At 44.2% G+C, this 58097-nt stretch overlaps 1 protein-coding gene across 2 annotated transcripts; it reads right to left on the bottom strand.

The window, feature by feature from the left end:
* Window positions 1–371: 371 nt before the first annotated feature.
* LOC137378354 (ranBP-type and C3HC4-type zinc finger-containing protein 1-like) lies at window positions 372–54849 on the bottom strand. Of its 2 annotated transcripts, XM_068048620.1 has the most exons (13): window positions 54726–54849; window positions 51052–51141; window positions 46959–47103; window positions 42912–43005; window positions 35389–35611; window positions 27781–27890; window positions 26874–27047; window positions 19967–20127; window positions 18871–18982; window positions 11667–11846; window positions 7637–7735; window positions 5196–5339; window positions 372–2951 (listed from the first exon to the last, which is right to left on the bottom strand). In XM_068048620.1, the coding sequence occupies exons 2-13, from the start codon at window positions 51107–51109 to the stop codon at window positions 2871–2873; spliced, it is 1581 nt and encodes a 526-aa protein (XP_067904721.1). In that variant the 5' UTR covers window positions 51110–51141; window positions 54726–54849; the 3' UTR covers window positions 372–2870. The 2 variants fall into 2 exon arrangements, with proteins under 2 accessions (XP_067904721.1, XP_067904722.1); XM_068048621.1 differs by lacking the exons at window positions 46959–47103; window positions 54726–54849 and having other exon boundaries at window positions 51052–51128.
* Between the last annotated feature and the right edge of the window lie 3248 nt (window positions 54850–58097).

Raw genomic sequence — 58097 nt, forward strand, 5'->3', positions numbered from 1 at the left:
TCAGGATGGTGTGTGACTTGGAGGGGAACTTGCAGGTGGTGGTGTTCCCATGTATTTGCTGCCCTTGTCCTTCTAGTTGGTAGAGGTTGCGGGTTGGAAGGTGCTGTCTGAGGAGCCTGCATAACTCGAGAGAAAGAAATGTCAGAGCCAAGCAGTATTCCTGTCTTACCTTCTTGTCTCCCAGTGTTCTGCTGAATGGTGTAAGTTGAACAGTACATTGAAAAGGCTGCATAGAAGTTTCTTGCTGGTTGAGCTGCTTTTACTAATAGATAAGCAAATGAACACACCCAGATCACTTCCATGTATCTCACACTACAGGCCCAGAGCGGATGTAACACTTATTAAAGGTAGAACAGCAAGTGCAAATCATATCAAGATAATTATGGGCCTTTATTTCAAAATGGAACTTTATACACAAATATATACATACATTAACATTCTCCACTCTTTATAGCTACCTCAGCAGTATCTGATCACTGATCTTCAGCTGAATATCACTTTACTGTACAGAGTATGATCTTTTCAAATGAGACCCCTCCCAGAAGTTCATTCCTTATTCTGCATAAAATGACTGAGGAATGTTCCATGTGCTTAGTATTGACAATCTTGGGAACATAATGTGCTTTGAGCACACATTTAAGCATTACGGGATGAATTCTCACTAGGATTCACCCGCTCCCCCATTGTAACTCTACCAGAAGAGTCAAGAAACCCATGACAAACAATGTTTGCACCATTTTTCTAAAGTTTCCCTGGCTCTTCTGTCAGACTTGCAGTGGGATGAGTGGGAATTAACCCTTTAGGCCCATAGCAGAGTTTCACTGGCGCAAAGATCAGAATTGTATGTAAGGCAAATGTATTTTAAAAATGAAAATGTATTCTCCAAGGTACGTACTAAATAACTGTATCAAGGTCTCCCTCGTCAGGGATTGCATGGCTTAGTGTAGGGAAAAAATCATTCTGGGTGCTCCTAAAGCACACCTTAACTCTTTTCATAGAATTTTTAACTTATTTTCTCCCGTTGAATAAGATAAAACACTGAGGAATGAGCCTGATGAGCTGACCTGTCTTTCTTGGTCTTGACTTTTTCTGTTCTGCATTAATGTCTAACTTTCATCTCTTAACCCATGGTTATGGTCTAAGCGAGGCTGAGAAATTAAGGACAGCTTGTGCTGTGAACTTGTATCTACTGTAGACTACCTCCGACTCAGTCCAGTTGGAACGCTGGCAAATGCCAGCATGGATTTGTTAAAGGCAAATCTTGTTTAACTAACTTGATCAACGTTTTTTAATGAGGGTAATGCGGTTGATATGGTGGGGGACATGGACTTCCAAAAGACATTTGATAAAGTGCCAAATAACAGGCTTGTCAGCAAAGTCAAAGTCCGTTGAATAAAAGGGACAGTGGAAGCATGGTTATGAAGTTGGATGAGTGACAGGAAACAGAGAGTGGTAGTGAACGGTTGTTTTTCAGACTAGAGGAAGGTATATAGTGGACTTCCCCAGGGATCGGTACTAGGACCACTGCTTTTTTAAAATCTATATTAGACTTGGGTGTGCTGGGTACAATTTCAAAATTTGCAGATGACACAAAACTTGGAAATATTGTGAAGGAGGATAGTGATGAACTTCAAGAGGATATAGACAAGCTGGCAGAAACATGAAAGATGAAATGTAATGCAGAGAAGTAGGAAGAATGAGAAGAGGTAACATAAAATAAAGGATACAATTCTAAAAGTGATGCAGGAGCAGAGGCTTGGGGGTATATGTGCACATATTGTTGAAGGTTGAGAAAGTGGTTAATAAGGCACACAGGATCCTGGGCTGTATAAATCGAGGTAGAGAGTACAAAAGCATGGAGGTTATGGTGAACCTTTAGAAAACACTGGTTCAGCCTAAACTGGAGTGCTGTGTCCAATTTGGGCACCATACGTTTGGAAGAATGTGAAGACATTAAAAGATGGTACAGAAACGATTTACAAGAATGGTTCCAGGAATGAGGAACTTCAATTACATGGATAGAGTGGAAAAGCTGGGGCTGTTCTCCTTAAAGAAGAGAAGGTTGAGAGGAGATTTGGTAGAGTGCTCAAAATCATGAGGAATCAGGACAGAGTAGATAGGGAGAAACTGTTCTCATTGACATAAGGGTCAAGATCCAGACAACACCGATTTAAAGTGAATGGAAAAAGAACCAGAGGCGGAAATTGTTTTTTTACACAGTGTGTGGTTAGGATCTGGAATGCACTGCCTGAGAGTGTGGTGGAGGCAGGTTCAATCGAGGCTTTTTAAAAGGAATTGGATAATTATCTGAAGAGGAAATATTTCCTACTGGGAAAGGGGGTGGGAGTGGGATTAGCTGAGTTGCTCTTGCAGAGAGCTGGCATGGACACGATGGGCCGAATGGTCTCCTTCTGTGCTGTAACCATTCTATGAGAGGAAACCTTCATCCCATGTATTTAAGCATGATTCAAACTCTGCTGCCAAAGGGGAGAGTGTCGAACTCTTTACCATCCACAGGAGTGGGAATTTCCTCACTTAACTTTGCTGGAATTGCGGTGGAAAACCCAATTAACGTGCATAAATGAGTGGGAGCAGTTCTGAGGAAATGCTGTGCCACGATGATTTCAGGGCAGCAGATTAGACCTCTGTATACAATAGAGGGTGGCTTTACCCAAAGTATTGAAATTCAGCGATTTTGCATTAGACAGACATTTGTCTGAATTCTAACTTATTAGAACATCGCTACTGTTTTAGATTCCCAGACTGCTGAGATGTGCACATCAGAAAAAAAAAATTCAGTGACATTGCTGTGGCCTTTGCTGAATTAGGTAGCATTGTTTGTGCCCAGGTGTAATTGGATGCAAATATGTTCAGTGGCAATTCTGACAGTTGGGATGGCATGGTTTACCATTGACACGGCAACGGCACCCTCCACTGGTGTCACCTGTGCCCTGTAAAGGTAAATTTGGGAAGTCAGTGAAATCTACACAAATAATCATCCTTAGTACGTTTTCTAATTCTGCCACTGTGTATATTTCTTTGTGCCTATTTTTGTAATTGGTTCCTTTATTTTCATCCTCCAGTAGGATTCACTTTACTGGAGAGGATTAGATGAAGTAGGGCAGGAGGAGTCACAGACCTGAAACACTGGCCTGAATTTAACCAGTCCTCTGAGGACCCTGGCAGCCTCCCAGAGGGCTCAGGGTGGGGAGGGGGGGCCCTCATATTCGGGTACTCTTTAGCCCGCAGAGGGGGCCCCCAGCCATCAATGGCCGCCCCCTATCCTCATCAACCCCCATCCACCCCAACCCTCGGCAGGGCCTGCCTAAGCGCCCCAGACCCCACTTACCTGGATGGGAGGGCAGTGTCCTTCCTTGGCGTCCTTTTCTTCCAAGTGCAGTCCCAGCAGTGGCCACCCAGTGCCACTGCTGAGACTACTGAGCTACCGGCCCTCCGATTGGCTGGCAGCTCCTGGGGGCGGGCAGCCGTCCTTAATAGGGTGGCAGCCCCAACAGCAACCAGGCAGCTCACCACCACCTTCTCAAAGGCAACTAGGGATAGGCAACAAATGCTGGCACTGCCAGTGACACTCACATCCCATGAAAGAATAATCAGTTGTCTGACCCCCGTAAAATTTGGCTCCGGGTCCCACAGATGACCAAGGCAGGATCGCCCCCGGCTTTCAGGCTCAGTGTTGGAACCCTCGCCACGAGAACAAAATTTCCGTCGTTAACTCTGTTTCCCTCTCCACAGATGCTCCAAATACTGCTGAGTATTTCTAGCAGTTTCTGTTTTTATTTATTTTTGTTTTACTTACTTCATGTGAAACATGTTGCTGTTGCTGAGCAACAATTCTGTCAGGACATGGAGGTACCACGGATAAGCATACGCCCATGTTACAGTTAAGACTTGAATTAACCACACTGGTAATGGCGGATGGCCCTTACAACAAATAATCAGGACCCTGAGCGACTTTATCCAGCCTCATTGCCATAAATCCTTTCGTGACAAAGGCAGCACCCCCACCCCCACTTTCCCCTTTGCCGACCCCTTCACAAATAGCCAACAGTATCGACACGAGTGCCCAGATTAGGCTTAACTGTCGGTCGGAGAAGACATGACCAGGAATATAATGTTCCGAGTCTGAGGTACGAGGAAACCCGAATAATGTCTTCAACTATTTTATTAGCTCACGCTGAAGACACTGCAGGAGAAAATCATACCAGACCCTGATTATTACAGCCTAGCTGCCAGCACAGAGCCTCCCTACTTTCCCCACTCCAAAACCACGTGACGCATGCACTTTCTCAATTAGCTTCATTGATAGATGCGCCTTCCAATGTGGTTCTGAACTATACAGAGCGGGAAAGTGCCTGGCTTCAATTCCTGGCCTATGCTGAGTTACCAGATCTGAGTTTGGGTGGCAGTAACAATGCTACAGTTGGTCTCTGTTTCCTCTTATCTCAATACTAAACACCAACATAGGTTACGGCCTTGCTGCAGGCCCAGAGACTCTTTCACCACCCGCCCCCACCCCCTCCAAAGACCACATGGTGTGCACACTCTCCATTGATGGCACCCCCTCTTCCCCCATCTCGACTACCAGTTTAATGAGGAAAAAAACTGTCTCAGCTGCGCAACTGGCTTCCAACTGACTCAGGCTGGCACTGTTCGAGGGGAAGGGAATGAAAGTAAGGCTCACTACCATGGCCCACATAATGCCTGAATAACTCACTACTTTTCCTGCCAGGTTTCAAGATGTTTTAACTCCCTCCATTTTATTTAATAGTTAACAACAGTGACTGGGCTCTGTCTAGGAATGCAGAATCAATCAAAAAAAACCTGAGAGATAAATCCGTAGAAGCCAGTGATACACAGAGAAACTTGCCCAACCACGTTGCAAATGGTGTTCAGCAGTGAGAACCTGTGCAGTCTTTGTACCTAAGACTATTCCAATTGTCACAATACATTGGGGAGGCTATTGTTGAGAAAAAAACTAGTGGGAAACTACTAATGGGACACTCAATTTGCAGACTCCCTGAAATCTTCTCTCAAACCCCTAGAGGGCTGCGGAGCCCAGGTTGAAAACCCCTAGTGTAGAGCATAATCACGGGCATAGGCCAGTTCAGCCAATTGACCTGTTTCTGTGTTATAATTTCAATACAAATCTATGTAAAAAAATTTAGACATCATACCCCAGGTCCCCAGCGAGCTCCCTTTGTCACCCAGCAAATCTCAGTTTTACACATAGTGCAACGCATCCAATCGCATCCACTCTTTTTCTGTACCACAATCTTGCATTTAGGACAATTCATGGCCTCCCCGCTACACAACAGTGCCTGTAAGGGTAACAATCAAATAGTTAGAGCATATAGACTCAAATGGCCTGCGTTCAACTGATTCAATCCCAGGATCATGGGATTTTAAGTGCTAACTGCAACGTGCTGAGCTAAAAAAATTCATAGAAGAGAATTGTAGAACGGTGTCAGCACAGAAGGCAGCGATTCAGATGGTCACGTCCATGCCGGCTCGCTAGAAGAGCAACTCAGCTAGTCCCACTCACCTACCCTTTCCCCGAAACACTGCAAGCTTTTCCTCTTCGGTGCTTAATCAATTCCCTTTCAAAAGCCATGATTGAATTGGACTCCACCACACTCTCAGGCAGTTCATTCCAGATCCTAACCACCTGCTGTGTCAAGAAACCTTTTCATCATGTTGCCGTTGCTTCTTTTGCCAATCACCTTAAATCGGTGTCTTCTGGTTCTCGACCCTTCCACCAATGGGAACAGTTTCTATCTATTCTGTCTGGACCCCTCATGATTTTGAACCCCGTCCTCTATCAAATCTCCTCTCAACCTTCTCTTTTCTAAGGAGCACAGCCCCAGCTTCTCCAACCTCTCCACGTAACTGAAGTTGGTCATCCCTGGAACCATTCCCATAAATCATTTCTGCACCATCTCTAAACCCTTCACACCCTTCCTACAATATGGCACCTAGAACTAGGCACAATAGTCCAGTTGAGGCTGAACAAGTGTTTTGTAAAGGTTCATTGTAACTTCCTTTCAATGGCGCAGTGGTTAGCACTGCAGCCTCACAGCTCCAGCGACCCGGGTTCAATTCTGGGTACTGCCTGTGCGGAGTTTGCAAGTTCTCCCTGTGACCGAGTGGGTTTTCGCTGGGTGCTCCGGTTTCCTCCCGCAGCCAAAGACTTGCAGGTTGATAGGTAAATTGCCCATTATAAATTGCCCCTAGTATAGGTAGGTGGTGATGTGGTAGGAATATGGGATTAGTGTAGGATTAGTATAAATGGGTGGTTGATGGTCAGCACAGACTCGGTGGGCTGAAGGGCCTGTTTCAGTGCTGTATCTCGAAATAAATAAATTTAAAAAAAATAAAAAATTTGCCCTCTATTTATAAAGCCCAGAATCCTGTATAGTTTTTTAACCACTTTCTCAACCTGTCCTGCTACCTTCAATGATTTATGCACATATACCCCCAGGTCTGTTTCTGCACCGACTTTAGAATTGTATCCTTTATTTTAAAATTTGAAAAGAAAGACTCTACAATAGATTCAAAGGAATCCTAATTGAGCTGTCCACACGCACAGTAGTTTTTGTTTTTGCGGAAGTTTTTATATTGGCTCTGGGAAATGGAACCTGTTCCCATTTTGGTCTTCCAGCAACATCAAGTACCCCCAGCGCAACAACAACTTTTATTTATATAGAGCCTTGAACATTGTAAAATGTCCCAAGTTGCTTCATCAAAGAACATCTGACACCGAACTATATAAGGAGATATTAGGACAGGTCAAAAGCTTGGTCAAAAAGGGAGGTTTTTTACGAGCATATTAAAGGAGAAGAGAGAAGTGGAGAGGTTTAGGGAGGGAATTCCAGAGTCTAGGATCCAGGCAGTTGAAGACAGAGCCACCAATGGTAGTGCAATTAAAATCGGGGAAATGCAAAAAGCCAGAAAAGGAGGAGCACAGACAATTACGATGTTTTACTCAGCTCCTGAATTCTAGAAGAGCATCTTTCACTGCACCAGTATGACATTTCAGTTTCCTATACCCGCTGTTCTGTGATCTTTTAAAACGAGATTGCCATATATGGGGCAGATTTTATTCTGTCGGCCACGTATGGATCAATTAGAGATGTGAATCCCATTCCATGAGCTGGATTCAGATCCAGGCACCACAGTTTGTAACTGCAATTTTCTGGAAGTCCCTAATCATTTTCCAGTGTACACTTAGAGCTGAAAGCAGATCAGTGTGTATTTATACAGTACCAGAAATTGTCAACAAGAGATCAGGTATGATGCGTTATTGGTTAAATTACCAACTGGTGTGGTCCTCAGTCATTCGAAACTGAAAATTTCCAGGTTTCATCTTGGTCAAATTTCTTTGATAATGATCCTGTTAAGCACTTTGGGACATTTTACGATAATGAAAGTGCTATATAAATGCTAGTTTTTGCCTCTGTTGAGTTAGCTGATAATTTTCCTCTCGAGTTCAGCCCCCCACCTCCCCTCCCACCCCCCACCACCCCCCCCGCCCCCCCTTCCGCGACCATGAACCTGGGGACCCAAAACCTATTATTTTAAGATCACTCTTCAAAAATAAATTTAAAAAGTAATTCACTGTGAGCATGTCAGCAGTCTGTTTTGCGGCTTTGTTATTTTCAGCTCGAATTCTGAGATCGTCCTGATACTGCCTGCAGTCCATTCCTTCATGTATAGCCTGTGATGAGGAGCAGAAAAGATTATTTATTTTTTAAACTATTCAGATATTGCTCTCATCATTTTCATCAGTGGCTTTTTGTTGGAAATTTATGAATTCTACATGATAGTTTGAAAAAATGAATCATTCAAACCCAGGTTTTACTGTGTAATAAAACACTGAATTCTAATATCTCCCCTCTACCCACAGGTTCTTGTTCTGAACTGTAGTGTTCAGAACAACATAGTGGGTTGTACTCTCTTTACTCTGAGTCAGAAGGATATAGGTTCAATCCCACTCCAAAGATTTAAGCACAAAATTTAAGCTGCTACTCCAGTACTGAGGGAGTGCTGCACTATCTGAGATGTCTTTCAGATGAAGCATTAAACCGAGGTCCTATTGCCCTTTCAGGTGGATGTAAAAGATCCCACAGCACTATTTCAAAGAGTTGGGGAGTTCCCCCTGGTGTCCTGGCCCATAGTTATCCCTCAATGAAACATAACTAAAACAGATTATCTGGTCATTATCACAACGCTGTTTGTGGGAGCTTGCTGTGCACAAATTGGCTGCCATGTTTCCTACATTAACAGTGACTGCACTTCAAAAGAAAAGGACTTCATTTTGGGGCGTTCTGTGATCTAGTGCTTTGGGATATTCTGAGGTCGTGAAAGGCACTATATAAATGTATGCCTTGCTTCTATGATCATGCTAGTGGAATAATTTGGGAGATAGAGCAGTTTTCCAGTAATAAATTTTATTTGAATAGAAAATTAGTCCTCATTTGTAACTCATTTTCCCAGTGCTCTGCATCGCTTTGCAAAATATTTTGTTTCATGGACGTCAGACTGGTCGTTTGATTTAATGCCCTGCTTTTGCAAATGCTGTTCAAGGAGGTGCCAATATGTCCTACTGAACTCACAGACCATTTCTTACCCCCAAATCCTGATGAGCAAGACCTGCTCCAGGGCCTCTGTTGATATCATTTTGCATTCACTTTTATCTGTGAGAGGTATACATGAGGAACCTGGAGTGGCTCTTTCTTCCACCTCTCTCCAAGAAAAGGCTGTCCCTGCTGCCCTTCATTACCTCTTGTTATCTTATAGACAATGAATTGACTTTACAATAGCTAGAATTGTCTTTGATTGACTATGAAAACTGTTCTAAGGAAGCAAAGTTTAGTTTAGTTTAGAAATACAGCACTGAAACAGGCCCTTCGGCCCACCGAGTCTGTGCCGACCATCAACCACCCATTTATACTAATCCTACACTAATCCCATATTCCTACCAATCATCCCCACCTGTCCCTATATTTCCCTACCACCTACCTATACTCGTGGCAATTTATAATGGCCAATTTACCTACCAACCTGCAAGTCTTTTGGCTTGTGGGAGGAAACCGGAGCACCCGGAGAAAACCCACGCAGACACAGGGAGAACTTGCAAACTCCACACAGGCAGTACCCAGAATTGAACCCGGGTCGCTGGAGCTGTGAGGCTGCAGTGCTAACCACTGTGCCACTGTGCCGCCTTAAGAAAGAACTTAATTTATATCGTGCCTTTAGCAACCTTGGGACATCCCAAAGTGTTGTCCAGCCAATGAAGCTCATTTGAAATGTACTGAAAGAATGGTCATGCTTTGTGAAACATCTGCTCAATAATATTTATTATTCAATACGCTCCCTGTGGATGGTGGACTGAGTCCTCTGGCACTGGAGCAAGTTTAAAAGCCTGTTGCTGTGCCTTAAAGGGGAATGGACCAACGTACAACAGGTATAGCAACCAAGCTGCCAACCTTGAAAATGACCAAAGGAACTGTGAGCAGCGAGCGCGTCAGAGGGCTGCTTCCTTCACAGATGGGGACTGGTGGGGGATGATGCAGGAGGTGCAGCAAAGTAGGGTGGCCACATTTAGATCCAGTGGGCACCCTGCTCAAAAGTTTGCAGCAACATGCACTCGTGACATGTTCAGTCAGAAGGTGTCCCTGGTGAGAAAGATGGCCACTAGGACACTCAAGCAAGTTTCCACCTTCAGGAAGTTTCCCAAGGTGAGTATCTCCAGCATTTAATTGTGTCAAGTATGGCATTCTACATCAGGCACCTTCAAACAGCTGAACATTGACTTTGCTTGCATTTGTTTCTTATTTGGAAAGCTCAGCTTTATACTATCACAGGAATAATTATACTGATGTCTGATATACCTTACATCTTTCGAGGCAAACTTCGAATTCTATAGCTCATTTAAAAAAATACTTTGGCCTATTAGTATTTTGACTGACTGGTCCTCATGGTTTTAGGCATGTTTTAGGAGACAGAAAGATTGTATTGTTTTGTTAAGAATTCAACCTGGCAGCACTTGACTAGTAACTCTAGAAAGGATACAAGCACCAAGAATTGTGCCACCCACCCTAATGCCCCCTAACTAGACTTGAAGAAATAACCCTTATAATAGTGGAGGTAATTGGGGGAGGGCCATGGTGGAAGGTATCATGCAGCTGCCAGTTAAGACCCATCATTCTATCTATCCCTAATCTCTCATGCATTCAAACGCTCTGTCATTTGCTAACCTAGCATGGACCCCAGCACCATGCCACACCATGTATTGATAAGTCATAGTTGTTACAAGGAGTGTTTTGATGATATCATTCTGCTCGGTGTCCTGACCAACACTTATCCCTCAACCAACACTTCAAATGTTGATTTGCTGCTGTTTATGGGAGCTGGATGTGTGCAAGTTGGCTGCTGCATTTCGCTACAATAGTGACTACACTTCAAAAGTTTGTAATTGGTTGCAACATGCTTGTAACATGATGGCATAGGCAAGTCATGATCTATGAGGAAGGGGCTTGATTGAATATACTTCAAGAGCTGTGGGCACTTCTGCATCCTCGGAAGAGGGTAGACAGGTCTTCAGTTTAATGTCTCAACCGAAAGAAAGCACCCCTGACGGTGCTACATTCCCTCTGTACTTCATTGATGTGCCAGCCTAGATTATGCACTTAAGTCTTATGAGTGGGGCTTGAACCCACAACCTTCTGACTCAGCAGTGAGAGTGCTACCATTACTCCAGTCATTTTTTGTTTCATTCCACTTTTTCCATGTTTCCCCCCTCTTCTCCTGAAGACTACTTGCAGAGATATGGTTCCCTGGGCACCAATTACCCTCTGGCACCTCACCCAAGTGGTCATTGTGTATTACAAACCAAATTACAGCCGAACCCAGTCTTATCCTCAGCTGACGCCTACATGCATAGACTTGCAGCAGGGATCACTGGATAATGATTAGGAGTGGGAACAGTGGCTACTTTTCTCACACTAACGCGGAGACAATTCTAATAATCTGACTGCTGCTCTGGTTGAGATAGACTCAAAATGGTACAGCACACAAGGAGGCCATCCTGCCCACCATGCCTGTGCTGGTTCTTTGAAAGAGCTTAGTTCTACTCTCCCGCTCTTCCCCCTCCAAAAGTCCTATTAACCTTTCCACCTTGAATGCTATTACTGAATCTGCTTCCACCACACTTGCAGCAGTGCATCCCAGATTATCTTACATCTGGTTCTTTTGCCAATTATCTTATATATGTGTCCTTAATTACCTTAGTTCAGCTAACTCAGCCAGATTAGAGACCTTTTGGTTCACTTGGCTTAGCTCATCACTGTCCCACTTACCACTGAAGCAAAGCATCTTTTTGTTTACCTCTGCAGGAGCAGCAGTAGGCCATTCTATTAGATCATTACTGGTCTGTACTTCAACTTCATTTACCTGCCTTCGCTCCATGTATCCTTGATATCCTTAAATCGCAGGCTTGAAAATGTCAATTGACCCAGTGTGCACCACTTTTAGCAGAGAGAGAGTTCCAGATTTCCATTTCCCTTGGCGTCAACCTGCAATCTGTTCCCACCCAGATAGATATCCAGCTCCTTTTTGAAGATTCATCTGTCCAAAGTCCTACTTACCTTGCACAACAGGCAGTTCTTCTTATTACAGAGGGGACAGTGAAACTCATTGACATCATCTTCGTAGATGCACCAGCCCTTGCAGTCTGGGGTCTGACAATGATAGCTGTTCTCACTGCGATTCTCAGCAATCGCTAAACTTCTATCTAAGTACGTGCGATACTCTTTCTCTGTCAGGAGCTGTGAGGCAGCACAAGAAAAATGGAACAATAATTATACTGCCAACAATACATACGAACATACAAATTAGAAGCAGGAGTAGGCCACTTGACCCCTCAGCTTATTCAATAAGTTCATGGCTGAACTGATTACTTCACATTTCCACCTACCCCCCATTATCTTCCACCCCATTGCTTATGAAGAATCCATCGACCTCTGCCTTAAAAATATTCAAAGATTCTGCTTCCACTGCCTTTTGAGGAAGAGAATTCCAAAGATTCACGACCCTCTGAGAGAAAAAATTTCTCCTCTGTCTTAAATTGGTAACCCCTTATTTTTAAACAGAATTTTTTTTTTTAGAATTAGAACATTACAGCGCAGTACAGGCCCTTCGGCCCTCGATGTTGCGCCGACCTGTGAAACCATCTGACCTACACTATTCCATTTTCATCCATGTGTCTATCCAATGTCCACTTAAATGCCCTTAAAGTTGGCGAATCTACTACTGCTGCAGGCAGGGCGTTCCATGCCCTTACTACTCTCTGAGTAAAGAAACTACCTCTCACATCTGTCCTATATCTATCACCCCTCAACTTGAAGCTATGTCCCCTCGTGTTTGCCATCACCATCCGAGGAAAAAGATGCTCACTATCCACCCTATCTAACCCTCTGATTATCTTATATGTCTCTATTAAGTCACCTCTCCTCCTCCTTCTCTCCAACGAAAACAACCTCAAGTCCCTCAGCCTTTCCTCGTAAGACCTTCCCTCCATACCAGGCAACATCCTAGTAAATCTCCTCTGCACCCTTTCCATAGCTTCCACATCCTTCCTATAATGCGGTGACCAGAACTGCACGCAATACTCCAGGTGCGGTCTCACCAGAGTTTTGTACAGCTGCAGCATGACCTCGTGGCTCCGAAACTCGACCCCCCTACTAATAAAAGCTAACACACCATATGCCTTCTTAACAGCCCTATTAACCTGGTTAGCAAACTTCAGGGATTTATGCACCTGGACACCAAGATCTCTCTGTTCATCTACACTACCAAGAATCTTCCCATTAGCCCAGTACTCTGCATTCCTGTTACTCCTTCCAAAGTGAATCACCTCACACTTTTCCGCATTAAACTCCATTTGCCATCTCTCAGCCCAGCTCTGCAGCCTATCTATGTCTCTCTGTACCCTACAACATCCTTCGGCACTATCCACAACTCCACCGACCTTAGTGTCATCTGCAAATTTACTAACCCACCCTTCTACACCCTCTTCCAGGTCATTTATAAAAATGACAAACAGCAGTGGCCCCAAAACAGATCCTTGCGGTACACCACTAGTAACTAAACTCCAGGATGAACATTTGCCATCAACCACCACCCTCTGTCTTCCTTCAGCTAGCCAATTTCTGATCCAAAGCTCTAAATCACCTTCAACCCCATACTTCCGTATTTTCTGCAATAGCCTACCGTGGGGAACCTTATCAAACGCCTTACTGAAATCCATATACACCACATCCACTGCTTTACCCTCATCCACCTGTTTGGTCACCTTCTCGAAAAACTCAATAAGGTTTGTGAGGCACGACCTACCCGTCACAAAACCGTGCTGACTATCGCTAATGAACTTATTCTTTTCAAGATGATTATAAATCCTGTCTCTTATAACCTTTTCCAACATTTTACCCACAACCGAAGTAAGGCTCACAGGTCTATAATTACCAGGGCTGTCTCTACTCCCCTTCTTGAACAAGGGGACAACATTTGCAATCCTCCAGTCTTCCGGCACTATTCCTGTCGACAATGACGACATAAAGATCAAGGACAAAGGCTCTGCAATCTCCTCCCTAGCTTCCCAGAGAATCCTAGGATAAATCCCATCTGGCCCAGGGGACTTATCTATTTTCACACTTTCCAAAATTGCTAACACCTCCTCCTTGTGAACCTCAATCCCATCTAGCCTCCTAGCCTGAATCTCAGTATTCTCAACAACATTTTCTTTCTCTACTGTAAATACTGACGCAAAATATTCATTTAGCACTTCCCCTATCTCCTCTGATTCCACACACAACTTCCCACTACTATCCTTGATTGGCCCTAATCTAACTCTAGTCATTCTTTTATTCCTGATATACCTATAGAAAGCCTTAGGGTTTTCCCTGATCCGATCCACCAATGACTTCTCGTGTCCTCTCCTTGCTCTTCTTAGCTCTCCCTTTAGATCCTTCCTGGCTAGCTTGTAGCTCTCAAGCGCCCTAACTGAGCCTTCACGTCTCATCCTAACATAAGCCTTCTTCTTCCTCTTGACAAGCGCTTCAACTTCTTTAGTAAACCACGGCTCCCTCGCACGACAACTTCCTCCCTGCCTCACAGGTACATACTTATCAAGGACACGCAGTAGCTGCTCCTTGAATAAGCTCCACATCTCGATTGTTCCCATCCCCTGCAGTTTCCTTCCCCATCCTACGCATCCTAAATCTTGCCTAATCGCATCATAATTTCCTTTCCCCCAGTTATAATTCTTGCCCTGCGGTATATACCTGTCCCTGCCCATCGCTAAGGTAAACCTAACCGAATTGTGATCACTATCACCAAAGTGCTCACCTACATCTAAATCTAACACCTGGCCGGGTTCATTTCCCAGTACCAAATCCAATGTGGCATCGCCCCTGGTTGGCCTGTCTACATACTGTGTCAGAAAACCCTCCTGCACACACTGGACAAAAACTGACCCATCTAAAGTACTCGAACTATAGTATTTCCAGTCGATATTTGGAAAGTTAAAGTCCCCCATAACAGTGACCCCTAGTCTGAGATTCTCCCACAAGGGGAAACATCCTTTCCACATCCACGCTGTCAAGACCCCTCAGGATCTTATATGTTTCATTCAAGTCGCCTCTTACTCTTCTAATTCCAGCGGATACAAGCCTAGCCTGTCCAATCTTTCCTTGTCCAATATCGAAGTCAGTGGAGAATTAAGAGATTTTTAAAGTAAAGTTACATTAATTCACAGCACAGAAACAGGCCATTCAGCCCAACTGGTCCATGTCAGTATTTATTCTCCACATGACCCTCCTTCTACCCCTCTTCATCTAACCCTATCAGCATATCCTTCTACTCCTTTCTCCCTCATGTGCTTATCTAGCTTCCCCTTAAAAGCATCTATTCTAATCACCTTAACTTTGCATTGTGGTAGCAACTTCCATACTCTCACCACACTCAGTAAAGAAATTTCTCCTGAATTCCCTATTGGATTTATTGCTGACTATCTTATACTTATGGCCCCTAGTTTTGGTCTCCCCCTCACAATGGAAACATCTTGTACACAACTGCTCATCAACCAACTGTGGAACTAAATATCATCAATGTGGGGCTTTTAAACTGACTGATTAAAATTTATAACATTCCAAACCTAATCAAATCTCTTTGAACTTGACCAGTAGGATTTGATGAAGCGTTTTTGGACATTCTGCTACTTTAAAGGTGCTCTATAAATGCAAGTTGTTGTTTAATAGAAAAAAAAAGGGAGTAAAAATTGCAGTTAGAATTAGAAAAACTGAACTTTGGTTTAGCTTGGAATAATGCCTATTTTGGATTGTCAGGCAGTGAGTGGAGAGAGGAGAAAATAAATGAACGTGTTTAAACAATACAGGGTGAATCTATTTCTGGCCATTTTAAAATGTCTCGCAGTAAAAGGATTACATAGCAGGGTTAGCAGGAGACTAGATATAGGTTGTTTGCCTGCCTATGTTGACTGAGAAGGAAATAAAGAGGTTGATCTCATGGTAACTCATTCTACGTCTGGAGCCATGGAATTTTCTGGAAACTTAACTGTTCTTAGTGTCTGACATATGAGGATGTGTGAGAACAGCCTGGTGACGATTCTGTCTTCAATCCTTCACTCCCTGTGGGAGATTCTTGGTCTTCGGCATGCTTGGGACCAGGAACACAGGAAAAGGATGAGGCCATTTAGCCCCTCAATCCTGTTCTGCCATTCAATGAGATCATGGCTGATCTGCGATCTAACTCCATACACCTGCCTTTCTCCCATATTCCTTAATACCTTTGGTTAATAAAAATATATCTATCAATCTCAGTTTTAAAATTAACAATTGATTTAGCATGAATTGCTGTTTGTGAAAGAGAGTTCCAAACTTCTACCACCCTTTGTGCAAAGAAGTTTTTCCTAATTTCACTCCTGAAAGGTCAGGCTCTAATTTTTAGACTATGCTGCTAGTCCTAGATTCCAACAAGCAGAAATAGTTTCTATCTACCCCATCTGTTCCCTTAATATCTTGAAAACTTTGATCAAATCATCCCTTAACATTCTAAACCCCAGGGAATACAAACCCGAGTTTGTTTAATCTCTCCTTGTAATTTAACCCTTGGAGCCCAGGTGTCATTCTGGTAAATCTACGCTGCACTCCCTCCAAGGCCAATATATCCTTCCTAAGGTGTGGTGCCCAGAACTGCTCACAGTAACTCCAGGTGTGCTCTTCATAGTGAAGATCTGGTCCCAAGTTCCATTGCTATGCCACAGTGGTTATTGATGCTCCAATACACTGTTCCACAACCCAAAATTTTAAAAAAATTGAACACCCCTTGATAGCTCAGTTGGTTAAGTTAATCGGTATCCATGTCATACAATCTCGACAGGTCCTGGATTCAAACCAAAGAGCTGTGCTGATTTAGCTGATCTCAGGGCAGTCATACAGGGTTCTATGATGGCTCTATGATTGGCCTCACCACCCTTGAGTTAGGGAAGAGAAAGAAACAGCCATGGTTCTTTTTCAGGGAAATGCTGAAAATGAAGATGTGTGGAATAAAAACAGAAAATGCTGGAAAATATTTAGTAAATCTGGCAGCATCTGTGGAGAGAGAAACAGAGTTAATGTTTCAGGTGTGTGGCCTTTCACGTTAACTCAGTTTTTCACTCCACAGATGCTGCCTGACCTGCCGAGTATTTCCAGCACTTTCTGCTTTGATTTTAGATTTCCAGCATCCCCAGTATTTTACTTTTGTGTGAAGATGTATGGATGTTGAGTGAGGATGAGATCAGGCTCAACTGTCACGCCCTCACTTCACTATTGAATAGTCTGACAATATTGTCTAGATTTATACATGGGGTAGGATTTTCCCGGCTCCGGGGTGGCAGCTGGGAGGTTTGTGGGGGGGGGGAGAGAGTGGTCTCCGCGTCGGGACAGCTCCCCTATGCAGTTCCACCATTGGGGAAGTTTCCCAGCAGCAGAAACAGACACAGAATAGCTGGCCACTGAATGGGGGTGGGCAGCTAATTTAAATAATTAAAGGCCCCATTAAGGCTGGTTTTCCCAGGCCACCAGCATTTTGCTGGTGGTGGAGCAGCCCCCCGCAGCATGGGGAGGCCGCCAGCTTCATGGAGACAGCCTCCCTGCAGCCGTCTGGGGGGCTGTCCAAGCTGGAGGTTTCATACCCCAAAGAGGGGGCCATGAACAGGGAAGGCCACCCCCATGGCCTCAAAGGGTCATCCGGAGGGGCATGCCTGCTTTTTTAAAATTCGTTTTGTGGGTGTGGGCGTCACTGGCGAGGCCAGCACTTATTGCCCATCCCAAATTGCCCTTGAACTGAGTGGCTTGCTAGGCCATTTCAGAGGGCATGTAAGAGTCAACCACATTGCTGTGGGTCTGGAGTCACATGTAGGCCAGACCAGGTAAGGACAGCAGATTTCCTTCCCTAAAGGACATTAGTGAACCAGATGTGTTTTTACAACAATCGACAATGATTTCATGGTCACCATTAGAGTAGCTTTTAATTCTAGATATATTAATTGAATTCAAATTTCACCATCTGCCATGGTGGGATTCGAACCCATGTCCCCAGAGCATTAGCCTGGGCTCTGGATTACTAGTCTAGTGACATTACCACTACCCAACTGCCTCCCCATGCTTGGCCCCTCTGATTATAAATTTTTCACTTACCTGTCCGAGGACACCTTCGTGGGCTGCCAAGGCTACAAAGCTGCCGGCCTTCTAATTGGGCCAGGAGCATCTACCTCCCATCTGCCATCTTAATTGAATGGAAAGCTCGGAGGTGGCCAATTAGGATGCTGCCTCTGGGAAAATTGCTGAGCCTGTCCTGCTGCCGGCAAGTGCGGGTTCAGGTGCCCATTTGGTCCCGTTGTTGGGGTCCCGAAGCCTGTGGTAAAATCCTGTCCATGAAGTCAAGGCACTTGGACAAGGCACTGGAGGTGCCTGGGGAACTATATCTTAATAAAGAGTCGAAGGCTTCAGGAAAAGGAGAGGATAAAAAAAATTGGCAGTAAAAAATGAAAGTTGGAAAGAATGAGACTGAATTTGCATTTTATTTGTAAACATAAACGAATAAAAAGACCATGATTTTAACTCTGGCTGCACTCGGGAGAGTGGGGAGAGAATCAGGATTGAACCACCCCACACAGCCTCCTCGGCCTGAAGCTGGGGCTGTTTTAGGTCCTGGGCCTCATTTACATTGTCTCCCACAAGAAGCTGGTGGGAATAGTAAATTGGATGGGAAACTGACAGTGCCAGGGATGCATAGGGCACATTCCCAGGCAAGGGGAGGGTCCAGGCTATTCATAGCCGGAGAAGAAGAGGGAAAGCCCAATGGGAGAGGAGGACACAGGATTCCTAGTTCCTCTAGAAGAATCCTGGATTAGAAGGAACCTTAAAGAAATTTTTAAAAACATTATCTGGGCCTCTTCTGGCTTGATGCTGATAGTCACCGAAAAAAAAACCACATAGACTTCTCAATACCAGAAGCGGAAATGGTGCTGTGTTCCTAAGATGTCATTGAGATGTTCCTTTATCATTTAAATTAAGCCCCCGACTCCTCTGAGGTTTGTGACCTTCCTATGCCTGATTTCCAGTAAAAAGATGGTGGGCGTGGTGACCCTTCCCACTATCTTAACTACAGCCCCCCATGGCCCCCTGACCTCGGCATCATTAATATTCCCCCTTACCCAAATTTGTGATGATTATGATTCCTATCAAGTCTGAGGTAAAGCATGAGGAATTGAAGATGAAGAAAACTCACGTATTTTATCTCGCGTTCTAGAATTTTGCTTTCACACGAATAATGTTCGTCCATAAATGGACATGTCACATCGGCTTCAGTGCTGCTTAGGATTGTGTTCTTCAGACAGTCTCTGTAAACGTTATTCAAATTTTAAAATAATTACTAGTTAATTACCTCAATTTCCCATTTCCTCTCTTTGAAGCGTCTTTCCACACATCCTGCCACTTTCCAGATCATTAGTCCAGGCCTCTGGATTACTAGTTCAGTAACCTGACCACTATGCTACCATACCCATCCTTAACAGGACAAGTTGATAAGGTGGTTAAAAAAGTATATGTATTACTTGGGTTTATTATTAGAGGAATAGAATATAAAAGCAAGTGATCATGCTAGAACTTTATAGATCACAGGTTAGGCCTCAGCTGGAGTATTGTGGACAATTCTGGCGCCAGACTTCAAGAAAGATGTAAAGGCCCTAGCAAGGGTGCAGAGGAGGTTTCCCAGGATGTTACCAGGGTTCAGGGAGTTCAGTTATGAGGAGAGGTTGGAAAAGTTGGGACTGTTCTCCGTGCAACAGAGAAGGTTAAAAGAGGTGACCTAATAGAGGTTTTCATGATGCTGAGAGGTTTTAATGGAGTAGATATTGGGGAAAACTATTCCCTCTAGCGAGTGGGTCAGTAACCAGAGGTCACTTAAACAAAATCATCTAGAAGGGAGACGAGGAGAATTTTTTTTCACTCAGAGTTGTCAGGATCTGGAACGTTATACCTGGAAAGGTGGTGAAAGCTGATTCCATAAACGATTTTAAAAGGGAAGTTTTTTTAAAAGGGACAATTACTTGAGGAATGTACAGTGTTACAGACAAAAAAACGGGATTTGGGACTAAGCAGGACTGCTCTTTCAAAGAGTCAGCACAGGCACGATGGGCTGAATGGCCTCCATCTGTGCTGTAAGTTTCTCTGATTCTAGGACATCACCAATTTCCACTTTAGAAGGAGGGAGAGAAATTGAGAGAGTTTGTCATTGTTTCACATTGAAGTATTGTTCAATTATATTGCAGCTATCTCCAGGACTTCCCACTTCTCCTAGCATGCAACAAGAAAGTTTGTCTTACTTGCAGAAGGCGTGCAAGCACTCTCGAAGAGTAACGCCTTCACCATTCTCCAAGATGTTTAAACAGATTGGGCATTCAAAGTCCTCCCAGGCCGATATCAGGTTCTGTTCATCTGTTTCCAACAGATGTTTATAATTCTGTAGCCGCTGCAGTACCTTGGACTGTTTGGAAAACAAAAATATTCTGCCTCGGGTTACTGAATTTATTAAAAGTCCTAACCTCTGAGTGAATGCACATCTGTTCTGGAATCCCTTCTCCCAATTAGATTTCAGACCCAAACACAAAGTGTAGCCAATGACAGTTACCAAGTGGTATGTAACACAGTCACAGTGCAGGTAATACTTGAGAGTCCAAGCAGCAGTGGAGGAGGGGGAAAGAAATGTTGGGCCCCCAACTTCTCTGAATGGCAGGAGATCAGTGAGGTGGCAGCAGCAAAGTCTCTTCCGGACCCTGGACTGAGACCTCAAGAAACAACAAAAACTGTATCTAAATCCTAGACTCATCATTAACAATGCCAGGGCAATCTTTCATGAATTCTCTCTTGGCATTTCTTCGTGGACGAAGATTTTGGGAAGGTTGTAGTCATCAGTTGCAGGCCCGCTGGTGGCTAGTCAGGCCTACCTGTGACCGGCAGATTTTCCCACAGCGTGTACAAGTGAAGGTGTAGTCGCTGCTGGGGGGTTCTTTGCTCAATCTCAAAGGTGTCTGTATCCTTCCTGATGTAGCATCTCCAGGCATCACGGTTTATGGCCTGAGCTTCCCACTAGCGATGGTTGATGTGGCACACAGAGAGGGACTTCTTCAGGGAGTCCTTGAAACGTTTGCATGGGGCCCCTCTGTTCCTTTTACCAGTGGTCAGTTCTCCATACAACACAATCTTGGACAGACGACTGTCGTCCATCCATGCAACGCAGCTGGCTTTGCAAAAGAATGGCCTCGATGCTGGTGATGTTGTCTGTTTCTAGGACTTCAATGTTTGTGATGTGGTTCTGCCAGTGGATCTTGAGGATGCTGCGGAGACAGTGCTGATGGAAGGGTTCCAGAAGGCATACATGATGTCGGTATAGGACCCATGACTCTACTCCATACAGAAGGGTGGTGAGGCCTATGGCTTTGTACACTTTGAGTTTTGTCTGTGCTCTGAGGCTGTGGTTGCTCCACACACGTTTGTAGAGTCTGCCAAATGTACTCTTTGCTTTTGAGAGCCTATTGTTCACTTGCTTGTCTATGGTGGCATCAAACGAGAAGACGCTCCCCAAATAAGTAAATTGCTTCACGGCATTCAGCTCGGTTCCCTCGATGACTATGCTTGGTGGTCGATATTCTTCTTGGGTGCAGGCTGATGCAGGACTTCAGTTTTCTTTAAACTGATTTTTAGTCCGAAGAGTTTTGCCACCTCAGAAAAATGTGGTGTTATACGTTGCAGGTCTGACTGACTGAGAGTCAGGAGAGCACAGTCATCGGCGAAAAGAAGTTCACAGATGAGTTTTTCTTGTGTCTTTGTGCGAGCCTGAAGTTAAAAAGGCCTCCATCAGTCTGGAAGCGTACGTAACTCCCTCCTTAAGGTTTTCTGTTGCCTGCTGCAGCATCATGCTGAAAAAGATGGCGAATAGGGTCGGGGCCAGCACACATCCCTGCTTCACGCTATTGGAGATGCAGAAGGGACTCAAGAGGTCGCTGTTTTACTTGACTTGTCAGTACTGATTTTCATGAAACTGCTTCACCGTGGCCAGGATCCTGGGTGGCATCCAAGTTTTTCAGGGATTTTCCAAAGTCCATCTCTGCTCACAGTGTCGAATACCTTGGTGAGGTCTACGAAAGTGACAACACTTTTCATGTAATTGTCTGAGTGCAAATGCCATGTCTGTGGTGCCTCTGTTTGCTCTGAAACCACACTGACTCTCTGGGACGTTTTCTTCCGCAATGGTAGGCACAAGCCTATTCAGAAATATACCAGCCAGTATCTTCCCAGCAATAGAAAGGAGGGTGATTCCACGGTAGCTGGAGCAGTCTGATTTTTCTCCTTTGTTTTTGTAGGGCGGCACAGTGGCGCAGTGGTTAGCACCGCAGCCTCACAGCTCCAGCGACCCGGGTTCAATTCTGGGTACTGCCTGTGTGGAGTTTGCAAGTTCTCCCTGTGTCTGCGTGGGTTTCCTCCGGGTGCTCCGGTTTCCTCCCACATGCCAAAGACTTGCAGGGTGATAGGTTAATTGGCCATTATAAATTGCCCCTAGTATAGGTAGGTGGTAGGGAAATATAGGGACAGGTGGGGATGTGGTAGGAATATGGAATTAGGGTAGGATTAGTATAAATGGGTAGTTGATGGTCGGCACAGACTCAGTGGGCCGAAGAGCCTGTTTCAGTGTTGTATAACTAAACTAAACTAAACTACAAGGTGGTGATAACGGCATCACAAAGATCCCGTGGAATCCTGCCCTGTTCCCAGCAGGCTGTGAAAAACTCGTGGAGCTTGGTGTATAGGGTAGGGCCACCATGCTTCAAGGCTTTGGGTGGAATGCCATCGGCTCCGGGGGCTTTGTTGTTTTTTATCTAGTTGATGGCGGTCACAGTTTCCTCCAGAGTTGGGCTCTCATCCAGTTCATGAATTAATGTTTACAGAATAAACTGTCATCTCCAAAAGTTACTCTATGTATCAAAGAGTGATCCACAGATAGAATGGATATCCAGAGAGGCAAATGGAGGCTTTGTTTATTCTTTCATGGGATGTGGGTGTCACTGGCAAGGCCAGCATTTGTTGCCCATCCCTAATTGCCCTTGACAACTGTGTAGTTTGCTAGGCCATTTCAGAGGGCAGTTAAGAGTCAACCACATTGCTGTGGATCTGGAGTCACATGTAGGCCAGACCAGGTAAGGACGGCAGATTTCCTTCCCTAAAGGGGATAAATGAACTAGATGGGTTTTTATGACAATCGATGATATCTTCGTAGTACCATTACTGAGACTAGCTTTTAATTCCAGATTTTTAAAATCAATTAATTGAATTTATTTATTAATTGAATTTAAATTCCACCAGCTGCCATTGTGGGATTTGAACCTGTGTCCCCAGGGTATTAGCCTGGGCATCTGAATTACTAGCTAAGTGACATTACCACTATCCCACCATATCCCCCATCTTGGAACATGTATAAAAAAAACAGTTGGCTATTATGGGTTTTTCTAGATAGATGAGCTAAGATGGCCCAAATGCCTTCCTCATCCAGATTTATCTAGTGATCTTGTATCTTAAGCTAAGAAACCTAGAGCCAAATACAAAGTAAAGGTAACTACTTCACAATTAGAGGGCTTCAGATGTACGTCATCAAGTGCAGTGCAATCTGACTTAACATTTCCAATAAATTTGAAAGTAGTGGTATTTTGGAAACTTTGCAAAGTTAAAAAAAATCTGGATGGATTTGTTATGAGGATTGTAATGACAGGACGAACAAGGTGAACTGATTGGCTTTTCTCAGCTTCCTCTTGGGATGAGAATTTTTGGGTGGGGTCACGATTGGGGCAGCGGGATCAATTCCTGGTCAAGAACCAGAAGTGGCCGTTGCAGGACGTCCGACGCAATCTTCCTGGAGGCAGCCAATTAAGACGCTACCACCAGGATCCCCGTCCAATTACGGATTGCAGCCGGGTTCCAGCATCGGGAGGTGCTTTCAGCGTAGCCTGTGCATAGGGCCATCGGCCGCCGGTGTGGGCACTGCTGAGGGACCAGCAGCAGGAGTGACCGTGGCACAATGCAGGCGCCTTCAGTAAAGGGGGAGCAGCTGCCATTGCATCAGATGCAGCAGTAGCAGAAACATCAGTCTCCCATGAACTGGCTGCAATGGGATGCCTTCTGGTTGGGGATATATGAGCATTGAGAATTACTGCCAGCATACGATTAAAAGGCTTCAATTGTTATGCAGCTCAGACCTCCCCTTGTGAAATCACCGCTGATGCATTGCCAGGCTTCTTACACTGCGGATGGCCTGTGCAATGTTGGGAAGCTTGCCTCCCTCTATGAAAATGGCCATTAATTGTCTTAATTGCTGCTACGCCTCCTGTGGGTGAGCAACCGATTCCACTTACAGTCTGCCCCCGGGAATTTGCCAGGAGGCAGGAGCCGACCAATGCACATGAGCGTATAGGAACTTTATTTTAGGCTATCAATTATCATTAAGTGTGCAATGGAGATTTTGATTATATACAAAGCCTAAAACCAATGGGACAGAAGTATAGTAAAAGCTCACAGTGGACTGAGAGAATAGGACAACCAGAAATCAAACAATAATGTGAAAAGCCAAGCAGGTACAAGGGAGGCAGTGGCGTAGTGGTAATGTCACTAGACTAGTAATCCAGAGCCCAGGCTAATGCTCTGGATTCGAATGACAGGCTCGAATCCCACCACGGCAGATGCTGAAATTTGAATTCAATTAATAAATCTGGAATTAAAAGCTAGTCTAATGGTGACCTTGAAACCATTGTTGATTGTTGGAAATAACCCATCTGATTCACTAATGTCCTTGAGGGAAGAAAATCTGCCATCCTTACCTGGTCATAGAGTCATTGAGAGATACAGCACTGAAACAGGCCCTTCGGCCCACTGAGTCTGTGCCGACCAACAACCACCCATTTATACTAATCCTACATTAATCCTACCTTGAACTGTACTCCAGGGAGAATGTCGTCACTGAGACTGCCCTCAATGCAGCCCAGCCTCTACCAGTCATGGATGAGCTGGACGTACAGCCAACAAAATCGGAACTCAGTGATGCCATTGATTCTCTAGCCAGCGGAAAAGCCCCTGGGAAGGACAGCATTACCCCTGAAATAATCAAGAGTGCCAAGCCTGCTATACTCTCAGCACTACATGAACTGCTTTGCCTGTGCTGGGACGAGGGAGCAGTACCTCAGGACATACGCGATGCCAATATCATCACCCTCTATAAAAACAAAGGTGACCGCGGTGACTGCAACAACTACCGTGGAATCTCCCTGCTCAGCATAGTGGGGAAAGTCTTTGCTCGAGTCGCTTTAAACAGGCTCCAGAAGCTGGCCGAGCGCGTCTACCCTGAGGCACAGTGTGGCTTTCGAGCAGAGAGATCGACCATTGACATGCTGTTCTCCCTTCGTCAGATACAGGAGAAATGCCGCGAACAACAGACGCCCCTCTACGTTGCTTTCATTGATCTCACCAAAGCCTTTGACCTCGTCAGCAGACGTGGTCTCTTCAGACTACTAGAAAAGATTGGATGTCCACCAAAGCTACTAAGTATCATCACCTCATTCCATGACAATATGAAAGGCACAATTCAACATAGCGTCACCTCATCAGACCCCTTTCCTATCCTGAGTGGCGTGAAACAGGGATGTGTTCTCGCACCCACACTTTTTGGGATTTTTTTCTCCCTGCTGCTCTCACATGCTTTCAAGTCCTCAGAAGCAATTTTCCTCCACACAAGATCAGATGGCAGGTTGTTCAACCTTGCCCGTCTTAGAGCAAAGTCCAAAGTACGGAAAGTCCTCATCAGGGAACTCCTCTTTGCTGACGATGCTGCTTTAACATCTCACACTGAAGAGTGTCTGCAGAGTCTCATCGACAGGTTTGCGGCTGCCTGCAACGAATATGGCCTAACCATCAGCCTCAAGAAAACGAACATCATGGGACAGGACGTCAGAAATGCTCCATCCATCGATATTGGCGACCACGCTCTGGAAGTGGTTCAAGAGTTCACCTACCTAGGCTCAACTATCACCAGTAACCTGTCCCTAGATGCAGAAATCAACAAGCGCATGGGAAAGGCTTCCACTGCTATGTCCAGACTGGCCAAGAGAGTGTGGGAAAATGGTGCACTGACACGGAACACAAAAGTCCGAGTGTATCAAGCCTGTGTCCTCAGTACCTTGCTTTATGGCAGCGAGGCCTGGACAACGTATGTCAGCCAAGAGCGACGTCTCAATTCATTCCATCTTCGCTGCCTCCGGAGAATACTTGGAATCAGGTGGCAGGACCGTATCTCCAACACAGAAGTCCTCAAGACGGCCAACATCCCCAGCTTATACACATTACTGAGTCAGCGGCGCTTGAGATGGCTTGGCCATGTGAGCCGCATGGAAGACGGCAGGATCCCCAAAGACACATTGTACAGCGAGCTCGCCACTGGTATCAGACCCACCGGCCGTCCATGTCTCCGCTTTAAAGACGTCTGCAAACGCGACATGAAGTCCTGTGACATTGATCACAAGTCGGAGTCAGTTGCCAGTGATCGTCAGAGCTGGCGGGCAGCCATAAAGGCGGGGCTAAAGTGTGGCGAGTCGAAAAGACTTGGCAGTTGGCAGGAAAAAAGACAGAAGCGCAAGGGAGAGCCAACTGTGTAACCGCCCCGACAAACAAATTTTTCTGCAGCACCTGTGGAAGAGCCTGTCACTCTAGAATTGGCCTTTATAGCCACTCCAGGCGCTGCTCCACAAACCACTGACCACCTCCAGGCGCTTACCCATTCTCGAGATAAGGAGGCCAAAGAAGACATTAATCCCATATTCCCTACCACATCCCCACCATTCTCCCACCACCTACCTACACTAGGGGTAATTTACAATGGCCAATTTACCTATCACCTGCAAGTCTTTGGCTGTGGGAGGAAACCAGACCACTCGGCGAAACCCACGCAGTCACTGGGAGAACTTGCAAACTCCGCACAGGCAGTACCCAGAACTGAACCCGGGTCGCTGGAGCTGTGAGGCTGCGGTGCTAGCCTATATGTGACTAAAGGCCCACAGCAATGTGGTTGACAAATGCCCTCTGAAATGGCCTAGCAAGCCATTCAGTTTAAGGTAATTAGGGATGGGCAATAAATACTGGCCTAGCCAGTGACACTCACATCCCACAAACAAATAATAAAAAAAACGAAAGGGTTACCTGCTCATATTGCTTATAATTTTCTTCTTCATCCTTAATCCGCTGTAATTCCTCCTCGTCAGGTTTATACAAGTTTGGTACCTGATAATCATCTGGTCTGGCTGTGCTACACATCTCACATCCTGGACGAGTTGGCTTATTAATGTATGTGCAACCTGAACACTCCCAACCAATCTAATGGGGAGAAAAAGAGGAAACATATATGTTCCTTCTGGTAGTTTATATTTTGCAGCTTATAGCTAAGGCAAAGAGCTTAAAAGGAACAGACTCTGTCCATTCAATTAATATACTGAATATTAAGACATAAGTGCCTCACTCCAGAGATTGAGAACAAAATCCAGGCTGACACTGAGGGAGTGCTGCTCTGTCAGAGATGCCATCTTCCAAATGAGACGTTAAACCAAAACCCCATCAACTATGTCAGGTGGACTTAAAAGATCTCACAGCACTATTTCGAAGAAGAGCAGGGAGTTCTCCCAGTGACCTGGTCAACATCTATTACTAAGCTAGCACCTAAAACAGTTGATCTGGCCATTTATCACATTGATGTTGTGGGATCTTGCTGTGTGCAAATTAGCTGCCATGTTTCCTACATTACAACAGTGACTACACTTCAAGAAGTACTTAATTGGTTGTAAAGCACTTTGGGATGTCTTGAGGTCCTGAAAAATGCTATATAAATGTATGTTTTTCTTGGAAGATCATTTCTGAGGAGATTGTTTCATTCTCCATTTACTGATTGTTATTCAAGGTATAGGAGACATCATAACCCACGAGAGTGAAGCTGACATGGTTTAAGGTAGTCCTTTGATATAAAGGTAAGATTACTACTTTGTAAACTACTCCTTGCACTTATCCTTTTTTAAATTGTCCATACCGTGGAGTTGGTGATGAGAACTAGACCTACCTTTGCTGGTGCTTCTGGCAAAACATTTGCTTCATTTAATTGTGCTTGGGAGCCACGTGGTTCCAATTTAGGAAGAACATCTTCATTATTCGGTTTTGGACTGTCCATACCTTGAAGAAAGGGATGAATTTAATATTACGAAATCATCCCTCTAATCAACAGCCAAAAAAACCTGCTGTGCCAACCAGATCTCAAAATTTGTCCTTTTAAAAAAGAAAATGAGACTCGCCTGATGAATATAATTAACTGTGCAAAGAACGTATAAACCTGAGGGCAATGCCTTGACCAATCAGAGTCAAGCCGCCTGGTTTAAATTTCAAACAAAGCTTGGCAGTTAACTGTCAGTCACTGTAAACTGGTGCATTCTCCATGGCAATGTCTCTACCAATCAGAGTTCACTTGCCAACCAGATCAGCACTGTCTTCTCATAAAGTATAAAGTCGTTGTTTTCCCTTACATTGATATTCTTGCAGATTGTCCTGATGAGTGCAAGGCAAGAAGCTGCAACAACATGTCTCTATCATCGATTGTTGTAAAAGCCCATCTGGTTCACTACTGCTCTTTAGGGAAGGAAATCTGCCAGCCTCACCTGATATGGCATATGCGTGACTCCAGACAACCACAGCAATGTGGTTGACTCTTAACTGCCCTCTGAAATGGCCAAGCAAGACACTCAGTTGTCAAGAGCAATTAGGAATGTGCACGAAATGTTGACCTTGCCAGTGACGCTCACGTCCCATGAAATCATTTTTTTTTTAAACTGTGCACAGTTCTGGCCGTCATATGATAGAAATAGTGGAGAAGGTACAAAAGAAAGATTTGAAAGGATGATACCAGAACTGAGAGGGTACAACTATTAGCAAAGATTGGGGCTCTTTTCTCTAGAAAAGAGAAGGCTGAGGGATGATCTAATAGAGGTCTTTAGAACTATGAAGAGGTTTGATAGGGTAGATGTAGAGAAGATTTTTCCACTTGGGGGAGACCAGAATTAGAGATCATAAATATAAGATAGTCACTAATAAAACCAGTAGGGAATTCAGGAGCAACTTCTTTATTCAGAGGGTGGTAAGATTGTGGAACCTGCTACCAGATGGAGTGGTTGAGGCGAGTAGCATAGTTGCATTTAAGAGGATGCTAGATAAATATATGAGGAGAAAGGAACAGAAATATCTGGTGATTGAGTGAGATGGAGTAAGGTGGGAGGAGGCTCGTGTGGAGCATTTACATCGGCACGGACCTGTTGGACCTGTTTCTGTGGTGTAAATACTATATGGAACTGGCTAATAGGTGGAAAGTCTTTAAGAAGAGTTCAAATCTAAACAAAAGTAGGACTGGCCAGCTATTAGCTAACACCCAATGAAGCATGTAGGAGATGACAATGATTGACTTCGAAGGGCAGACAAACAGGGCCTCTATTTTGCACATAACAAGATCCAATAAGCCACACTGAAATACGCTGTATTTTTTTTTTTGGTGATGTTGACTGAGTGATGAAATTTGCCCAGGTCATCAGGACAACTTCCTTGCTTTTCTTTGACTAGTGCCAAGGGCGTTTAGCATCCAGGCTGAACTGGTAGACACGGCTTATGTTTAATGTCTCATCTGTAAGCCTGCATGTTATCTTGAATCAGAAATTCAGGGTTGAGTTTACTAAAATTTGGTTGAATAATAAATTGGTTACATTAAAAGGGAATCTTTGCAAGGAGTCAGAGGAGGGGGGATCAAAGACCAGAACAAAACACAGTAAGGGGAATAAGAGAAGTGATAGGCAGAGAAATCAAGGGCCAGAATCAAACAGGGCCACAGTGGAAAAATAGTGGGAAGGGGACAAGTAATGTTTAAAAAAAAACAAGGCTTACGGCTTTGTGCCTTAATGCGTGGAGCATTTGCAATAAAGTGGATGAATTAATTGTGCAAATAGATGTAAAGGGGTATGATATAGTCGGGATTATGGAGACATCGCTGCAGGGTGACCAGGGATGGGAAATGAACATCTAGGGGTATTTTTTTTTTGGTGATGTTGACTGAGTGATGAAATTTGCCCAGGTCATCAGGACAACTTCCTTGCTTTTCTTTGACTAGTGCCAAGGACGTTTAGCATCCAGGCTGAACTGGTAGACACGGCTTAAGTTTAATGTCTCATCTGTAAGCCTGCACGTTATCTTGAATCAGTATTTAGGAAGGACAGACAAAACGTAAAAGGCGGTGGAGTTGCATTGCTGGTTAAAGAGGAAATTAACACAATAGTGAGGAAGGATATTAGCTCCGATGATGTGTAATCTGTATGGGTAGAGCTGAGAAACACTAAGGGGCAAAAAACATGTGGGGGTTGTATATAGACCCCCAAACTGTAATGGTGATGTTGGGAATGGCATTAAACAGGAAATTAGAGATGCATGCGATAAAGGAACATCTGTATTTATGGGTGACTTTAATCTGCATATAGAGTGGGCAAATCAAATTAGTCACAATACTGTAGAGGGGGAATTCATGGAGTGTATACAGGATGGTCTTCTGGACCAATACATTGAGGAACCAACCAGAGAACAGGCCATCCTAGACTGGGTATTGTTAATGAGAGAGGAATAATTGACAATCTAGTTGTGCAAGACACCTTGGGGATGAGCGACCATAATATGATAGAATTCTTCATCGAGTTGAGGAGTGATGTAGTTGATTCTGAGACTAGGGTCCTGAATCTTAATAAAGGAAACTACAAAGGTATGAGGCGCGAGTTGGCTATGATGGATTGGGAAACGTTACTTAAAGGGTGGATAGGCAATGGCAAAAATTCAAAGAGCACATGGATGTACTGCAACAATTGTTTGTTCCTGTCTGGTGCAAAAGTAAAACGGGAAAGGTAGCCAAACCATGGCTTACAAGGGAAATTAGAGATTGCATTAGATCCAAGGAAGAGGCATACAAATTCGCCAAAAAAAACAACAGACCTGAGGATTGGGAGCAGTTTAGAGTTCAGCAAAGGAGGACCAAGGGATTGATTAAGAAGGGGAAAATAGAGGACGAGAGCAAGCTTTCGGGGAACATAAAAACTGACTGTAAAAGTTTCTATAGGTATGTGAAGAGAAAAAGACTGGTGAAGACAAATATAGGTCCCTTACAGTCAGAAACAAGGGAATTTATTATGGGGAACAAAGAAATGGCTGACCAATTAAATGCATACTTTGGTTCTGTCTTCACAAAGGAGGACACAAATATCACACCAGAAATGTTGGGGAACACAGGGCTTAGTAAGAGGGGAGGAACTGAAGGAAATCAGTATTAGTAGAGAAATGGTGTTGGGGAAATTGTTGGGATTGAAGGCTGATAAATCCCCAAGGCCTGATAATCTACATCCCAGAGTACTTAAGGAAGTGGCCCTAGAAATAATGGATGCATTGGTGGTCATCTTCCAAGATTCTATAGACTATAGAGTTCCTACAGATTGGAAGGTAGCTAATGTAACCTCACTATTTAAAAAGGGAGGTAGAGAGAAAACAGGGAATTATAGACCAGTCAGCCTGACGTAGGTAGTGGGGGAAATTCTGGAGTCCATTATCAAAGATTGTATAGCGGAGCACTTGAAGAACAGTGGTAGAATCGGGCAGTCAGCATGGATTTATGAAAGGGAAATCATGCTGGACAAATCTACTAGAATTCTTCGAGGATGTAACCAGTAGAGTTGATGAGGGATAGCCAGTGGATGTGGTTTATTTAGACTTTCAGAAGGCTTTCGACAAAGTCCCACATAAGAGATTAGCATGTAAAATTAAAGCGCATGGGATTGGGGGGTAGTGTATTGCGATGGATAGAAAATTGGTTGGCAGACAGGAAACAAACAGCAGGGATAAACAGGTCTTTTTCCGAATGGCAGGCAGTGACTAGGGGGGTACCGCAGGGATCGGTGCTAGGACCCCAGCTATTCACAATATATATTAATGATTTAGATGAGGGAACTAAATGTAATATCTCCAAATTTGCAGATGACACAAAACTGGGTGGGAGGGTAAGTTGTGAGGAAGATGCAGAGAGGCTTCAGGGTGATTTGAACAAGTTGAGTGAGTGGGCTAATGCATGGCAGATGCAGTATAATGTGGATAAATGTGAGGTTATCCACTTCGGTAGCAAAAACAGGAAGGCAGGTTATTATCTGAATGGCTATAAGCTGAGAGAGGGGAATATGCAATGAGACCTGGGTGTTCTCGTGTTTCAGTCACTGAAAGTAAGCATGCAGGTCCAACAGTCGGTAAAAAAGGCAAATGGTATGTTGGCCTTCATAGCGAGAGGATTCGAGTACAGGAGCAGGGATGTCTTGTTGCAATTATACAGGGCCTTGGTGAGGCCACACCTGGAATATGGTCCCCTTATCTGAGGAAGGATGTTCTTGCTATAGAGGGAGTGCAGCGAAGGTTTACCAGACTGATTCCTGGGATGGTGGGACTGACGTACGAGGAGAGATTGAGTCGGTTAGAATTATATTCGCCGGAGTTCAGAAGAGTGAGGGGGGCTCTCATAGAAACCTATAAAATTCTAACAGGACTTGACAGGGTAGATGCAGGAAGGATGTTCCCAATGGTGGGGGAGTCCAGAACCAGGGGTCATAGTCTAAGGATACAGGGTAAACCTTTCAGGACTGTGATGAGGAGAAATTACTTCACTCAGAGAGTGGTGAGCCTGTGGAATTTGCTACCACAGAAAGCAGTTGAGGCCAAAACATTGTATGTTTTCAAGAAGGAGTTAGATATAGCTCTTGGGGTTAAAGGGATCAAAGGATATGGGGGGAAAGCGGGAACAGGTTACTGAGTTGGATGATCAGCCATGATCATAATGAATGGCAGAGCAGGCTTGAAGGGCTGAATGGCCTACTCCTCCTATTTTCTATGTTTCTATGTTAATCCTGTTATCTGTACTTGGGTCTAATTTATGACGATAATGTATGTATCTTTTCTGTAAAGAAATAAATTATCCTCCTACATTTGGTCTCCACGTGCCCCTTGAACAGAATGCTGCCTGATGTATTTTTAATTTCTATCGTTTAGTCAATGACCACTGCACCTAATCCATCATTCACACATCCATGCTCTTGTATACACACACATGCATGCACAGATTAAATTTGTCTATTGGTGATATCAGTGAATGAACATAAATTGGGAAGGAATCCAGCCATAATAAGGATTATAAGGTTAAAAGAGTTATTTTCCTATGAATTCGGGATTAAAAAACAAAGCAGGGTTCAGCATCCAAAAAGGCTAAAAGAAGTTCATGGGCATGCCTCAGGATGTGCCTCTGTGATGAAGATCTTGCCTCATCTAAGAGCATAGAGGCAGCTTCTGATAGAGGGATTCACTCCTAAAAGTCAGGAAACTCATCACATGGTGAAACATTGATAACAGAGTTTGCAAACGATCACGTTCGCTACCACAGTGTAGTAATTGATAACATGGTCTTATGCAGACGCCCTAAACAGCTAACTGAAATTTTGCCAAAATTGACCAAACCCAAGGAACTGAATTATAATCTTGAAACACAATTAGGTGACTAAGGAAACCGACCACCATGAGAGGCTCCCACCTTGCTGTAGGCCTAGCCTTTCTTAGAATTCAAAGAAAGTGGATTTTAATCAGAAATTAACAGGTATACAGCCTTATTTGGGAAATAGAAGGGGATAAACCCACTTGCAAGAGAGGTAACACCCCCATACGTAAAAAAAAAAACTAGATATGCAGCTTAGAAACAGTATAAATATTGGAACCACACAGTGGATCTTTAGATGCATTGGATTCACTCCAGTGTTTCTCATGGTAAATGTACAAGGTGCTGTGGTGCCGCAACGATAGTTCTCCCCTTTATTGGGATAGAGATATCTCGCAAAACTCTGTAACTTTCTACTCGGTGACTTAAGGCTGCTTTAAGTATTGATGGGTATCTTAAATATTTTACTCTAACAATACTTAGACCTAAAACTTGGATTCTCTCCTAGAAATAAGATTATACTTCCTTTTCCTAGAACTATTAACATTGTGATTGACTTCCCATCACATGTGAATTGCATGTTCAGTTCTTTAATAAACTTTTATATAATTCAGAAATTATATCGTCTCATATAGTCTTCTGTATCTCAAACTCGAGAACCCATTTCCGTACACTCTTTAACAAGTTTTAGCCAGTTTACAACAACCCGGATGTTATAAGGGTCTGGCATCTCTCCTCAGTAATATACCTCCCTACTGTTATAATCTGGCTAAAACTTGTTAAAAAAGCTATCTGGAGGATGGTAATATTCTCAGCTGGTTCCTTTCCTTTGGGGAGAGTTAGATCAGTTCTTCAGAGTCATTCAAGTGTCTGTGAGATCTGTCTTTCTCAACTTTAAGTGAGAGTGATCATCTGGGGAGTACACTTCATCTGCGATAGTCCCAGAAAGGGGCTGGGATTATAATCCACTTCAATGATTTCTTTTTCTGCTATCTCAGAAGAGTCATAGATTCATTTGCAGCATAGAAGGGGGCTATTCAGCCCATTGAGTCCATGCTGGCTCTCCACGAGCAATCCAGTCAGTCCCAATCCCCCACTCAATCCCCGTAGTCCTGCAAGTTTACTTCCTTGAAGTTCCCATCCAATTTCCTTTTGAAATCATTGTCTCCACTTTCATCATCTTCAATAGCAGCGAGTTTCAGGTCATTACCATTCGCTGCATAAAAAACTCTTCCTCACATTCCCCCTGCATCTCTTGCCCAAAACCTTCAATCTGTGGCCCCTAGTCCGTGTACTATCAGTTAATGGGAACAGTTTTTCCTTTTCTAGCTTATGTAAGCCTGTCATAATCTTGTACACCTCTATCAAAGCTCCCCTCAATCTCCTTTTCTGAAAGGAGAACAACCCCAGATTTTCTAATAACATATTTGAAATAAGTGGACAGGAACATCATGCAAATAAGTTAAAGCCTTTGCTCATAATATTGGCCATTTTTGGACTTGTGTTTTGTAAATGTGACAAATGATTTTTTTTGCTTAAAAACTACCTGTAGTGCAAGGAACCTTTATCTGGATTTATTTTGGACAACATATCTTTAATTAGTATAATCAATATCTGAGGGGAGAAATCTGTAGTGATGCTTCTAGTGGCGCAATGCACTTATGTCGATTCACCGGAGACAGTCAGTGCCGCGGGCTGCTACCTGTCCTCCCGGGGAAAATGGCTTAAGTCTACATAGTGCCGCTTTACATTAACGAATTTCTCCCCCATGACGTGATAGAGATCAAATCAACATTTCAAATTTGACATATTAAGTAAGGACTTGTTTTGGGAATCACATTTCACAGCTCCATCTATTTTGCCTGTAAAACTGTCAACGTAGGAAAAGGAAGAGGCCATTCAGCCCCTCAAGCCTGCTCCTCCATTTAATTAGATTATGGATGATCTGTATCTTAATTCCATTGATTCCACAACCTTGGTTCCGCAACCCTTAATACCCCTTACCTAACAAAAATCTATCAATCTCAGTTTTAAAATTTTCAATTGACCCTCGGCCTCAACAGCCTGTTGGGGGAAAGGGTTCCAGATTCCCACTGCCCTTTGTAGGAAGAAGTGCTTCCTGGAACCAGTACTGACCACTGACTGTCTCTGTCTCTGGTGGTAGAAGCAGCATCTGTTGCCGATCCTGTTCACATTGTCTCTGTGTGATGTTGGCCTGCTTGGCTGACAGAAGATACATAAACGCAATGTCCCCGTCCTTTCTAATGCCATGGAAGAAAAGAGTTTCATTGTCCTTTGCCAGACGATGTGCAATGATCCACTGTTGCAGTTTAGGATGAAAACTGTAATCTTCATACACCTTTATGGATGACAGATAGAGGAAACAATGTTCAACTTGATTTCCAAATTGGTTCGAAAGAAAGAACTTGCCTTTATAAAGCGCCATTCACAACCTCAGCATGTCCCAAAGCGCTTTACAGCCAATGAAGTACTTTTAAAATGCAGTCAGTGTTGCAATACAGGAAATGTGACAGCCAATTTGTGCACAGTAAGGTCCTACAAACAATGAGATAATGACCAGATAATGTTTTTTCAAAGTGATATTGATTGAGGGATAAATATTGACCAGGATACAATGGAAAACTTACCTACTCTTCTTCGAAAAGTGTCATGGGATCTTTTACGCCCACCAGCGAGGGCAGATGGGGCCTCGGTTTAATGTCTCATTGAAAGATGGCAGCTTCAACAGTGTAGCACTCCCTTAGTACTGGAGTGAAATGCCAGTTTAGATTATGAGTGGGACTTCAACCCACAACCTTCTAACTTAGAGGTGAGCGTGCTACCACTGATCTCTGGCTGACACCTTATTGATAAGACATGTGACTTGGAATTTTCACAGTGTGGGAGGTAGGATCTCTCATGGGACATTGGCCAGACCTCCACTATTAACAGACCATTGAGAGAACACTGGGGAAATTAATTGCACGGCACATTACTACCCTCAGTTATAGAAAATACTTGGGCAGTTTCTCCGAGAGGCAACACACTGTGGGAAATCAAAATGCCCTAGTGTGGTCAAGCCAATGGTACATTTAATTCAAATAATTGCATAACCTGCAAGAGGAAAATTCATATGGTTTATCAGTACCATCTAATGTATGAAAGACACTCCGATAAATCTGTAATATGACAGCTGTAGGAATTCATGGGGACAGCTTTATTCCTGTTGTAATACACTTGTATCTCTCATTCACAGTGTAGAAACATGGTAAAAGGCAAGCAGCTGTAGGCTCCATTGATCTAATCACATGATTTCAACCAACAAATATTGAACTTGCAGAGCCCCACCTCCTGGAATTTAATGAAGTAGGACATGTTTTGTAGAATATACAATACAAAAACAGGCCATTTGGCCCAACCGGTCTGTACTGGTGTTTAATTAATCCACCAGATTCTCCTCTCATTCCATATACTTCATCTCAGCCTATCAACAAATCTTTCTTTTCCCTTTTCTCTCATGTACTCATCTAGTTTCCTTTTGAAAGCATCTATTTGCCTTAACCACCTCCTGTGGTAGAGTTAGATGCTAACCACTCTCTGAGTACAGAAATTTCTCCTTATTTCCCTTGTGAATTTATTAGTAACTATCTTGTATTTATGGCCCTGAATTTTGGAGCTCCCACAAGTGGAAACATTCTCTCCACAGCTACCCTGTCCAATCCATTCATAACTTTAAAGATGTTTATCAGTTCACCTCTAAATCTTGTCTCTTCTGAAGAAAAAGCCCCAATCTGTTCAGTTTTTCCCAATAGTTATAATTACTTGCTTTGCCCTGAAAATGTCTTTGCTAACTGGTTTCCACTTGCTTTGCAATCAAAATATATTTGCATAGGGATATTGGGCAGGTTTACCGGTCCCTGCCGAGGTCAGGAACGGAGGTAGACAGGGCCCGAAAATACCAGGACTGGCCAGCGTGCCAGTTTCCCGAACCCATTCCCAGCGTTGGCCATTTTGACCGAAGCAGATTCCAGGCTGGCAGGGTGCATTAACAGCCCTGTTAAAGGGAAGTTAAGGAGGCTGACTGGCATGTTCCAGTTGGCCTCCGGTTTCCCGATGCAACGGGAGGCAGATTAACAGCCTGGAGGTGGGCACTCAGCCACAGACCAGGATGCCAATGTTCCAGGCAGGCCCACAGGCCCTCCCTGCCTGCCTGTGTGGGGCTGCAGCCAAAGGCTGCCCAATAGAGGGTCTCCCCACCCAACAGTGGTGGCCGGGCTGCTTTCTCTATTTTTTATTTAATTTTTTTTTTAAGTGACTGAGAGGACACTTTCCTATTGAAGTGCCCTCTCAGTTAATTACCACTCATTGCAGTCTGGTGCTCCTCTGCAGCTGGAAGGCTTCTGATTGGCCCTCCAGCTTTGAGAGCCTGCCCGCTGTCCTTAATTGGACAGGGAACTGTCTCAATGCCAGCCCATGATATGTATCCTTTCCAACAATTGGAAACAAGGTAGTAGAGAGACACACACAGCAACTGAGACTTTAGTTATCCTTATTAGAGTCATTATTATTATTATTATGCAGAGAATGGTGAGAATATGGAACTCGCTACCACAGGGAGTAGTTGAGGCGAATAGTATTGATGCATTTAAAGGGAAGCTAGATAAACACATGAGGGCGAAAGGAGTAGAATGTGCTGATAAAGTGAGGTGAGAGTGAGGGGAGGCTTGAGTGGACCATAAACGCTAACATGGATTGACTGGTAGGGCCGAATGGCCTGTTTCTGTGCAGTAGAGTCCATGTAAATATCTTCCAGTAAGAGCAACCAAATTTAAAGCAATAAGCTATAACTCAAATTTGCAATAAAAAGAAATAAACTTTTTATTTGAATTGTGATAGAATGCCTATGGATAGCTTAAAAAGTTTTAAAAGCAAAAAGAAAAAGGAAAAATTGATTTCAAACGGTCCATCAAATATCACGAACCAAAACAACGGTCTAATATGGTTTTGTGATCAAACTTAAACTTATAGAGTTAAATATAATGCATAAATCAAATCTCCAGAGACAGAATACGATGCATTGTCAATGGGCTGAATTTTCAGGCCCTTTGGGGGCAGCAATGGAGCCGGTCGAGGCCTGAAAATACTGCTGCTAACAGGCATGTCTGTTTTGAGACGCCGTTCCTGGCTCATGAAATGTTCACCAGGGCAGCAATCCCGTCCACCTCCTGAGTGAAGCCAATTAAAGTTGTCAATGAACTGATTATGAGCTCATTAAAGGGAGAGGTTGAAATTTTCACAGGGGTGCGCGGGTTGCATATGCTGTCTGAGCTGACTGCTGAAACAAGGTGGGAACGGAGTGGGGAGCCAGTCATGGCCACCTCAGGGAATTGCCCCAGCCCCATAAGAGGGTCAGTGGCACAGAGAGGGACTCCAAATCCAGGTCGGCATTGATAGAGCAAGAGTCAGCCGTGTCCCGGGTTCTAGGCCTCCGGCTCTCCTGTGATGTTTCGCTTCCCTCTGGTGCAGTGGTTGGCTTTGACACAATCAGCAGATCTCTCCTTCAGGATAACCGGTAGCCTCAGTAATGGCTGCTGTGTGGAGTCTAAATCAGTCCCACACTTCATCTGAGCCGTCTCCGTTCCCTCCCCCATTGGCTCTAAGGGGACAGGGAACCCGCCCCCATATCAATTAAGGGCTCACCCCTGGGAAAATCATGCCTTTAATCAGTTTCCCACTGGAGGCAGGTTCAGCACCCGAAAACAGTCCTGACTCCTGTCTCCTGCCTCCTGCCTCCATAGGGAAAATTGAGCCCAATGTGTATGCTGGGTGGAGAAATTTACAGCTGAAGTGGTACAATACAGATCACATTTAGACAGTCACTAAGACGTTTACAGTTTCTATTCACAATATAAACTGTTTAAATTACTATTTTAACTCAGAAGCATCAACAACCAAAACTTGCATTTATGTAGCACCTTTAACATAGCAAAACATCCCAAGGCGCTTCACAGGAGCGCTATCAAATGACTTTTGACACCGAGCCACATAAAGGCGATATTAGGGCAGGTGGCCAAACGCTTGGTCAAAGAGGTAGGTTTTAAGGAGAGTCTTAAAGGAGGAAAGAGAGTTAGCAAGGTGGAGAGGGTTAGGGAGGAAATTCCAGGGCCCGGGGCCTAGGCAGCTGACGGTGTGGCTGCCAATGGTGGAGTGATTAAAATTGGGGATGCACAAGAGGCCAGGATTGGAGGAGAGCAAAGATCTCGGAGGTTGTGGGGCTGTAGGAGATTACAGAGATAGGGAGGGGTGAGGCCATGGAGGAATTTGCAAACAACAATGAGAATTTTAAAATTGAGGTGCTGTCGGATGGGGAGCCAATGCAGATCATCAGCTCAACAATGGTCTCCACAAAATTATTACATAACCCAGGCCACAAGAATCGTCCATTGATTGTTTTTACATCAGTGCCACTAAAATTATTCATTAGAGTAAACGGCACTCATGGTGATAGCTGAGCATTGTGAGATATAATTGTAATGCCTTTACATGGGTCTACCCAGTATTTAAACAGAAACTTGTATTGAAGTCTTTAGCCCCATAGAGATATGGAGCTTTAACCAAGAATAGATTGGAATGCAATGGATCCCAAACGCATTCAATGTTTTTGACAACAATTCCTAGAGGTTTCACTGGGTGGGACGCTGGTTTCCGGTTTTCATGGGATAAATAGATTGAACTGTGAAACATGGTTCCAAAGCACTGGTAAAAATAAGGGAGAATCCATCTCCCGCAGCGGGTTTGGGGGTGGGGAGAGCATAAAATCGGGTGGGATGGTGGCGGTGGGGGGAGGGGGTCGGCCCTGGGGGATCCCCGCCACCATCCTGCCTCCGCCGAAATTTAGTCTGGGGTGGCAAGGACTGTGAAAGGCCTTCCCACCCCACCACCAATTGAGGCCCTTAACTGGGTAATTAACTCCTAATTAAGGGCCTCTTCCCGCCACAATTAACCGGGCGGCCCTGTTGCCTCACGGGAAGCACGGCACAAAAAACCTTGCGGGCTGCTTCCTGGCTGCGGGAGAGGGGACTAAGTGCCTTTGAATGAGGGACCGGGCATCGGGAAGGAGTGGGGGCCTGCTGAGGGCCACTCCCCTGCCCTTGCCTCTGAACCCCCCCCCACAGGACCCCTTCCGCCCTGACCTACCTTGAGCCTGGTTCCAGTGCCACTCCTCAGTGTCTGGTGACTGCACATACAGCAGCAGCCACCGCGGGCATGCTGCAACTGCCAGTCACTGATTAGTCGGCAACTTTGCAAGGCCGGGTTGTCCGGCGGCAGGGTCCTAAATCGTATGGAAGGCCCGCCGCTGTCCAGTTAAGTACCTGACTGTCTCTAAATTCGGCGGGCCTTCCATACAAGAGCCAGTGCAGGGATCTCGCTGTTGGTTTCCCCCCAACGTTGAAACCCCTGCTGCTAACAATAAATTCCACCCCCATGTATCCATAGGTTAAAAATGGAATTAGTCACCAAATAATTCCTGGTTTCTGCTTTTCATTTCTGAAGAACAGAAAGAGTGTTTTGCATCTAAAAAGATTCTTCTGACATAACAAATAAAATGGCCCATTGCATTAGTCTTAAATCCATTTGTTTCTTTGGTCTTTCCAATACAGGATTTTCTTAACAACATCTTATTAAAGTTTCATTTCAGTAATATACAGGAAGGGTATAGTTTGACCTTCCAACCCAGTTCACCCTTGAGCTTGACATACCATCAACTGCATTTCAGGAAGTGGAGTGGTTTGGTTCTATGCCAAATATCTCAGTGGGTGATGTTTATACAATTCTATCGCTGATTTAAAATCTGTCACAGACATGATTCGAACACTTCAATCCACAAGTTATAATGCACCCCAGTAAAACCAGATTGCTTGTGAATGCTAAACTCTGAACCATCCTACGCCCTTTCTTTTAAAAATGCAATTGTGTAATTCTCAAATGAAGAACATTCAATATACTCTGCTGACAACTAGAAAAGGTTTGTCTTCGAGAATTAGACTAAGCTGGAGTTGGAATAAGAGGGGCTTGGCCTCATGAAAAAGATTTTGAACTGTTAAGAGTAAAGCCAAAAGTAATATCAGTTTCTAATTTTTTTTCTTCGTCTCCCATCCCTTCTGAGGTCAGTGACCCGAAACGTTGACTCTGCTTCTCTTTCCACAGATGCTGCCAGACCTGCTGAGTGGTTCCAGCATTTCTTGTTTTTATTTCAGATTTCCAGCATCCGCAGTATTTTGCTTTAATTTTAGGGATGGGCAATATGTGCTAGCCTCATTCAATGAATGAACAAAAATAAATTGTGTACAGCAAGCTCCCACAAACAACAATGTGATAATGACTGGATAGCCTGTTTTTTGTTGATGTTGAGTGATAAATATTGGTCAGGAGACCAGTGTCATGCTAGGCCCCCACCTGCCAAGAATGAGACACATTAATTTTGTCATGAACATTGATTTTAAACTGTTACTGGAGTGAAGAAAGGACTTGTTAAACAGATCAGCCGTGGCTGGAAAAGACATTTGCATATTAATAGACGGTGATTGGAAGGACAAAGGACCAGTCCCTGACACATTCAACCCACAATGGACATTGATCACCAGGGATTGTGTGTAAGAGAAGCATTCCAGAGACTGCTAAGGTGATACAGTCCAAGACGTGGTCAGACCAGTTAGTCACAGGACTAACCTGCTTGGCAACCTGGGTTTTTTCTGAATTGTACAAACAGTTTGAACTGAGAGAGTGTCTGTTTGCTCCTGGACTGAGAAGATCTCTCCTGTCTGCTCCCATTTCTTCCTCACACAAGCCTCTGAATCCACTGAAGACACATGAACCCCAAGAGAAAAAAGTCTCCTACAGCGAACAAGGTTTAAGAAGAATACTGGACCCCAATGAAAAGCAAGATCTACCTACAATCAAGGACTCTACAGTGAGCTCGAAGAACCGTAACAAAAACTCTTCAGATATTGTCTCAAACTTTTCCACTTTATTTTTCTTCTGCTCTTTTCTGTCTCTATTTGCATGTGTGTCTCGCATATGCCTGCTAGCATGGGCACGTCATGCATCCATAGGCGTTAACTGAATTAGAGTTTAAGGTTAACAAATGTCAACTTTTCTTCTTTAAACCTAAGAAAGCCTGTTTGTGCTGGTTTCACCAAGGGGGAGCTAAAAACTGTGTGTTTAAAAATAAAATCCTGTAAGACTAGGTGAAGGCTGAAAGGAAACGCTAGACCTCTTTCTCACCTGGTCGTAACACAAGGGAGAACTCCCCTGCTCTTCTTCAAAATGTTCTTGCAGGATCTTTATTGTCCATCTGAGGGAGCCTCAGTTTAACATCTCATCCGAAAGGCAGTAACTGTGACAGTACAGTTCTGCCTCACATCTCTGGAGTGGGACTTGAACCCACAACCTTCTGACTCAAAGGCAACAGTGTGGCATAGCTGACACCAACTTGGTATAAAGAAGACCACTAACCACTACTGACCTTGTCAGAAGAGCATAATTTAACTTGTGATATTAAACACAGTCCCTCCCATAACTCATCACAATTTATTGGCTAGTCTGTATGTAATCCTGTTTGTGTGTCATATTTCATTGTAACAAACTTCTCATTTTACCTTTGTCTTCAGCGTTGCAATGGTCATGTACGGAAACACGTTCATTGTGATGGATATACCGTGTGACTGTGAATCTTCAACCCCAACTCTTAATCTACAATGTAAGCAGTGGGGATTTGTTATCTCAGAAAAATAGACAGCTTTTTTCATCACACTTGTGCTATATTTAAACAGCGGCAGTGAAGGCAATAATACCACAAGGGGCAGGCTCGGGACTGTAAAGTTTAGGGCAGTTTCCAAGGAACATACAGAAAGTGATTAACAGTCAGTGTGGCTGTCAGCAGAAATTAGAGAGGGCTACAATGGTCCCGTTCTGGCTTTTAAAACTAAACCTGGTATCAGTGCTGAGTTTATCTCTTTCGCTTGTTGTCCTAACAGGGACATGAACATAATCATACCTGCAAGTGCAGGTGCTTATTTTTGATCCAGATTGTTAACATTTGTTTCCAGAAAATAGTTGTCTAAAGTTTGGTCATAGAACAGATGCTCTCAAGTGTCATCAGTGCTGCCAAGCGTTAAGAAAACAGGTTAAAGACTGGCTCCTAGTATCTTAAACATTTGCCCACACAGTGATCTGTATTCCTCAAAACAGTGACAGCGACATTGGGATCAAATTTGAATCGAGGGGAAGCAACATTGAGGATAGGATCCTGAGTGACAAAACATTGGATGGGACAGAAAATATGGAACTTGACTACGGGCCACAGAGGCTTGTAATGGCGACAGTTGGACTAGAAGGTTTATAATGTGTTCCTCCAGCAATGCTCTATATCATAGTTAAGGTTGCAGCAGAGTACACTTCATCTAATCTATAGTGCACTTGACTTGAGAGCATTTGATGCCTACACTTACAAGAAAACTGGCCCAGCACTGACAACCACATTTTGAAGAGCGTAAATATATAAGATACATGCTGTAAAGCTCCAGCTCACAAACCACACCTATTTTAATTCATTTTTCAATGCTTTCCAACCCCTCACAGCCTTAGGTTGTTCACAATCTCATCGTCCTATTCAGCCCTAAGCTGAGCTACTGGCCGCATAAACTCCCCATCAAAATGACTTCCACTCTAACATAGCCTACCTCCATCCTGCCTCAGCCTATCTGCAGCTGAACCATCCCCCTCCATACCTCCAGAATCGATTATTCCAAGGCACTACTGGCTGGTGCCCCCCTACCAATCCTCCACTCTCAGTAAACTTCAGCTCATCCAAAACTCTGCTGCATATCCTATCCCACACCAGGTCTCACTCATCACTATTGTCCTTGCTGACCTACATTGGCTCCTGATCTCTCAACACTGCCAAATTAAATCCCTTCATTGCCTCATCCTTTCCGAACTCTGTAACCTCCTATAGCACAATGGCCTCCAAACTCTCCGTTCCTCTGACACTAGCCTCTTGTGCATTAGCTGTCCTTCATCCCACAATTGGCGCCATTGCCTTCGATTGTCTAGGCCGCACACTATAATTCTCTCCCTAAACCCCTCAACCATATTTCCACTTCCCACCCCTCCTTTAAGGCCATGCTGAAAACCCACATTTTTGACCAAGATTTTGGTTACTCATCCCAATATCACCTTCAAAGGCTTGGCATCCTTTTTTAATTCTTTTGTGGGATGTGAGTATCATTGGCAAGGCCAGCATTTGTTGTCCATCCCTAATTGCCCTTGAGAAGGTGGTGGAGAGTTGCCTTCTTGAACCGCTGCAGTCCTTGGGGTGCGGGTACACCCACAGTGGTATTAGGAAGGGAGTTCCAGGATTTTGACCCAGTGACAGTGAAGGAACAGCAATATAGTTCCAAATCAGGATGGTGTGTGGCTTAGAAGGGAACTTGCAGGTGGTGGTGCTCCCATGCGTCTGCTGCCCTTGTCCTTCTATGTGATAGAGGTGCAGGTTTGGAAGGTGCTGTTGAAGGCTTGGTGAGTTGCTGCAGTTCATCTTGTAGATGGTACACATTGCTGCCATTGCATGCCGGTGGTGGAGAGAGTGAATGCTTAAGATCGTGGATGGGGTGCCAATCAAGCGGACTGCTTTGTCCTGGGTGCTGTTGAGCTTCTTGAGTGTTGCTGGAGCTGCACCCATCCAGGCAGGTGGGGAATATTCCATCACACTCCTGACTTGTGCCTTGTAGATGGTCGACAGGCTTTGGGGAGTCAGGAGGTGAGTTACTCACTGCAGAATTCACAGCCTCCGACCCGTTCTTGTAGCCACAGTATTTATATGGCTGGTTCAATGCCTTATTCTCTTGTGTCTCTGTGGAGTGCTATGGGAAAGTTTTCTATGTTGAAGGCACTATATTAGTGCAAACTGTTGTTTGATTTAAAAAAAAATGGAACCAAGTAAAATTGACATATCACATCACACGATAGTTATAGATGAGGAAGGCCAGTTGGTCTATGAGTTCATCCATCTAGAAAAGTCCTAAATTCCCCCCATTACAACATCCAATCGTTTCTTAAAATGATTTTCTCTGCTCTTCCTGGAAATCTCTTCCATGTGTTGATTAGTCTTTGTGTGATTAAATTTATCTTTTGATGTGAATTTATCTTTTACTCATTTGACTTTATTTCCCCTTGTCCTGCAATTTAACCTAAATATTCCAGATTTTTTTTTCCATCCCCTCTATAAGGTCATCTCCTTTCCAAGCTTCTCCAGTCTTTCTTCATAATTCACAACCTTAACACCAAGGATCCGACCTATGACTTTTCTCTGAATTGCTTCCACTGTTTGACTGTCTCTCTGGTATCTCAGTGACCAGGACTGTAGGTGTAATGTGATGAGAGGTCTGTACAGTTTTGCCATGGCTTCCTACAATTTGCATTCTGCTGGTTTAAGGCTGTGTGGTTCAACATTCAATTGGCTTTTGACAGCTGCTCGGTATTGTTTGGACATGTTCAGTGTTGAGTCTACTAAGAATCCTAGGTCTCTTTCTTTCATCCTTAGCTACATAGGGGCCCTGCTCAATGTATGGCGAGCAAACAGACAACAGAGCAAATAACTACGAGAGCGTGAACTGAAGGAAAGCTAGTTTTCACTCCCCAGACCCAGGATCAGCGGAGGTATGGAGTGTTTTAGTTTAGTTTTAGTTTTAGAGATACAGCACTGAAACAGGCCCTTCGGCCCACCGAGTCTGTGCCGACCATCAACCACCCATTTATAATAACCCTACACTAATTCCATATTCCTACCACATTCCCACCTGTCCCGATATTTCCCTACCACCTACCTATACTAGGGGCAATTTATAATGGCCAATTTACCTATCAACCTGCAAGTCTTTGGCATGTGGGAGGAAACCGGAGCACCCGGAGGAAACCCACGCAAACACAGGGAGAACTTGCAAACTCCACACAGGCAGTACCCAGAATTGAACCTGGGTTGCTGGAGCTGTGAGGCTGCGGTGCTAACCACGAGTGGGGTGTAAGATTAGAAAGGATGATGAGTCACTCAGAGCTCACACTCCATTGTATCTAAATATTAAATTAATTGGTAAAGGCCTGAGAATAGTCAGAAGCAATTCAGTAATAGAGCACAAAATTTCTATAATCATAATTTTTTAAGCAATCTGCTCACCAGAGAGTTGATAGAGGAGTTCAAAATCATGAATGGTTTTGATAGTTTTTCCTTATTTACTCTATCGCCAGAAGACTCTGTGACCAGAGGACACTGAGTTAAGGTCATTGGCAAAAGAACTAAAGGCAACTAAAGGAAACTTTTTTTACTCTGAGTTGCTGTGATCTGGAATGCACTGCCTGAAAGGGCAGTGGATTTAGCAGTAAGTTGGAAAAGAGAATTGGATAAATACTTGAAGGGAAAATATTTACAGGGCTATGAGGAATGGGCAGAGGAGTCGTATTAATTGAATAACCCTACTAAGGGGTCAGCACAGGCACAATGGCCGAATGGCTTCGTTCTGTGCGATATCATTCTATGATTCAACCCCGTGCATCTTCAGTTTATTCAGGAAAATTACTTTTAAATATGGGTCTATTGAAGTAATTGCCACACCTTCCCTCTCCGAGAACCCTGGTTAAACTAAACTTACTTGATTTCATGTTGAGGAAAGGCAGCTTTCTTGAGTTGGACAGTGATGGGAGCATGTTGCTCAGCCAGGATCGCAGCGCACTCAGTTGCGGTTTCCTTGTCTCCCTGTTCAATCGCTGTGCTCAGTTTCTGAGCAACAGCTTCCACTATAAGAATAAGAAACGACAGAGGCCACCCAAATTGTTAAATGTAAAAGGGAAGGTAGAGAAAGGCAGATGGAGGCTTTCATTATCTGATCTTCACTTGTCCCATCACCACCCACCTTGTCCATCATTCCTTTAGTCATTGAATCACTCCTGCCCTCTATCGTATCATAGACCTTCTCTGCTCTTTCCGCCACTCCCACCCCACCCTGTTTTCCTGCCCCCCGTAATTGCTTAAAAACTGTTAAATATAAAGCAGCTTCCGGTGCTGTTGAAAGGCCATTGACCGGAAACGTTTTACCAGTGTTTAGCGCATGGGCCGGGAAGTGGGAAGGCTGACAATGGCGCGGGAAGGCATTGGGTGGCGTGCCCGATGTCTTCCCACTGTTGTGCCATTTTGCCAGTGGCGGGAAAGCTGGCAGATGCCCCGCCCACCCACAGCCCAATTGAGCCACTTAAATGGCCAATTAAAGGCCTCTTTCCACCTCCAGTGGCGTTTTACCTGTGGCTGGGGGGCATGCCACTACATGGGGAGATCACCCGGCCTCCCAGCGGGTTCCGGGGGGTGGGGGGGGGGGGCCTTCTTTGGCCACAGAGGGCCCCCCCCCACCCCCCGCCCCCCGCTGCAGCAATGGCTACCCCCACAGCAATGGTGCCATCTGCCCTCAGAGATCACCACCACCCCCTTTGCCGGGACCTGCCCGACTGGACCCAGAGCCTACCTATCTGACTCTGATGGCACAAGGCCATTGATGTGCCTTCATCCTCCAGGTGCAGCCCCAGCAGTGGTCAACGCTAGCAGAGGCGCTGCTGAACTGCCAGCCCACTGAATGGGCCGGCAGCTCTTGGGGGCAGGCCACCATCCTCTGAAGCAAAATGTGGCCCCGGGTCCCGCCACCCTCTGAAGCAGGGTTGCCTCCTCCCCCCCACCTGGCTTTCGGCCCCAGTGGTCAGACCTCTGCCACCTCCGCTAATCCAGCCCGTTAACTGTTTCTCCGCAGATGCTGCCTGACTTGCTAAGTATTTCTAACAGTTTTTGGTTATTTTCAGGTTAATGCTTCTGTGAAGCACCTTGGAACTTTTTCTTACATTAGAGGTGTGATATAAATAAAGTTGTTGTTGTTGTTATATCTCAGTTTTCCAGCATCCACAGAATTTTGCTTCTGTCATCGTTGACCCGAAGCAGATGCCAATATTCTGAAGTAAATATAATTCCGCTCGCCCTGTAAGATTTCCTGCTGTCCAGAAGACATTGGAGGAAACTTTTGTCTTCACCACCTGGGCAACAACCCGACAGAGTGGACAGCCTGAACATTATAGCACCAGAATTATTTTCATCCCATTGATTTCAATGGAGTCAATGTCCAGTGGGTTCTCTAATGGACCGATCTGCTTTGCAGGATTACTGCCCAGACGAAGATGAAAATTTACCCCATTGGGGTATGGTGCACTCACCACCCTTAGGTATCTCATCGACTGTCTATCCTTTATGGCGGCATGTGTTGGAAGGCTACTTAACTGCTGTAGAAAATAACAACAACTTGTATTTTCATAGTGCCTTTAACATAGCAAAATGTCCCAAAGTGCTTCACAGGAGTGTTACCAAACAAAATTTGACTCATCAGGAGTCATTAGGGCAAAAGCTTGGTCAAAGAGGTAGGTCTTAAAGAGTGTCTTAATGATGGAACGAGAGGAAGAGGTGGAGATGTTTAGGGAGGGAATTCCAGAGATGAAAACAAGGAAAAGAATTTTAAAAGTGAGGCGTTGCTTAACTGGGAGCCAATGTAGATCAGCGAGCACAGGGGTGGTGGGTGAATGGGACTTGGTTAGGACTCAGCAACAGAGTTTTAGATGACCTCAAGGAGGGCAGTGAACTTAAAGGATAGAGAGCATAATGATTTGCGATGCGGTTTGAAACCGCTGAGGGTGAGAAGGGGCTTGTTGCAGAGGCTAGGCGAGGAAGGCAGTGAAGATAGCTTGGAGCGAGAATTTTTATAGTACTTGGGTGGGCAGTAGGGAACAAGGATTTTAAATGAGTGGGAAGAGGGGTGGAACAAGGTGAAATGCTCAAAGGAGGAGAACGTGCCAGAAGACTGAGGTCAGGCCAAGGTGTGATTTAGTGATAAGAGCCACACTGTCACCAGGACGTTCTGGATGCGGTTGAGTGGTGGAAGTTATAGCCAGGCAGGGAGGCTTCATTTATGGGGAAGGTGTTATCACTCCTCAGCAGATTGCATCAACATCATGGCCCTGTTGGAAATCATCCACAATGATGCACAGTAGAAACAAACTAAAATAAAATAAACAAATAAAAAAGAAAAATAACGAAAAATAAAAACAAAAATTTTCAGAGCATGATGGGCCCCCTTTCTATTTTTCTTTTTTTGTCTTTTTTTATTTATTTTATTTTAGTTTGTTTCTACTGTGCCTACCCACTGTTTTTTTCATGTTTGTGCTTTGGGCCAGGGCTGTTCATTTTTCTGTCAATTAACACCCTCTCTGCACTAATGCTTTGTCTTTCAGCACACCATTAACATACTGTTTCCCTTTTCTCCATGACCTTCTGGTCAGTTATTCTCCGTGACCTTGTCCTATCAACACCTCTTGCCCCACCCCCGTTTTATTTGCTTAAAACCTATTGTATTTTTAATATTTGCCAGTTCTGATGAAAGGTTAACTCCGCTTCTCTCTCCACAGATGCTGCCAGACCTGTTGAGTATTTCCAGCATTTCTTGTTTTTATTACTTTTCATGTAAGGCAGAAAAGTAGGAAGCAGACGATATGAATGGAAATAACTGAGAAGTAAATGTAAAATACAGAGACCAGCAGAAAATTCGATGTAAACATTCTAAAATCGTGACACTCTGCCCTTATGATATTCAGTTACTATTTTGTTCAGTTTCAAGAGGAGTGAGATAAATTGCAATGAACAGGAATGTCACCCAGTGGCTGCTAAGTATGACATTTTAGGCAGGCTTGCTGTGGCTCAGTTGGTAGCACTCCTACCGCTGGGTCATAAGGTTGTGGGTTCAAATCCCACTCTAGAAATTTAAGCAAAATCTAGGTTCTAGATTGACTCTCCAGTACGAGCAGAGAGAGTGCTGCATTGTTGCATCTTTTGGATGAGACATTAAACCAAGACGTTGTCTGCTCTCTCGGAATGGGGAGTTGTGGGGGGTGGGGGGGGGGGGTGGCGTCAAATATATCAGGGCACTATTTTGAAGAAGAGCAGGCGCATTTTCCCCAGTGCCCTGGGCAATATGTGTCCCTCAATCAATATCACACAAACTGATTATCACATTGCTGTTTGTGGGACCTTGTGTGCAAAATGGCTGCTGTGTTCCTATATTATAATTTCATTGGTTGTAAAGTGCTTTGGGAAGTCCTGCGATCATGAAAGGTGTTATAAAAATGCAAGTCTTTCTAATGGAAGCACTCACTTTAGGTGGGATCCATATATGGCACACTTTACAAAGCTGTTTCAAGAGATGGAACAATACTATGGCAATTGATATACTCTTGGGACCATGTCAGACACCTTTAATCACTATAGAAAGTCAGCAGGTTGCAAGTGTCATTTCTTGTCCTTGTGTTTAACAGACTTTATTCAATAAGAAATTCAGGGGAAACTTCCTCAGAGAGTGGTGAGAATGTGGAACTCACTACCACATGGAGTAGTTGAGGTGAATAGTGTGGATGCAGTTAAAGGGAAGCTGGATAAACACATTAAGGAGAAAGGAATAGAAGGATATGGCAATAGGGTTAGGTGAAGAGGGGTGGGAGGGAGCTTGTGTGGAGCATAAACGATGGCATAGATCAGTCGGGTCGAATGGCCTGTTTCTGTGCTGTAAGTCCGATGTAATTCAATGTCAGTAGCCATTAATGCAGCCACTTTTCTGGTATGAAATGCACATCACTGTCAATGAGAGATGTGGATTTTCAGAAACTGACCTGTTTCTGTCAGATCCATGCTTGGATTCTTTGTGGTTGTTATACTAGACTCAGCCATCCTTCCACATCAACAGTAATACAGGCAGATCTCTAGGGATAAATGGGAAGAAAAAGTATCACATTAATTAAAAATGGAGTGCTGGAGCCTTTACTAATAGGTGTATAATTTTATCTCTGAAGATTGTACTAACACTTCAGTAACAGAGCTTCATATACGACATTAAACTGGGTCTGTCTGTTCAGGTGGACATTATAGCATAGTTCCCTCAACCAACAACAGCAAAGAAGTAACAGTTTATTTATCTTATTGTTATTAGTAGAATCATGATATGTGTAAAATGGCAGCTGTGTTTGTACATCTAACAGTCATTGCTAACTCACCATCTGCAGAGCACTTTAATAAATTTCCAAGAGTTGTAAACAGCCACTATATAAATGCAAGACATTCTTTAATCTCAAGCTAGTATACTCTTTATCATGACATGCTGGAAATACCAAGTTTCAGTCAATTACCAGGATTCTGAACTGGTTGGTCCTGAGCACCATTCAGATCAGAGATTTCATTGTGTGCATAATACAAGGTACCTATTAACTCAGCAAAGGCTCACAAAAGACCTTTTCATTGTGTACTATGAGAATTCACAAAGAAAAGGTCCTTTCCACTTACCTGCCAGTTATACTTCTGTTCAGATTTCTCCAGCATTCTTCCTGCCACTTGCAAACTGTACCTGACATAAGCTCCATCTCCTACACTCGTACACCAGCAGGAGGGTCGGTAACCAAGAGCGGGCAGATTTAAGATAATTGGGGAAAAATCCAGGGGATGAGATGAGGAAACTTTATTTTACAATGTGGGTCGTTATGATCTGGAATGCTCTGTCTGAAAGGGCGGTGGAAGCATATTCAATAATAACATTCAAAGGGGAAGTGGATATATACTTAAAAAGGAAAAATTTGCAGGGTTACAGGGAAAGAGCATGGGGAGTGGGACTAATTGGACAGCTCTTTTAAAGACACGATGAGCTGTATGGCCTCCTTCAGTGCTGTATGATTCTATATCTTCTCCTGTACTAAGTTCCACACTCGCCAATCTCATTGGCTTCCTGTTCCCCCAACACTTTGCTCTTCCTCATTTTCAAATCCATATATGGCTTCACCACTTCAGTAGTCCTTTCCATCTTTACGTCCCAGCGCATGCCTTCTGAGTTATTCTGAGCCCACCCCATATCAGTGGCAGAACATTCAGCAGCCAAGCTTCTCCACTCTTGAATACTCTTCCTAAATCCTTCTATTTTGCTACCTCTCTCCCTATGTTCAAAAGTCAGAACCTACCTTTTATTATCTCTTTGGCCACCTCCTTTAACTTCTCTCCCTTTGCCTACGTGAGTCCCTAACACCTCTGGTTGCCCTGAGGTCAACTGTAATGTCCTTATTGTTGCTCCAGCTGCAATCCACTAATGCAGTACAGAGAGCAGTCCTGAAGCCTTCCACAAGAGTAGGACTCAGTACCTACCACACAGTGCTGTGGCTTACTGAACCTTATGGGAGCCACAGAAGGCAGGTTTCTAATTGGGCAGGTTGTCATACCTAAAAGCCATTTCCAAATATATTCATAGCTGTCATAAAATAGTATAGTCAGAATTATGCCAGTGTTTAGCAGGTTAAATTATGAGGACCGATTCCATGAATTTGGCTTGCATTTCCTTGCGGGAAATGTGTGGCGTGGGAGTGAACTGATAGAGGTGTTTAAAATGTTAAAAGGATTTAATAGGGTAGATACAGAGAAACTATTTTGTCTGGTGGTAGAATCAAGAACAATCTTAAAGTTAGAGCTAGGCCAGTCAGGAGGGAAATAAGGAAGTCCTTTTTCCACTGAGGGTAGTGGAAATCACTCCCCCAATCGGCTGTGGACACTCGGCATCAACTGGAGCTTTCAAGACAGATCCATTGGTTTTTGTTGGATAAGGGTATCAAGAGATATGGAGCAAGAGCAGGTAACTGGCACAGATCAGCCATGATCTAATTCAGGGTTGTCTAACATAAGGCCCGTGGGTCAGGATCCGGCCCGTCAAAGGTTTCCATCCGGCCCATGGATGAATACTGTACCCGGGGCCATGCCTCACCCTCACCAGGGATCCATAACTGGAGATGAGAAATTTCTCTTTGTCTTCTTGCACACCAGCTTTATATAAAAAAATAAATCGGAATTCAGTTTCAAAGCTGACAGTGAGAACAGCCGTTTCCCAACTTCAGACAGATTTGGCATTTTTTTAAAAGCCCGGCAGAAAACCCTGAATCTGTCCGAAGTTAGGAAACCATTGTTCCCTCTCTGAGGGAACTGTGAAACTGACTTGCGATTAAAAAAAAAAGCTGATCAACTATCTGCTGAGTGTTCCCGCTCTCTGCTACAGGGAGAGAGAGCACAGAGAGAGAAAGAGGGGTGGGGGTGGAGTGGACAGATAGAGAGAGGGGGACTGGGTGAGAGGGGAAGACAGAGAGAAAGGGAGGTAGACAGAGAAAGAGGCAGAGAGAGAGAAAGAGAGCGGGGCAGAGAGAGAGAGGGGGGCAGGAAGCGAGGGGGATGGAGAGAGAGGACAGAAGGAGAGGGGGGGGGGAGGACAGAGAGAGAGAGAGAGAGAGCGAAAGGGGGACAGAGAGGGAGGGGCAGAGAGAGAGACGGGGGACACAGAGTGATCAAAATCACTTCTGACAGATTGACATCTATCCAGAATACTCCGGATCGCTACAAGTATGTGGGCAAACATTGACTACTTGTGTAAGCAAAAAAATACCAGGTATATCACTAAATCAATGCCCAACATAGTGAAGAGAAAAGGAGTCAATAAATTAGTCTTCTCATTGAAAGCTTTTTCACAAAAAATGTACATCTGTTGCTGTTTTGATTGATAGATAAATTTTAATGCCTTTATCTTTCTGAATTTGTCTCGATACGTAAGACAGAAATTGTAATGTGGCCTCGTACCCACCCCCCCCCCCCCCCCCCCCCCCACCACCACCACCACGCGAAAAGGTTGGACAACCCTGATCTAATTGAATGTCGGAGCTAACCTAAGACACTGAATGGCCTGTTCTGATTCCTACTTTCCCAGTACCTGGATTATTCTTTCTACAGCAGTAATGTTTCATGGGTTAAATTTGTTCCTGAGATTTCACACCAGGATCCAAAAGTTGAAGATAAATGTTATGCAAATAAGTGATTGTGAAAGTTCTATAAATAGATTCTGGACTGGAGCAGAAATATAAACTTGTAAATTCATAAATAGTAAAGGCAATTCAATAGAACAGGTAAATAACAGTTTTAGAGTGAGTGTCTGGAGAACTGGTGACATTTGTTAGAGATATGAGGAATTTAGATTGCAAACTGACTGAGCTTTTACTTTTTAATAACAAGTCACACAGAGATATTACTTTTTTATAACAAATATTGCAACTGTCCAAGGAAGTTAATGAGGCGGTACAAATTAAGTACCTGCCAAAGTTATAATATTATAATGACCTTTGGTTGTCAACATATTCATGTTCTTTTACCCTTTGAAAACAACAGTAGCCGGAAACCAATCTGTTTCATCCTCCCTTCTCCACCCACAAAAAATAAAACAGGTCTCAGAAACACAAGATTTATCTCCTAAGTTACAGAAGACTTGAACACATACCTCATCTGCTTATTTTCCAAGGACACTGAAGTATTACTAATAATCTTATCCTCGGAATTAGGGAGTGATGTTGATGTCAGAACAGGCAGGGATAACCATTCACTGTGAAAGAAAAGTGAAACAACTTATGGTTCCAGGAAGTAGGAGGTTGCTTTTTTTTTGAAAAAAAAATGAGGTACTGGTTTAGTAGGTCACATGAATGCCTGATTAAAATCGAAGAAACTGGATCCAGGAGTGGCTCATCAGGTTTTAGCAAATGAACCATTGCCTCACCCAGAATTATTAGATTTCCTTAATCTAAACACTTTAACTAGCTGTATTTTTCATTTAAAGTTTTATGAATAATTAACTACGAGTAGGGCTCGACCAAATTCACGTCCATGGAATATGCGTCACGGACCGTGATATCTCAGATCCTCTGTGAAATTGGCCATTTTGCAAACTTCACGCGTTTTATTCATTGACAAAAGACTCAACTCGCTGATTGGTAGACAAGGGAGGGCTTCCGGTGATGTTTTGTGAGAAGCAGTCTCAAGTATTAGAAGACAAATGAGAATGCCAGAAAGAACAAATCAAAAATGGCCACACCCATTACTGCAGCACATCAAGTGAAAGAATTTGAAAGCTCAATTCTGCATGCCAATGGTGGAGTACTGTTTCCAGCTGCAATGTTATGTTGGATCACATATGGTGGGCAAGGGTTCTGCGCCACTTAGCGTCCGAAAGCCATCGCTGCAGAAAGAGAGCATCCAACACCGCTCTCCTGGAAAATGAACACGCAAAAAAAAAGTCTTTTAACGAGGGACCTCGCAACTCACTCCACAACCCCCCGAGCCAGCAAGCAGCCCACATGGTTTTTCACGCTGAGGGAACAATGGTTTCCTAACTTTGGCACAGGGCCACCCACCGCACGGCTAATTGCAGCGGTGGCGGGACAAGGCCCTTAATTGCCCAGTTAAAGGCCTCAATTGGTGGCGGGTGGGAGGCCGTTCACAGGCCTTCCCACCCCAGACTTAATTTTGGCGGAGGACGGAAGGTGACGGAAGTAGACTGCGTCTACTTAGAAGCTGTTAATAACACCACAATATCCCTAGTGATAATCAAAATTGTTTCAGAATACGGTGCAGATTTCATCAAATTGTCTGATGAACAATGCAACTTCCATGACAAAATCTTTCAAATCTGTGCTCCAAGGTGTAATGCCTAATGCTGTGCATATTCCTTGTAATGCATATTTAATTTCTCTTGTCAGTGAGCTGTGGAAAAGTGAGTTTGGTAAAGTTGACAAAATGGTCAGCTATGTTAAAAATATTTACAGACACTGCTCTAGCCGCAAGCTTCGATGCAGGCAACACATTGCAAGTGTGGCTCAAATGGCTGAAATTGGGGAATAAAATATCGCCCTTCCTCCAGAGCCAGTAATTACACGTTGGAATTCTTGGTTTTGGGCAGTACAGTATCATGTAGCTCACCTGAAACACTACTCAGAGTTCACCTCAGAAGAGCTCACGCTGACACCGAAAACACAGGTTTTAACAGACATTGTAACCCTTCTAAACGATGCTCAGCTTAATGTGGTGGTTCATTTTGTTGCCAAGAATGCCACACGGCTAATGGATTTAATCACTTGGTCTGAATTGCCGACACATCACATGAATAGGAAGGGAATAGAGGGATATGGGCCCGGGAAGTGCAGAAGGTGTTAGTTTAGGCAGGCATCAAGATTGGCGCAGGCTTGGAGGGCCGAATGGCCTGTTCCTGTGCTGTACTGTTCTTTGTTCTTTGTTCCATAAAGCTTACAATAAAGTAATGGATGTACTGTTTTGGGCTGAAGCACAGTCAAACGAACAACGCTCTGATGATGCTGAATTAAATGCCTGTGCTCAAGAGGTGTTTCCTTGCATGGCAAGGAAGCTCAAACAATGGGCTGGATTTTATGCACCCACCACCGGGAGCGGTGACGGGCAAAAAATAATGGCGGCCCGTACCGCACGCCGCCATGCCACAGCGATCTCCCTCGTGCTGGCCCACAATAATATGCCGGTCGGGCCAACCTCTCCAATCATGTGGAGGGGGCGGGCTCTCCGATACAGGCAATGGCGTCAGCTGCCTGTGCGCAGGCATTGGCGCCATTTTTAAAGCCCTGCCAGCTAATTTAAATTTTTAACATTATACCCCCTCACTGTACTGATTAAAAATCTGCTGCCTGTTTCCCAGCCCCCAATAACAATAAAATTCATTATTTGCCCTCTTCCCCCACCCCCCACCAAAGCACTAACCTTCCACATTTGACCTTCATGCCCCAAACTGAACAAAGTGCATAGGTCAACCCTTCCCACCGTCCCCTACACTAATGATGTAAATTTGACCCTGTCCCCTCCCCTTGCACTAAAAATCTTACGTTCCCCCCTTCCTCACCACTGCGGCACCTGCTTTCCCCAGATGAGAAAGTGAAGGAGCGTAAGTGCCAGCTGCTGCTCAGAAAATTGTGGCCCGACAGTAAGATTGGAGTCAATTTTATTTAAATATATGCTTTCTGCTAATTTTAATATTTTAATCTGGGTCCCATCGCCCAGCGGCGGGGGGGTGGATGGAGGGCCGCCATGAAGCCTGGCCACCGCCGGAAGATCGGGCCCGGCACTCCTGGCGTCGGGCTGTGTGGCGGACCACTGCCGGAACGATCTTTCAGCCCCCCCACCACCACAGGGCCCATCGTCGGGAACTTTGTAAAATCCCAGGCAATATTACTGCTACAGGGAAGAGTCAAGCAGTGAAGGAAAAGTGACTCAGAGGTTTCAACAACTTTCTGCGGTATTCTTGAAAGCTGTGCGTATCTTTGTCCCTGCACAAATGCACCTGTTGATGGTGGATTTAAACCCGTTTGATGCGATTCCTGGCTTTGACAAGAACTGTAAGCTGGAGATTCCTGCTTATAAAAGCATTGCAAAAGAAGCAGATTGTACTTTGCCTGCGCTACAGTTTTGGAACGCTGTGGAATGCAGAATCCCCCACCTTGCAAGGCTAGCACAGCACTGCCTGATAATTCCAACAAACTCTGTGGACGCGGAGAGAGCTGCGTCTAAACACGGTCAGCTGTTCACAGTGCAGAGACAAAGAATAAACAAAGAGACAGTTACATTGCTCACATTCAACCACTGACTTCAGTGAGTGAAGAATGTGACCTGTTTATAGTCAGCTTTTCACAATAGTTTTTGAGTATAAAATAAATGCTATTTGAAACCAGAAACCTCCCTTGTCTTTTTTCTGTTTTAAATCGATCATTTTCATTGTTTGTTGTGGCACTGTCAAATTTATAATTGAAGTACATGAAATTGTGAAAGTCGCAATTCTTAAAATGCTGTGGGTATGAAA

This window comes from Heterodontus francisci, chromosome 16 (genome assembly GCF_036365525.1).
Source record: "Heterodontus francisci isolate sHetFra1 chromosome 16, sHetFra1.hap1, whole genome shotgun sequence".
Classification (NCBI taxonomy): domain Eukaryota; kingdom Metazoa; phylum Chordata; class Chondrichthyes; order Heterodontiformes; family Heterodontidae; genus Heterodontus; species Heterodontus francisci.

Excerpts from the sequence above, each read along its gene's own strand:
- LOC137378354 (XM_068048620.1), bottom strand. The coding sequence starts at position 51,109 with ATGGCTGAGTCTAGTATAACAACCACAAAGAATCCAAGCATGGATCTG. Across the intron at positions 11,847-18,870 it reads TAGAACGCGAGATAAAATAC|CTCCTGACAGAGAAAGAGTA; the intron begins GTGAGTTTTCTT and ends GCTGCCTCACAG. Across the intron at positions 5,340-7,636 it reads AGACTGCTGACATGCTCACA|GCACTGTTGTGTAGCGGGGA; the intron begins GTGAATTACTTT and ends TTACCCTTACAG.